This window comes from Crinia signifera, chromosome 5 (genome assembly GCF_055691185.1).
Source record: "Crinia signifera chromosome 5, ASM5569118v1, whole genome shotgun sequence".
Lineage (NCBI taxonomy): Eukaryota > Metazoa > Chordata > Amphibia > Anura > Myobatrachidae > Crinia > Crinia signifera.
This window is the reverse complement of record NC_139221.1, coordinates 260,460,221-260,532,309: the sequence shown is the minus strand read 5'-3', so window position 1 is coordinate 260,532,309 and position 72,089 is coordinate 260,460,221. Positions and strand designations below refer to the sequence as shown.

At 44.6% G+C, this 72,089-nt stretch overlaps 1 long non-coding RNA gene across 1 annotated transcript; it reads left to right on the top strand.

Moving 5' to 3' along the window:
* Nucleotides 1-16,125: 16,125 nt before the first annotated feature.
* LOC146079686 (uncharacterized) lies at nt 16,126-60,561 on the top strand. Its single transcript, XR_014474698.1, has 3 exons — nt 16,126-16,223; nt 35,046-35,086; nt 60,141-60,561. It is a non-coding gene; the product is annotated as an uncharacterized LOC146079686 (long non-coding RNA).
* The last annotated feature ends 11,528 nt before the right edge of the window (nt 60,562-72,089 follow it).

Here is a 72,089-nt window from a genome sequence, read left to right as displayed (position 1 = left end):
GCTATAACTGGGGGAAGAGGGGCAGGGCTGATAAGAGGGGAAAGGGGGACAGGGCTGACACTGGGGGGAAGGCTTATATTTAGTGAAGGGGGACACTACTCCTGTGGCCAATGTGTGCATAAATGGTGCTAGTCCTGTGGGCATTATGTGTGTAAGTGGTGTTACTCCTGTGTGCACCTATACCTGGCACAGTGTGTCTAAGGAGCTCTAACTGGCACAAAATGTCTAATTCAGACTTGATCCAAAGGCATGTTTGTTCTTAAAATGGGCAAAATCATGCTGCACTGCAGGTAGGGAAGATGTAAAATGTGCAGAGAGTGTTAGAATTGGTTGAGGTGTTTTTAAACGGAAATCTAAATTGCAATGTAAAAATAAAGCAGACAGTATTTACCCTGCACCGAAACAACATAACTCACCCAAATCTAAATCTCCCAGCACATATTACATTTGCATCTCTTCAGTGCACCTTAGCATTCACCCCTCAGTCTTGTTTTGTTACTATTTTGGTAACAATTGTAAAGAAATTGACTATTCTGATCATTTATACTTTGATATATTACTAAAATAATGTGAAAAATTGAGTTTTCACAACCTTTCACATTATTCTAGTATCACTTGAATGTATTAAAGAGCTTTCATGAAAACTGCTCCAAACCCTTTAATTCACATTTTTTAAGTAAGCAGATCAAATCTAACATACTAAGTTGTTATTGGGAAATGCAATCTGGCCAAATGTACAAAAAAAAAAGGAAATATTTGCGGTGAGCCCTGTGATAATAACGGCAGTTTCAGCTGGCGAATACACAGGGCTCACTGCAGGGACGTGCGGTGAGGTAACTAGCCAAAGAGTCCCTGGCAAGTATCAGAGCCAAATTTGCACACAATATATAAGCCATGGGGTACATACCAGCATTATACACATGTACAGCAGTATACAATGCTGGAGATTCGATGAGTTTTGATAAGAGATGTGCCGAAAAGATAGCCAGGTGATGCAATGCCTCACCTGCCATAGACTTTTTACTCCAGAGTTTTGACTATAAAAATTATTAGAATAATAAAAATAAGATTTTTTTATATTTTATTTGTATTTTGGTACTCTTTACCTAGATGGGCGCCAGCGATTGAAATCGCGGGCGTCGGGGGTAAAAATCGCGGTCATCGCGGGCATCGCGGGTAAATCGGGATGCCCGCGATGACCGCGAAGACCGCGATGACCGCGATTTTCCCATAGGGAACAATGTTAAAAAGGCAGATTGACCGCGATTTTACTGTTAAATGCCTCAATGGACCCAATTTGGCCATAGGAATCAATGTTAAATGGGCCACAGAGCCCAAATAGGCACAATTAACCCTTAAATGTCCCCCCAAATTTTTAACGCCACCCCACGATCCACGCCAACCCGAAGCGTGGCGAGCGCAGCGAGCCCGCGAGGGGCGGCGGTACACGTCCTCCGACCTTTTCATGCCCTACTATCCACTAGGGCGTGGAGTGAGAATATAATAGTGTGGCGAGCGCAGCGAGCCACCGAGCCCGAAGCGTGGCGAGCGCACGCGGATACCTTCACAGGTAGACGCGTCCCCTCGCGGGCTTCATAGGTGTCCGCGTCGCTTCGGGCTCGGTGGCTCGCTGCGCTCGCCACACTATTATATTCTCACTCCACGCCCTAGTGGATAGTAGGGCATGAAAAGGTCGGAGGACGCGTACCGCCGCCCCTCGCGGGCTCGCTGCGCTCGCCACGCTTCGGGTTGGCGTGGATCGTGGGGTGGCGTTAAAAATTTGGGGGGACATTTAAGGGTTAATGGGCTCTGTGGCCCATTTAACATTGATTCCTATGGCCAAATCGGGTCCATTGAGCCATTTAACAGTAAAATCGGGTCCATCGTGCCTTTTAACATTGATTCCTATGGGAAATCGGGAGCATCACGTCGCGGGCATCGCGGGTACATTTATGGCCGGCCGCGACGCGACCGACACGATTTCCATGTTTAACATGGGTTTCAATGGGAAATCGCGGGCATCGCGTCGGTCGCGTCGCGGCCAGACATAAATGTACCCGCGATGACCGCGACGGGCGCCCAACTAAGTAAAGAGTACCTGTATTTTTTACATATTTAAAAAATTCAAAACTCCGGCAAATACGCTACTATGACAGGAAAGGCTGTGCCTCACCTGCCTCACCCCACCGCACGCCACTGGCTCACTGTGAATCCTGTTCCCAGACAATGTTTCTTCTCCATTTTCCTGGTGATTTCTACAGTGCTGCTGCTTCCAAAGCTGGACTCTAGAGAGTAAGTATTGAAAAAAATGGGTGCATCCTTTCTAAATACACCAGTGATCCTCTGAGAAAACAAACAGAGCTTAGTAGTCATGCCTTGATCAAACTCCCGAGTAACATAAAATCACAATGACCTTTTGATTACTAAACTGCATACATGTCTAGTGGTCGCTGCTTTTCCTGAGGCAGCACCGCTGACCAAAGCTTGCAGGAAGGATCGGTCAGCAAATATACAGTTTTAGCATTGCATATTAAACTTTAAAGCCCTTGCAGGTGTTGTATAATGTTGCAACATTAAGTATAGCACAGATCGGTGTAATATATAAGTGAGCAGAGCGGGCGAAGGCTGATTTGTCCTGTCAGAGAAAGAAGGGCGGAGAGAGATACACAGAGCAGTGCTTGATCCTAAGAACAGAAGGGGATATCTCAGCCAGGGTTCCTGGGAGGAGGGGAGAAGAATCAGTTGGCACTGTTTTAGACCATAGAAAGTCAACTTGTGGCTCTCCAACTAAGAGAGAGAACATTTTGAAACTTGAAGCTCCGTAGCATCTGGCAAAGTACATTTTGTGTAGAAGTATATTATCGGTCAAAAGAAAAAACTATCTATGTAAATTCATTAACCAATCATGAAAATTCCTTTTATTCCTTTTGTTTTAAAGAAAAATATTTTTATTCAGAGGGGTTTTTTTTTGGTATTTTTTGGTTTTTGGTTTTAAATGATAAAGTGTCTGCGGTTTTAAACCCCTATTTTTTTTCCGGGGGGACATTACCTTATTCCTGTTCACCAGTAAGAAAATTTTTTATACCCTGTGATCGCTGTTATATGTAAAAATAAAACTTATACAAGCGAGTTGTAATCACTAGAGGTGGAGAGACCAAAGAAGTAAAGGCCCTCCTCAGATTACAGAATATCAAAGAAACCGTTATATGTGGAGGACCCCTACACCAAGCAGTGAGTAGGGTACACCCCTCTTCTCTAACCCTTGAAATAAATATCCCTGATTTTGGAAGAAATAAAGTAAACGCTATAGGCTGGGTATCACTCATACATTGGTGAGTGAGGTACGCCATCTACAGCTACTATAGACTTACAGAATCCACTACAGGTGTGCCCCCTCCCCTTTTCAATAAAGGTGATGGGAATCACACCCTAGCACCTGTACTAAATAAACACCTCTACAATACCACCCATTGGATTGTTTTCTCTTTTTTGCTCTTCGGTATTTATGCTAATACAAATCCCTGAGAACGGAAAGAGGAGAAAACACTACAGATACAGACAGAAACCGTGAGAGGAGACTTCACGATCTGTCCAAAAGAAACCGTGATAGGAGTCCCCACCACGTGCTTCCTGTGAGTAAATGGTATGCCCCCGTCATAGCTCATCTTGATTAAAAAAGAAACCTTTATGAGAGTCATCCCACACATTGGGGTTTATTCTAGTTCATTCTTTCTGACAAAATCCTTCTTAGATGGACAAAACCATGTGCACTGCAGGGGGGCAGATGTAACATGTGCAGAGAGAATTAGATTTGGGTGAGTTATTTTGTTTCTGTGCAGGGAAAATACTGACTGCATGATTTTACACTTCAATATAGATCTCACTTTGAAGAAAAACCCCACCCAAATCTAATTATCTCTGCACAAGTTACATCTGCCCCACCCGCAGTGCACATGGTTTTGTCCATCTAAGAAGGATTTTGTCAGAAAGAATGGACTAGAATAACCCCCATTGAGTGTGAGTCTTTGGGTACGCTATACCTTCAACCTGTGCCACTTATATTTAATAGGACACCATTTAAGGCGTCCCTTGTTCACCTCTTGGTGAGCAAATTTCACCACCTCTAAAGAGTGAACATAGTTCTCTAAAAAAAATTTTTTAAAAAAGTATCTACACATTGTTGTTTTTTCACCTTTTATATCACGAGAACATGTCTTATGAAGACCCACCTTATGAACTTCTGAAGGCGATGAACCATCTAATCGCAGGAGGATAAAGAAACCTTTATAGGTTTGAAAATAAACATCATCAGAGTGAGTTGGGGTACGCCCGATGTTATATGAAATTCCAGAAAAGTTCATCCATTTCTTCACTTTTTTCACAATCAAAAAGTAATGATCTAATCACGTATTTATCCTAATCCTTTATTACATATGTACTGTGGAATACATCACCTTGAGAAAGCACCACAACACGAAATACCTTTATTCGAAAGAAAGGACACAGTCAACAACCAAATAAGACAAGAACTTTCCTTTTCTTTCTCTTTTCCACTTTTTTATTATCATAATCACATTTAAAGTGTTATTTTTTAATTATTGTTTTATGCGCCTCCTGAAAAGTGTCCTCCAAAAACCATTTTCTGTATACCTGTTCCAAGGTGTCGGTGACACCTAGGAGGACTCTCTTCTGAAGCTGCACAGCGCCACCGGGGATTGTTGTTCATTCTCGTTCTCCATGAAAATTACAGCACCCATTTCATTTTTAAAATATAAAGTTAATTGTATTACAATGTATTTTCTATAGTAACTCATCTAGACATGTTAGCGGATGCAGGAGAACGTTTTGTAGTGTACAGTATGTTGAGTTAAAGTATCATTCCATTTATTGTTGATTTTCATTGTTTAGTGTACTGCTGAAGTATGAAAAAGGAATTTTGTGATGAATTCTTAGGATTACAATTTATAAAAGGTAATGTTTTTTGACAAAATCTGTGACCATGTTGATTTAGCATCTGTAAGGAATTTCTTAGAAGACTTCAAGTGGGAGAAAGCTAAAATAGAAGAAGTAACAGAAAGGGAGGCCTTTTGCTGGTTTAATGTTACTTTGTAACCTAACATTAAAGTTCCAACCACAAAAGTATTATGGCATCTTTCCTCAAGAAGGGGTAGACACTTGTCCAGTCCTTGGGAGATTCGACTTTGAACCAACCTGGTCTGACATGTGTACCCTCTCCTGACCGGCCTGTTTACCTGATCTTGGATGCCTGTCTGGTGTCCTGATTTTACAACATGTTTATTTTTTTTTTTTTTAATCGTATTTATTCAAAAGTTTTTAAAACATACATCACATATACAACATACACCGACATACATTACATTACATTACATAACATTGTTTGCAACCTATAACTGTTATTTTGATTTAGTCAAGGCTGATATCTCAATTGTATATACTTTAATTTAACCCCTTAGCCCTAGGATTTATTTTTGATGTTTTTACTTGTATTTATTACCACCCATTTTGCCGTGGGTTATAAACCCATACTACTCAGATATTTGACCCCTTCTTCCTGGGACTTTAAGATTTCAAGGGAGACTTCCCAGGATAGCACCCCCCGATTTGCACAATATTAACCCCTTCCCGACATTTGACGTACATGTACGTCATGGTCGGGAAGTACTTCCCGACATTTGACGTACATGTACGTCATGACTTCTAACTGTCACTGCGTCTAGAGACGCAGTGACAGTTAGGTGATGTCTGCTGTCCCTGACAGCAGACATCCCCCCTCGCCGCCCAGGGGGGGCAGGGGTGCCCCCCCCGGTCGGCGATCGCTGTGATTGGCTGTTCAAATCTGAACAGCCATTCACAGCGTTTCCTGTGTTACCGGCGGCTAAGCCGCTCGGTAACACAGGGATCGGTGGTAATCGGTGCTGTCAGGTACAGCACCGATCACCACCGATGTGCAGCCCACCCCTCGCACCCGCCGGGCACTCACCCGGCAGCAGCAGCGGCTCCAACGGCTCCCCCGGAGCGTCTGGAGCGCACGCAGCGCTGCCCTCCTCCCCCCTCCCCCCCGCAGCAGCAGCATCAAGCTGCTGAAAAAGGTGTACAATAAAATATATGCACTGAAAATATATGTATATATATATATATATATATATATATATATGAATACATACACACACACATATATATATATATATATATATATATATATATATATGTGTGTGTGTATATATATGTATATATATAAATATATATATATATATACATATATACACACATATATATATATATATATATATGTGTGTGTGTGTGTGTGTGTGTGTGTGTATATACCCCACCGATCGCCAGCCCCCCCCCCCCCCTCCCACCCGGCAGCCCCCCTCCCTCCCACCCACCCGGCTGCCGCAGCGCCAGCACCCCTCCCACCCCCCCGCCAGCCGCAGCGCCAGCCCCCCTCCCAAAGCTGGTGACTAAAATGGGGTCACTTGTGGGGGGGTTCCACTGTATTGGTGCTTCGGGGGTCTTGCTAATGCGACATAGCACCCACCATTCATTCCGCCACCAAAAATCACTCCTTCCCTTCTGAGTCCTGCCATGCACCCAACTGGTATTTTTTGGTCACACGTGAGGCATTGCCGTACTCGGGAGAAATTGGGGCACAGATTTTGGGGTGCTTTGTCTCCTTCATTCCTTGTGAAAATAAAAAATTTTGAGCCAGAACTGCATTTTTGTGTAAAAAATTACATTTTTTTACACAAAAATGCAGATCTGGCTCAAAATTTTTCATTTTCACAAGGAATGAAGGAGACAAAGCACCCCAAAATCTGTGCCCCAATTTCTCCCGAGTACGGCAATGCCTCATGTGTGACCAAAAAATACCAGTTGGGTGCATGGCAGGACTCAGAAGGGAAGGAGTGATTTTTGGATTTTGCAGCACAGATTCTGGTTGAATGACCCCCGAAACACCCATACAGTGGAACCCCCCCACAAGTGACCCCATTTTGCAAACTACACCCTTCAGGGAATTCATCAAGGGGTATAGTGTACATTTCAAACCCCCCGGGGTTTCACCAATTTTGATACAACTGAGCTGTGAAAATGAAAAATTAATTTTTTTTATTTTCACTGCCCAGTTGTACCACAATTGGTGAAACCCCTGGGGGTTTGAAATGTACACTATACCCCTAGATGAATTCCCTGAAGGGTGTAGTTTGCAAAATGGGGTCACTTGTGGGGGGGTTCCTAACTTTTAGCATCTTATGGTGCCTAGAAACCTACATGGTGCCTAAAAAATAATCTCATAAAAAGGAGGCTCCAAAATCAAGTAGGTGCTCCTTCTATTATGAAGCCTGTGGTTTGGTCACCGTGCACACTAGGGCCACATATAGGATATTTATGAAAACAAAAGAATTGGGGGAATCAATTTTTAGTCACATTTCTCTAGTAAAATCTACTGTATTCGTTAGAAAAATGTATTAAAATTGAAACTCTGCAAAAAAAATGAAATTTTGAAATTTCACCTACACTTTGTTTTAATTCCTGTGAAACACCTAAAGGGTTAACAAACTTCCAAAATGCTGTTTTGAATACTGTGAGGGGTGCAGTTTTTGAAATGGCATCATTTATGGGGGTGTCTCACATACAAGTCCCTCAAAGTCACATCAGAACTGAACTGGTCCCTAAAAAAATCAGTGTTTGAAATTTTCTTGAAAATTTGAGAATTTGCTATTCATATTTTACGCCTCCTAGTGTCCAAAAAAATGAAATGGAAGTTGAAATAATGATGGCAACATAAAGTAGACATATGGTCTATGTTAGTTATTAACTATTTTGAGTGGTATGATTATTTGTCTCACAAGCAGAAAATTTAACATTTTGCAAATCGCTAAATTTTCCATTTTTTCACGACATTTTGGTATTTTTCACAAAAAAACACAGACTGTATCGACCCAAATTTACCACTAATTTGAAGTACAATGTGTCACGAAAAAACAATCTCAAAATCACTGGGATAAGTAAAAGCAAAAAAAAGTTATCCCCACTTAAGTGAGACATGTCAGATTTGAAAAAAATGGCTCTGTCAGGAACGCAAAAACTAGCTCTGTCAGGAAGGGGTTAAGGTTTCACATTTTCCCTATTCCTATATTTCGACACCTGTTTTACTAGTGCTTAATATACTTATAAATATATATTTTTTATTTTTTTTAAGTTTTACAATTTTTTAATGTGGATTAAAGAATAAGGTGTACAATCCCCCCCTCCCCCCCCCTTTACGTGAAATATATGATGTGTTCGAAAAGTCATACATATTTCAATTATATATACTGTGCTATTTGTGATATGTATTTATATACCCTTTTCTATATGGCCGTTGTTTATACATAGTGAGCAGTATCTAATTCCCTTCCCCTATCCATACCCCTTTTTATACCATCCTCCCCAGATATCATAAAATTTTATTACTAACTTTCTTGACATATAAATAAATTTCTCGTGCTCTATTGTGCTGTTTACCATGATTATCCAGTCCTTAATATCAGGCCCTTTTTTGGCCATCCAGGTTCGTGCTATACAAACTTTTGCTATTGAGCACAAGTTCTTAGCCATTTGTCTCATTTCTGGGGTAATACTATCTTTGGGCCAAATACCCATAACACATCCCATTGGCTGGCAGTATTGAGGTGGTATTCCAAGGTCAGTCAGTATTTCGCTTACTTTTAGCCAGAACTCTTGTACTTGTTTACACTGCCACAGCAAGTGGAAAAAAGTACACCCCATTTCGCGACATTTTGGACAGTTATCCAGTTTACTGGTTTCAAATTTACTCAGTATTATGGGGGTGAAATAGGTCCTGTGTAGAATGTTTATTTGGACCTGCTGCACTCTGAGGGAGTTAGTAGCCCCCTCAGTAGCTGCTAAGGCTATCTTCCAGTCCTCTTCACTAAGGTCTGGGATATCTCTCCTCCATTTCGTTCTCAATTCTGGAAGGTCGTTCATTTGATTAAACCCCAGCAGATATTTATACAGTTTTGACAATCTCTTTCTACTACTAAGTTTATTAATAAACTTTTTAACTGGGGTTTCAGTTATTTGGAAATTTTCCCGTCTCTCTTGCTGCAAGATAGCACTTCTCAATTGTAAAAATCTATAGAACATTTTTTGTGGCAACTCATACTCAGTCTGTAATTGCGTGAATGATTTTAAGATGTTATTATTATACAATTGTCCCACTGAATTAATTCCGAACTGATTCCATATTTTATTTCCTTGTTCCATATAGAGTTTTTTTAGATGTTTTAACGAGGATATATGGGTATCTGGATCTAAACCCTCATAGTTTGTCATTCTACCGACTCGTCTCCATATTTTAATTGCTTGTATAATAAGTGGTGGCAGCCCCCGGCCACTCTCAACCTTCAATATTACTTGAAGTGGAGTAAGCCCAGGCGCAACCTCTCGAATCAGTTCTACTGTTCCGGGGGACGGCTCATTCTCCCTTACCCAGGTACATATGTGTACCAACTGGGCTGCCATATAGTAGAGCCTAAAATTAGGCATAGCCAGTCCCCCTACCTCCCGCTCTCTGGTCATAGTGGAGTTTTTTATCCTGGGGCGTTTATTCCTCCAAATAAAAGAAGTAGTTATACTATTTATCTTTCTAAAAATTTCATCTCCTATTAATATAGGGGATTGCTGGAAAATGTACAAGAATTTTGGTAAGATTACCATTTTTATTAGGTTTATACGTCCCAGTATCGTCAATGGCAACTTCATCCAACATTTGCATTTGGTCTTAATTTCTTCAATTAAAGGGGCAACATTCTCTCTAACGAAGTTTTTTGGATCTCTAGATATAATAATTCCAAGATATTTAAATTTATCTGATATCGGGAGTAGGGAGCCAGTTGGAATATCTCCCTGATTCTCCTCCCCAGTCACCAGCAGGTGAGATTTGTTCCAATTGACGGTTAGTCCAGAATACCTCCCGAACTCCCCCAGCGTATCAATAACTGTCGGTAGGTCCCTGCCGTGATTCGACATCCCAATAAGTAGATCGTCTGCATAAAGAGAGACGATGTTGTAATTCTTAGCCCTTATTGCTGTACTTATTCCCAGCATCGCCCTGAGCTTACATGCCATTGGTTCAATCGCCACTGCAAAGAGCAGTGGCGATAGGGGACACCCCTGTCGGGTCCCTCTTGACAAGGTAAAAGACTCTGAGACATACCCATTGATGACAACTCTGGCCCTCGGGTTCTTATATAATAGGAAAATCCAGCCTATAAACCTTGGGCCAAAGCCAAACGCTTTTAATACGGAAAGTAAATATGGCCATTCGATTGAATCGAATGCTTTGTTGGCATCAAATGAGGCCAACGCAGCTTTGATCCCGGAGTGTTCCAGTGTTTGAAGATAGGTAAAGACCCGTCTTAGATTTATTGACGTGGATTTCCCATTCATAAACCCAGTTTGGTCTGGATGTACTATGTCCATAATTACCCTATTAAGTCTATTCGCCAAAATCTTGGCAAATATCTTAGCGTCTGCCGTAATAAGAGATATTGGGCGGTATGAGTCAACATAGGCAGGGTCCTTACCAGTCTTCGGAATAACTGTTATCACAGCTTCTGTCATTGAATCTGTCAGACCCCCCTCTTCCTCCATTTTCTGAAAGAAGTACAGTAGTCGTGGACACAGTGTCGGCCCCAGTTTCCTGTAAAACTCCCCCGGTAGCCCGTCTATACCTGGAGCCTTCCCAGTTGATAAAGTATTGACCGCCACTTCTACTTCCTCGATTGTAAATGGAGACTCCAGGCTATTTACAGATTCTGAAGTTAATTTTGGGATATCAATTTTTCCCACGTAGTCCTGAATATCTCCACTTCCAACCCCTTCTAATTTGGATTTATATACTTCCCTAAAATAATTGACAAATATTTTGGTTATTTTGGATGTCTTGGTCACTATTTCTCCATTTTCTGACATTATCTTGCTTACTATGTTAGTGGGTCTATCTACTTTCGAAAGCAGGGCCATGTATTTGCCTGCTCTATCCATATTTAGATAGATTTGATGGGAATTTTTAAGCAATCTACATTTAGCCATATTCTGCAGATGTTCAATCCAATTTTTTTGGGCATTAACCCACTCTATTCTATCATTTTCTATTTTACTCATAATATAGCTCTGTTCATGTTCTAACATCCTTGCCTCTAGTTCTAATGCTTTTTCTTGAGAGGCCCTTTTTATAGAGGTTATTTTCTTAATCATACAGCCTCTAAGAAATGCTTTATAGGAGTCCCATACATAAGTAGATTTGGTTGATTCTATGTTTATATTAAAGAATCCCTCACTCTCCGTCACTATATCTTCTATGTTACCTAGCTGGGAAAGCCATATTGGTTGAAGTTTCCAATATCGGAATCCCATTTCCTTTTCTACATCTAATTGCATAACTATCGGAGAATGATCAGAGATGCCGCGTGGGCAATATTCGATTGATGATATACTATTGGACATGTTTTCTGATACCAATATCATGTCAATCCTAGAGAAAGTATTTTTTGCCGGGGAATAGCAGGAATACTGACGTACTATAGGGTACCTGTCCCTCCATACATCAGACCAGCCTACCTCTCTAATAAAGTCCCCTATGCCCCGCCTTAATTTTACCACCCCCCTTTTATTACTCCATGTATCTAGGTCAGGGTCCATAACTGCATTTAGATCGCCCAGGCAAATAATATAGTTTTCTGGGTATGAGGCTGCAAAGTCTACTGCAAGTTTCAGAATATCATAAGTAAAGGGTGGGGGCACATAAACTGACATGATACAGAACCTGACCGAGTTTATATAACAATCTATGAAAATATATCTCCCCCCCTGATCAATCCTTGAGGTGATACATTCAAACGATACTGTTTTTTTAATCATTATTGAGACCCCCCGAGATGCGGTTGTGAATGGCGCATGAAATAAGGATGCTATCCAGGGGCGCCTCAATGATAACAATTTTTCCCCATATAGGTGGGTCTCCTGCAGGCAGATTATATCTGCCTCTAATGCTTTACACTGCTGTAGAACGAGAGACCTTTTGACCTTATCGTTCAGCCCCCTCACGTTCCAGGTCATAAACCTAACCATTGTTGATCTTGTCTAGTTTAATCCGTATATCACATCCCATGTTATCCCGTAGTGGTTCATACAGAGGGCCTATTTTGTTATTGGCTAACGGCTTGTTATTACTCTTTGTCTTTTCTGGTTGCAAATTACATAAACATCTGACAACAATACACAAAACATTTAACATGCACCCCCCCACCACCCCCCTCCCTGTATTACCTACCCCATTAGGCATACCTGATCCCAAAGATCCCCTTAAACTAATACCTTTATTTATTTATTTTCCCCCCCACCGAGGGACTAATAGTTAATAGCCACCAAAAGCCCGGCCGGCTCTCCAGCCTTTCTTTGGAAAAACCAAAGGAAAAAGAAAGAAATATATTTATATATGTGTCTGCCCCCGTCCTCCCCTCCCCCGCACACCGCCTTTTCATAAGAGATCACATACTGGTGCCCGACATCCCTTGTCGTATTACAATATTTCCTTCGTCTCCTGCCTCCCACAACCCGAGTGTTTCCCCATATACCCCAGGAGCTTCTCAGTCCTCAGCGAGTTGCTTCCTGCCCGGGTAGTTTTTATCAAGCCACTTCGCTGCTTCGCCCGGGGTTAGGAAGAACTTTGTTTCCCCTTCTGAGATTACTCTCAGTTTCGAGGGGTACATCATTGAATATTTCAAGTCCAGGTTTCTCAATCTTGACTTAACCTCCCGGAACTTGGCTCTCTCTCGCTGTACATCCAGCGGAAAATCTGGGAAAACCGAGATTTTAGCCCCCTTATATCCAAAGTCACCTTTGTCCCGGGCCATCCTTATGATTGTGTCTCTGTCCTTAAAGTGAAGGATTTTAGCAATAAATGTCCTAGGTGGACCTCCCGGAGGAGGCTGACGAGCCGGCACCCGATGGGCCCTCTCTACTGCGAATTGCGCCGTGAATGCTCCATCCCCAAGCTCGCTTTTCAACCATTCCTCCAGAAATTTTTCAGGAGCTCTTCCTTCTACCCGCTCCTCCAGGCCCACAAACCTTACGTTATTGCGCCTCATTCGCCCTTCCAAATCTGATATTTTGAATCGCAATTCACTTAACTGTCCAGAGATCGTTTTAACTTGTTTTTGTAATGGCCCGGATGCGTCCTCCAGTATGGACACACGGTTTTCTATCTCTGTTACTCGCTCTCTGGTTTTCTGAGCATCGTTTTTTATCAACATGATATCTGACTGGACTTGGTTGATTTGTTCAGAGAGACGGACTTCACATTTGTTTACTGCATCCAAAACCTGTTGCAAGGTTACTTCAGGGATCTGAGGGGCACTAGAGGTTTTGGAGGGAGTAGTCTGGGGTGTAGTGACCTGGGAACTATTTGCGGCAGTGGTTTGTAGTCTGGCATATTTTTCTAGCCGCGCTGCAGCTGTGTTTTGGCCTGTTTTCCCCATATTGCCGTTTACGCTGTTTTCACTCAGCAGAGAAGGGTTTTTTTTTTTTTTTTTTTTTTGAGGGGGAGGGGTTTTCAAACTGGAAATGAGTGCAGCTTTCTTCCCAGGACGGCGACTATCAGAGACCACTAATTAGATCCTGACTTTTATGACTGGTTCAGCTACCAGCTCATTACTCTGCCATCTACCCCCAGGGCCTGCAGAGACTGGGGCCGGTTTTTAGAAAAACTTTCAACAATGCCTTGGCCGATCTGTTCAATCTCCCCAGTCCTGATAAGCCAGCCAGCCTCCACTCTCTCCAACTGGTACAAATCACTGGTATCGATCAGTATACAGTAGTCACTACATCAGGCAATCTTTGCAATTCAGTTATATGGGTTCAACACCCACTCACCTCCATTCACCTCAGCCCACCTTCCACTGTTTTTCCCTTCCTCCTCACTGCAAGTACTCCACTCCCTGTTAGATTGCAGCTTGGGGTCACAGGAGTCCAAAACTTCCTCTTCCTTGCACTCGCTGAACAGCGCTGCCCGCAGGTCAGAGTCCCATCTGATCTGGAAGCTGTCACTGGGGGGAGACCCGATGTCCCAACGCTGGAAGCTGCTCACGCTGCGGTGGCCTCACACCTCCCACCGGCGCGCCTCTGCACGGACCAACGCCGCGCACATCAGTAGCGGGCAGAAGACTGGATGCCGATCAGGTATCGCGGGGTATCGGGCTTTCGGGGTTTCACTTCCCCTTCATGCGTACGGAGCAGCGGGAGGGACGAGCGGCAGCACGCTGCTGGGGCTGGAGAGCCGAGCCTCACTCCTCACTCACACCCGACCTGCCGTGGCCACGCCCCCAGAAGCTCTTTACAACATGTTTAAAAACCAGAAGACCCAACCAGAAGACCCAACCCTACTGTGTAGGCTGCTGAGACTGGATTTGGCTTCCGATCTCTGGTTCTAGCAGCTCAGCGAAGCTCAGGGCAGCATGATAGGATCCCAGCATTGTCCAGCGTTGCGGGTGCATTCAGCAGAGGCAGTGGGACATAACAACGGGCCTGGATCCTGGATCCAATCTCCATCAGCCATTAGTGCAAAGTTTGTCAGCAGTCGTAGGGCAGTTGTGGCCCCCTACACCATCACTCACTTGGCACAATGGATCTCTAACAGAACCATTTTTAAAGTCCAAGTAATGAGCCAATCGTGGCAAGCCATGTCATCGCCCCGCGACAGATAGCGATATATGCTGTAGTCCCTCCTTCAAACTTGTAAGTATGATTTTCATAATCATTTTATCCACATCTGCATTCTCAGACACTCATCTCTGGATAATATGTGGAAAATTAACTACAAGTAACTTAAAAATCCTTCTCTTGTAGTTATTTTTAATTGTAGACTAGAAACTTTTAAACACCTTCCCTTGCTTTGCCTGTGACTGGATGTTGAAAAATATTCACTGTAGAATTCCCTGAACCAAAGCAATCGCTACTTCGTGCCCCTATCCTCTTGGTATTTCTCTATTTTGTCTTTATTTTATTTCAGTGAAGCAGAATGAAAAAAGTTAAACTATCAGCATGGTGACTCCGTGTGTGGCGCCTGGAGATTACTGCAGCCAATAGCCATCCCCAGCTCTCACTGAACCTTCACCTCCTGTCAAACAGCCACAATCCGTGTGAGTGTGTGTATGTGCACAGCATATTGATTGTCTATCAGGTCTCTCCAGAACAAAATCACTGGAATTCTCACAGACTTATAATTGCGTTGTGGTTAATTTGCTCCAACCATTAAGAAATGGAAATAAAACTATGTCAATGATAAGTATTAATTGGATTTACCGTGCAAATATTGGTTTTGTTCTTGATCACATTTTATTGCATGTGTGCCCATGATATATGTGTTGTAAAATCATTGCAGTAAATGTGTGATATATAATGTGAAATATGTGCTAACAACTTGCAATTACTAACAATTACTAAGCAGAGGTTAGAAACCATTGACTGTCGCCTAACTATAAGAGTTCAGAACTGTAAGGAAAATATAGGAACACCATACAAATAATATAATCTTAAACTATATACAATAGCCTTGTCAAAGTGTCTTATATAAAGTCTTATATAAAAAAAGACAATGTCAAGAAATCTTCAATGCATGAACAAACCACAAGGGAAAAATGTTACTACAGAACAGTCTGCATGGTAAGCCAAAACGGAGTCAGTCATATGCTGACAGTCATATGGGAAATCCCACTTAAGCATTAACATATGTCCATACCTCCCAAAGAATGAATCTTGATTAGTGTGCGATCCCCAAAAAGGGGCATGGTTGCCCAGGAAATTGACATGGCTTTGCAGCAATGCTGCAATCATGAGCCACACCCTGTTTTCATCACTGTGGGGGCATGGCCAGCACTCTCTAAGCTGCTGGCATGCCCCAGCTCCTCTGTCTTTGTGAATAGACAATGTGTGCATGCAGAGCAGTGAGTCAATGGGGCTGCCTTGGGTGACTGGCAGGTCAGACTTCCAATAGGAAGTCACTGCCAGTCAAAGTCGCACAAACTGCATCTGGCTTCACTAACACAGTAGCAGATTTTTCCTGGAGGACTGCAGTCCTGTAGCCCATAGACCACCACTGATGTTCAGCATATCGACTATCTCATTCCTTTTGCCAACAGGTACCATATTTACCAGTGTCAGATTGGGGAATGAAGGGCCCACTGGGGACATTTAGTGATATTTAAGGGTGTGATCAGTCTATAGAGGCTTAGATGTTACCAGTCTGCACATAGGCTTTGGAAACTATTTATGCATACATATTTATATTTATGCATAGTTGCCTACCCTCCTGCATTCTGCAGGAGACTTCCTGAAATAGCAGCAATCTCCCTCTCTCCCTCATTAGTCCAGCAATCTCCCTCATTATTACATTGTTACATTTTTGGGGGAAAAAAGGAATGAGAGATAGATACTGTACATTTACATTAAATCATCAGCGACATTTCCCGGCACAAGTATAGTAGCTCTTACTAACTGCTTTGGGGCTCATCTACATTTGGACATAAATCATTTTAAAATATTCCTCTCAGATGTTGCAGTGCACACCCACGCTTCTAGGGGCCACATTCACAATCTTTTTTCAACCTTTTGACTTTCGACCTTCCCCATGTGGACCTAATTACCCTGTCAACCTAACCCCATAGCGACCTTCAATCATGTCCACCTTGAGGATTGTCGACCTTGCGGTGTCGACTTAATGCTTGTTGACCTAATGCTTCTTTGTCTAGTGAATATATCTTGTAGAGTACATCACAGTCCTGTGCAGAATAAGGTAACATATGTATAATGCACAGTATCATTCAGGTGCACAGTCTGGAACCTGATCCCTGGAGAGTGGGGTGGGTCAGTCTGGCCGTGATATTTGCCATGCTGCTTGGTTCATGGCTGTATTATGTGAGACAGTGGGGTGGGGGGGTTTATCTTTTCATATGTTATATGTAAATATGTGCATAAGTAATATTACTTTAAAGGTTAATATACATTAAGCGTTCATCAAACTAATGGCGCCCACACACGGTGATATGTGTGCTAGGTGTGATTTGAGCTATACAATGTGTGCTATGCAATTTGAACTTTATACACTGTGATATTTGAACTACATAAGATTAGAACTAGATTACAATATGTAATTTAAATATGTAAAGTACATATCGCATGCGATTCCCTACACAGGGTGCAATTTGAACTAGACACGATGGGTGTAGTACATAGTGCAGAAGTACCTTTTATTTATTATTTATTAACAGTTTCTTATATAGCGCAGCATATTCTGTTGCGCTTTACAAAGGAGATAGTGATACAACAAACAGGGTATTTACAGACCGTCAAAGGTAGGAGGGCCCTGCTCGCAAGCTTACAATCTATAGGGAAATAGGCATTGATAGATAAGGATAGATACTGTATTCTTTATTGCATCGATTCCACCAGAACGCAAGGTTCTATGACTGGTTCTGGAATTTGATAAGCTTGCCAGAAGAGATGAGTTTTTAGGGAACACTTATAGGTTTGGAGACTGGAGAAGAGTCTTATTGTGCTTGGGAGGGCATTCCACAGAGTGGGTGTAGCCCGCAAATACTATTTTGCCTTGCAATAGGTAATACATGGGAGCATGCATCATATCGCAAGGTAAAAAAAACAGTGCGATTTGAACTACAGTATACGCGATGCAATTTGAACTAAATAGTTAAATTTGCATATGAGGATATGAGAATTACACCGTGTGGGCACCTTCATTTATATTTATAGATCTGAGCTCGACATATAAATGTATACGTGTAAATAGAAGCACTACAAGTGTCACACTATCACATCTGTTACCTGTGACACCTGCACTGCTTCAATTAATATTTTTTACAACATAATGGTGACGGTAAGATATATACAGGGCTATTTTTGTACAGGCTTCAGCAGGAACTGAGGCCCTTATTCTAGTTCACTCTTTCTGACAAAATATTTCTTAGATGGACAAAACCATGTGCACTGCAGGTGAGGCAGGTGTAAAACCCCACCCAAATCTAATTATCTCTGCACAAGTAAAGCTGTGTACACACGGGGGCGATAGGGGCTGAAATCGCTGGGAATATGGTCGCTTAGCGACCATATTGCCAGTGATTGGAGTGTGCACCAGAGATAAATCGCCGGGTGCGCGCTCCCGTTTTCAGCCCCTGAATGGTCGCTGGTCGGAGGAGCATGCTCCTCCGACCAGCGACATCCCCTGCCTCTTCACCCAGCAGTGTTTAAATTTTCATCTGCGACCATCTCTGGTCGCAGATGAAAACGGGGAAACACGGGGCAATATGATTGCTGAGCAATATATTGCTAGCAATATATTGCCAGCGATCATATTGCCCCGTGTGTACACACCTTGACACCTGCCTCACCTGCAGTGCACATGGTTTTGTCCATCTAAGAAATATTTTGTCTGAAAGAGTGAACTAGAATAAGGGCCTCAGTTCCTGCTGGAGCCTGCACAAAAATAGCCCTGGATATATACAAATGAAATCTCATAGTTTGATTTTCATTTAATTTATAATACTGGGTGATTATCCCTTGTCCAAATATCCATTATCCAAATTATTTCGAAAACCATACATTCCAGAAAGTGAAAAAAAAAGTCTTGCTAAAGCACTACTGGGGCCCAGGGCCGGTGCAAGGCACCGGAGCGCCCCAGGCGAGTCGGGCTGGGGGCGCCCCGGTGCCGGGGGGGGGGGGGGTAGGGGTGGGTGGGTGGTACCTGGCGTTCTGCGCTGTCTATTTAAATCTGGCGGCGGAGGCAGCGGGGGTCCCTGCAGTCTATTAAAAATCACGAGCGCTATCCGCCGGGCTATGCGGAAGCGCTTCTAGTGTGAAAACACTGGCAGCACGCTGATTGGCTGCCAGAGTTTTCACACTAGAAGCGCTTCCGCATAGCCCGGCGGATAGCGCTCGTGATTTTTAATAGACTGCAGGGACCCCCGCTGCCTCCGCCGCCAGCTTTAAATAGACAGCGCCGTAGCTAGGACAGGTACCCGGGCGGCATTTTCCGCCCTCCAGTGGCCGGCGCCCTAGGCAAATGCCTAGGTTTGCCTAGTGGTGGCGCCGGCCCTGCTGGGGCCATCTGTAACAGCACTACTGAGGACATGATATGTAACTGGCACTACTGAGGGACATCTGTAACAGCACTACTGGGGACATGATATGTAACTGGCACTACTGGGGACATCTGTAACAGCACTACTGAGGACATGATATGTAACTGGCACTACTGGGGGACATCTGTAACAGCACTACTGGGGACATGATATGTAACTGGCACTACTGGGGACATCTGTAACGGCACTACTGAGGACATGATATGTAACTAGCATTACTGGGGACATCTGTAATGGCACTACTGAGGACATGATATGTAAGTGGCACTACTGGGGACATCTGTAACAGCACTAATGAGGACATCAAATGTATCTGGCACTACTGGGGACATCTGTAACAGCACTACTGAGGACATGATAAGTAACTGGCACTAAATATGTGCAAAATTATTGCTTGGCATTTAAATTCAATATCTGAGATAGTACACAAACTTTGTTTCATGTTTTGAAACCTTGTTTTAGGCACAAATAAAATATATTTGTGTGTTTTTCATGTTTTTGATGGGTTTGTACAACATAAATGCAAGATACCTCAAAACACATCACTGTCATATAAAAATATTCTAAAATACAGAATAATCCATTATCCAAAATTGTTCTGGTCCCGAGCATTTTGGATAAGGGATACTCAACCTGTATTAACATATTACAGAAGCAAGTATGCACTTGGCTGGCCAGTATGGAGGTAAGGCAGGATGGGGGAGGAGTGTGTGTGTGTGTGTGTGGGGGGGGGGGTCAGTCTGCTGGTGGTAGGGAGGACATAATCTGATGGAGTCTTAGGATGAGTAATGACAGCTGCATTTGAAGCACTCAGGCCTGTCTAATATATACTAATAATTTACGGTTATTTTCCCTTATTTCGTACAATTATCTATTAGTTAATTTGTTTGTACACAATACTCAATGAGACCATTTATCATATCATTGCAATTATCCAAATTAGATTTTAATTGTTAGCAGACCATTAGCCCAATTTAATAAAACCACAGGTTTGACCATTATTAAGAGTTGCAACAATAACATTTTCACGACATTATAAACAAATCACTCAAAATATGATAACTGGAATTGCTCTTATGTTTCTGTAGAACAGGTCAGGTTAGGGAGCGCGGCTGAAAATTGTCAGCTTCCTCTGTTACATTTCTGTACCATGCAGTATAAGAGAAAGCTTTCAGATCCATCTCTTTTCATTTCTAAGGGAGAAAATTATAAACATTACTATGGTATATGAAAATAATAGCAGTTAATTTCCTTAATGAAAGTATGTAATAATAAATATTTTTACTCATAATAATTTCTGTAAATGGGGCAATACTATCCAGAGGCGTAGCGAGGGCGGTGACGGTGGAGCACCAGCTCAGGGCGCTGGAAGCTATCATGGCGCCAGAGCCGTGCCGGCACTGCCAGCTCGCCCACTCCCCTGCACTCTCGTCTGCCGCGCCATCTCCCCCGCTAGCTCCCGGCTCCCCGCTGTGTACGGGAGACGTGGTGCTATTTCAAATTCACGTCTCCCGCTGGACCGCTAGCCAATAGGCGCTTGCAGTCCAGCAGCCAATCAACTGGTGGCTGCTGGACCGCAAGCGCCTATTGGCTAGCGCAGTCCAGCGGGAGATGTGAATTTTAAATAGCAGCACACAGTGCACATCTCCCAGGTACAGAGGGGAGCCGGCCCGCACACTTCCCCTGACAGATGGGGGGGGGGTCCACACTACTCCCTCCCTGTTCCACACTATGCCCACCCTCACTCCACACTACTACTCCCCCCCTATTCCACAGTACTCTCTCCCACCCTCTGTCCCTGCTCTGCACTATCACTCCCATCCTCCCTGATCTGCTCTATTACTCCCACCTTCCCTCCCTGCTTGCAATTTCAGTCCCCCTTGGCAACAAGTCTCCCTTGGCAACAATATTAGTCCCCCTTGGCAACAAGCAACAAGTCCACCTTGGCAACAATATTAGTCCCCCTTTGGCAATGAGCAATGTTAATCCCCCTAGGCAACGAGCAATTTTAGTCCCCCTAAGCAACGAGCAATTTTAGTCCCCCTTGGCAACGAGCAACTTTAGCCCCCCTTGGCAACGAGCAATTTTAGTCCCCCTTGGCAACAAGCAATTTTAGTCCCCCTTGGCAACAAGCATGAAGCTCCTTGGCATCAAGCATGAAGCCCCTAGCATCGAGAATGAAGTTCCAAGCAATGAGCATGTAGGTAAGTGGCACTTATGTGTCAGATGTGTAATAGGCATTACGATTTGTTATATAGTATGTAATGGGCATCATGTGTGACCTTATGTGTAATTGGCATTACAGCATGTGACTTTGGGGGAGATTCTCTAAGCGAAAAATGCGGTAAAATCAGGGTTTTTACCGCATTTTGGGATGCTGTAAGCATCCCCCGCCGGGTTACCGGGGCGGAGGGCATCGCCAGAAAAATCTGGCGATGCCCCATAGAAGATAATGGGCTTCTACCGCAACCCTCCGCCGCCCCGCGCCGACCCCCCGCCGCCCCGCATCGCCCCCTCACCTGTGTCCGGGCAGCACAGAGCTGTGCTGCCCGGACCTGTGACCTCCTCCCTGCACTATTATATGAAAGGGGAGGGTAGGTTATAGTGTAAATGAAAAGAAGGGATTTGAGACAAGCGGTAATAGATAAAAGGATTAGGTTGTAGTGTAAATGAAAAGAAAAGGATTAAAGACAAGCGGTAATAGATGGATTTTAAGACAAGCGGTATTGGGTGAAAAGAATAAGAAGTGGAAAAGCACCTGTAAAGGAAACGGTTAATAAGGTAATGTTTACACTCCTTAATAGAAGTGTTTGTTTGAAAAGTCCGTGGTGAGACCTGTAGCTTTCCCTACCTCTAACCAGACGCTCGCGTTCAAGCTGCAGCGTGTATGGAGCGGGCGGCGGTGATGTGAAAAGCTGCGTCCGCCTGAGCTCCGTTACAGCGTGTCAGCGTGTCAGCGTGTCCCGACTTTGCTGGATGTTGTACTTCGCCGGACTTGGGCTGGGAGACGGGGTGAAGGCAGTCAGGTCTTCTCTTTCCTCATGGTGTAGCAGGGATCAACGCGTTTCTTGAAAAAGTGCGCTTGGCGCATGAAACGCGTTGATCCCTGCTACACCGTGAGGAAAGAGAATACCTGACTGCCTTCACCCCGTCTCCCAGCCCAAGTCCGGCGAAGTACAACATCCAGCAAAGTCGGGACACGCTGACACGCTGTAACGGAGCTCAGACGGACGCGGCTTTTCACATCACCGCCGCCCGCTCCATACACGCTGCAGCTTAAACGCGAGCGTCTGGTTAGAGGTAGGGAAAGCTACAGGTCTCACCACGGACTTTTCAAACAAACACTTCTATTAAGGAGTGTAAACATTACCTTATTAACCGTTTCCTTTACAGGTGCCTTTCCACTTCTTATTCTTTTCACCCAATACCGCTTGTCTTAAAATCCATCTATTACCGCTTGTCTTTAATCCTTTTCTTTTCATTTACACTACAACCTAATCCTTTTATCTATTACCGCTTGTCTCAAATCCCTTCTTTTCATTTACACTATAACCTACCCTCCCCTTTCATATAATAGCGCTCATTTCTTTCTCATTTTTCTAGCAATTTTATTGAGCAGCTTTTTTCACATTAGCGCAGGTGAATCCCAAACTCCTCCCTGCACTGATCCTCTTCCGGTTGCAGGGAGGAGGAGAGCCCGGCGCAGCAGCAGCAGCGCCGGGTGTGTGAGGGAGGGGGAAGCCGCCGGGACCTGCTGGGACCCAGCGACTCTCACCGCAAAGGACAGCTCTTAACGCAAGAGCTGTCCTTTGCCTTAATTATCGCATATGTTACAACATATGCGATAATTAAATATGCGATGGGCGGCGAAGGGGGCGGAGATTCTTAGAGAATCTCCCCCTTTATGTGCAATGGGCATTACGGTGTGTGGTATAATGTTAGGCCGTGTCCCCTTTTCGCCATGCAAGAGCCTCTCCTACTACAAATCAGGGGGGGGCGCGAAACATGCCCTTGCTCCGGGCACCGTGGCACCTAGCTATACCGCTGACACTATCCCTTCCATGCCACTGCAATAACCTGGGTTATTACTGAGTTGCATGGGATTTGAACCCAGGTAGCAGACAGAGTTAAGCGCTGTATAGAGGCAAAATTTTAATTGGTATTTTATACCAGCAGCGTCAGATGTGGTCAGACCCACACAATCACAAAATAGAGAAACAGATTAGACTGCACTTAAATAAATAACTTTCTTATTAAATGAAAATAAATATAAACAACAATTGTTACCGGCCGGTATATACGTTTTTTACACTAAAACATTAAAGAGTGGGCGTGGCTTCACCGGGCATGGAGTAGCAGCACCTGACTAGGCTCTCCGTCCCCGTTATCCTGAACCTACATCCTGACTGCACCTAGATGCACCCCTGACACACCAAGACCCCTGTGTGAATACCCACTGACCCGCGGGAGATAAGTGCCGTGGGTGACCTGCCACGCACTGAGGAGATATACCGTGTGCAGCTGGGGAACTTGCCTCTGGAGACGCCGGCGCCATCTTGGATATCCTGAGGAGGGGAGGCGCCGACCGCGTACGAAGGACGGGACGCGGCTGCTGTAGCCCCCCGGAGACCGGCGGGAGCGAGGAGGCCGAGACCGGATCCCCCCTAAAGCTCCAGTGAAACAACTGAAGCGCCCGACTCTCCCAGGGGCGTGGGAAGTCCCGGGACGTGAGTCGCGGGCGCCATCTTGGATTCAACCCGCCCGGAGCTGCTGCAGAGGTCGGAGGTGAGCGGGCATCGCAGGGACGGGCGTGCAGGCTGACGGAGAGCTAGAGACACCACCGGAGCTCCCGCGGCCGGCCGCTCAAGTCCCCCCCCCTCCGGTGAAACAACTGATGCGCCCGACTCTCCCCGGGACGCGAGGAGTCCCGTGACGCGGGTCGCGGGCGCCATTTTGGCTTCATCCCGCCCGGAGCTGCTGCGGAGAACAGAGGCGGGCGGGCATCGCAGGGACGGGCGTGCAGGCTGACGGTGAGCTAGAGACGCCACCGGAGCTCCCGCGGCCGGCCGCTCAAGTCCCCTCCCCCCCGCCTGGACAGAGAATGTCGCGCAGGGAGGCCTCAGTACTGCGGACATCCTTCTCCTGCCCTGCCTTTCCCTCCCGCTGCCCTAAAAAGACTGAACAACTGCTGGGGCCACCATATAGCAGCAGAGACTGGCACCAAATCGGTGAGTCCACACCCTGCCCATTACCACCCCAGGTGAAACTCTCCTAACTGCCCTGACTGAACTGCCGTGTTGGCTTCTTTTCCTACCCCTACCAGTGGACGCAGGGCGGGCTGAGCGGCCCCACAGGCCTCCAGAGAGAGCCCATCCTGAGTTTGTTAAAGTAGCAGGTGCCATACTACCCCGAGCTGCCAGTGCTTGCATACCCCCACAGGCTGCCAGAGGAGATATTACACTCAGAAAGATCTGCAGATTGTATGAGGCACAGTCTGATGTACCAGTGCTGTTCATTACCCTAAAGTGACACACCTGTAGTCAACCCACTGCTTCCCCTGGTGCCTATTAATAACTGAGAAGGGCGAAGGCTGAGGGGGCCGCATCTACTGAGTGCCTTGGCCTGCTGACCCTGCACACAGAGCACACAAGGGGAATAAGACTCCTGCTGCGTATTACCATCAGCTTGCAGGTGTGGGGCGACTCACGGTTATATCTCTCCATATCACACCTGTGACCGTACAGTGAGTATAATACGTACTCAGGCAATCAATATGGGGAAAACACAGAACGCAAGTGCCGCTGCAAAGCTGGAACGTTATGCTAGATCAGCCACTCCCAGGGGACGCTCACCAGACCGCGATTCAGACTCGAATGCCTCCTCATCACAGGAGGCCCCCCCTACAGATACACATACTGATGATGCACTGCAGAGGGTCCTTGAGGCGGTTGTGGCATGCGAGACCAGGCTAACGGAGAGGATAGGGCATGTACAGTCGGACCTATCCATTATACACCAGGATCTGCAGAAAGTCAGGGAAAGGGTTGGTGAGGTGGAAACGCGAACCTCCACCCTTGAAGACAAATTTGAACCCCTCAGCAACAAAGTACAGAGCATGGCTACCCAGTTGTCAGCAGTCCAAGATAAAATTCTCGACATGGAAGGGCGTTTGAGACGCTGCAACATACGCATCGTGGGGCTGCCTGAAAAAGAGGAGGGGCAAAACCCTGAAAAATTCCTTGAAAAACTACTGCTGGACACCTATGGAGCCAAGTCCTTCTCCCCGTTCCTTGCTGTTGAACGAGCCCACCGTGTGCCCACCAGACCCCTGCCGCCTGGCGCTCCACCACGCACATTCATCGCCAAACTCCTTAACTACAGGGATAGAGATACCATTCTCCGGTTGAACCGCACTCAGGGCCCACTGTCATGGAACGGCACTAGACTCTCCGTGTTTCCTGACTTCGCCGTGGAAGTCCAAAAGCACCGGGCAGAATTCCTTCCAGTGAAAAGAAGACTACGCGAACTTAACATCACATACGCCATGCTGTTTCCTTCCCGCCTGAAAGTCATCATAGACGGGGACACTAAATTCTTCTCAACTCCTAAGGAGGCGGCCCGCTGGCTGGACACTGCTAGGCCTGCACGTAGACCAATGGCCGCGGAACCGTAATGTATAATGTGAATGATGCGATATGTGCTGACAAATAATTGCATATTCATGCCTTTGTCCCTTTCCCCCTTTTTTTCTTTTTCTTTCTTATGCACTCTCATGCTCCTAATTTACCCATACAGGGCGCATGTACCATATATATTAATGTATGCAAGACATGCCTGTGCGGTGTTGCCTAGATATGTGCGTGTTCTCTGCCTTTGCAGCATATTTAATCCGCCCGATAGAATCCTGGTCTAATACAGGACGGGATGGGTCACTTGCCTGGGGACATACGTGCAAATTACACAGGACACTGGGTATGGGGGTGTACGGGTGTGACCTTGAGACGATGAGTGTGCCTGCGGGGTGGACACATACCGCTATGTTGCTAACTCGACATGGATGACGCTGTCCCCTCTGCTCGGCCCCCCTGTATGAGAGAAAAGGGCCCTGGCGATCACCAATGTGGGACCTTAGAACATACCCACAATACTTGGGGCGCCAAAAATAAATAAAATAAATAATTAAAAATATATATATATATATATATAAAACCCGCACTTAATACCCAGCTGGCACACTGGATATAGTAAGGGTCTACCCTAATAACTATACCACACAGCAGACCCTTAATAGGTGCAAGACAAAGGGACGGATGGCTCGGTCCGGTGCACATGCACAGGAGCCATTCAATCTTTTGCCTCACATAGTCATTAACCACTAGGGTTAATAGTTCCTTCCGTTTTTTTTGTTTTGTTTTTTGAGAGTTCTTTTTCCGGTTATAGGGAAGAGGTGTACTTAGTTGAGAAAGTATACAGGGAGGGGGGTATGGGTTTTTCTAAATGTTTAGTCTTAGGTTTATGGCTTACTACAGCCAAATGTTTTGTTTTTGATGAAAATGACGTACATGTATGCTACCTGCTCTATCGAGACTGCTATACGGCCTCGCTTGCACTCTTGTGGTCCTATGCACATGCCCCACCACACAATAGATGATGGCCTCAAACAACATAAAATTCATCACCTGGAACGTTAGGGGCCTCAATGATAGGATTAAACGAGCACTAGTACTACGACAGCTCAAAACATATGATCCTGATGTAATATGTCTACAGGAGACACACCTGGAAGGGGCTAAGGTCCTGGCCCTCAAAAAACCATGGGTGGGGTGGGCCTACCACTCCACACACACCTCTGCATCAAGGGGAGTGTCCATACTTATACGCAGGTCCGTCCCGTTTCAGGTAGAACAGGTGCAGATTGACCCATTGGGTAGATATGTTTTCCTGAAATGCAGAATTCACTCCTTCTCGTTACTGCTGATGGCGGTATATATCCCACCCCCCTACTCACACAACGTGCTAAAGAAGGCCGCGGAGTTGATGGCAGTTTATCCCGACACACCCACTATTATTCAGGGAGATCTTAATAATGTCATGGACTACACGCTAGATAGACGCACGACTACTGGGGATACCCATAGACGGGGTAACGGACAGTTCCGGGCGATGGTGGAGGGCATGGGCGTGTGTGATGCTTGGCGTCATAAACACCCGGACACAAGGCAATTCTCATGCTTTTCAGCGACCCACACCGCCTTCTCCAGAATAGATATGGCCCTGCTTACACCTGACCTGCTGCCCAGAGTCAGACTAATACAGTACGAAACCAGGGGCATTTCAGGCCACTCCCCCTTGTCGCTCACGCTGGACGTGGGAGGCTTGAGGGGACAGATCCACTGGAAGCTCAATCCTTTCTGGCTTACCAGACTGGGTGAGGGGCGGGACCTGGAAAATTCCTGGCAGGAGTTCTTTGAAACTAACGGGGGTTCGGCACCGCCTTCTGTAGTGTGGGATGCATTTAAATCCTTTTTGAGGGGTACCATTATACAATCCATTTCCACCCTTAAAAAATCATACAAACAACAGGAAAAGACGCTAGAGGCCTCCTGCCACTCACTGGAGCTTGCCTATTTAGAGGATGGCCTAGATGCATCCAGGGAGGCCTGGCTTGGGGCCCAAAAAGAGTGGACTACTAGTCTTAAAGATAAGACCTGCACTAGACTCCTCTTTAACAAAAATAACCAATACCTCACGGGGGACAGGCCTGGCAGCTTCATGGCAAGGTTGGCTAGGGCTGACAGCCTTACCAACACTATATCCGAACTGATAGACAATAGCGGAACTAAATATGATAACACGCCAGACATAGCACAACAATTCCAGATTTACTATGAACAGCTCTACGGCACCAAGCTAAAACACACGGATAGAGAAATTGAGGAATACTTAACCCACATACCCATGCCCACATTGTCAAATGAGGCGAGAAGAGCCCTTGACTCTCCCCTTAGGATGGATGAAATAGAGGCAGCAATCAGGTCATTCCCGAGTAATAAGGCCCCGGGCTTAGATGGCATTCCCCTGGAGTTATATAAAAAACACATCACCTTCTATGCGCCCAGATTGCTCGAAACCTTTAACGAGATATTCGAATCTGGTTCCCTTCCACGCTCTATGTCCGAAGCACTCATTATTGTGTTGCTGAAGCCTGATAAAGACCCGCACAGAGTTGAATCATATAGACCCATATCCCTTCTCACCACAGATATCAAGATACTGGCGAAAGTCCTGGCCATGAGACTCAACTCGGTCATCACCCAGCTTGTGCATAGCGACCAAACGGGGTTCATGCCAGGCAAATCCACCCTTATAAACCTCCGCAGATTATTCACCCTTCTGCAGCTTCCCCGCGGGGACGCCCCGACATCCATTGTGGTATCATTAGATGCTGCAAAAGCGTTTGACTCGGTGGAGTGGGCGTTCCTGTGGGGGACCATGTCCAAATTTGGTATCGGTCCAGGGTTTATCAGATGGGTACGGCTATTATACTCCTCACCAAGTGCCAGGGTATCAGCCAACGGGTATATATCCCCCTCATTCCCTTTATTTAGAGGCACCAGACAGGGCTGCCCCCTCTCTCCCGCCCTGTTCGCCCTGGCGGTGGAGCCTTTGGCGTGCCTCCTGAGACACAGTCAGGCGGTCAGGGGGTTTGAGACGGGAGCCCGGACGGACAAAATAGCGTTGTATGCGGACGACATACTCTTGTTCGTCTCTGACTATGTAAATACTATGCCCATAGTTCTTGACATCGTCGACGCATTCGGTAAATACTCCGGTTTACTGATAAATTGGGACAAATCATGTATCATGCCCCATAGTGGCCCATGCCCGCTGGATACGCCTATCCCCCTTCCACTTAAATGGGTAGATAAATTTAAATATTTGGGGATATGGATATCCAATAAACCCACCGACTACATAGCACAAAACATCCAGCCCCAGATAGACTACCTACAGTCCAGGGTAGCAGTGTGGGGGAAGCTGCCCCTAACGGTGACAGGCAGAATTGGCCTCATCAAAATGATCGCACAGCCTAAAGTCCTTTATGCCTTACAGCACTCCCCAATATACATCCCTCAATATGTCTTTAAGAAAATAGATGGAATTCTGTCATCCATTATATGGTCCTCGAGGAGGGTTAGGATTAGCCTCAACACACTAACTCGCACGAAAGACATGGGGGGCATGGCGGTGCCGAACTTCCGCTTCTACTACCTTGCGGCGCAGCTTTCCCACATACACTCCTGGGTGGGGGAGGCGGTGGGGGAGGCCCTGCCTGCGCAGATGATCTCCGCACTGGCTCCGGGACTTAAACCCCTGCAATTTCTTCTCTCGGGCAATGCCACACTTGTCAAATTGCCACTGGCTAAACAGGCCATTCAGGTGTGGAAAAGAGCAAATGTTGTGCTGCGGGCTACAGGGTGGGACCCGGACACTCCACTAGATGGCACATTAGGATTTAAAGAGTTGAACGGGAAACAACTTGGGAAAGTCTGGGGACGATACGAAATAAGCTCTATAGGACAACTGTACACTGACGGTGTGTTTAACTCCTTCCAACAACTACAAGCCTCCAACGCAATACCCAACACATACTTCTTCCGGTACTTACAGCTACGACACGCATGCGGCGCCCAATTCCCCCAGGACCAACCCAACATACAAGTGTCCCCGGTTAAGTCCCTACTGCAATCCTTGAGAGACTCAAGGCTAATATCAAATATATACTCCTCGCTACATACCTCACATCACGACAGTGCACTTCCCGGTCTTAGAGCGCACTGGGAGGAGGACCTGGGCCCATTGGCCTCTGAGACATGGGAGCTGGCCTTGGCTAGCCCACGCGTAGCAACCTCCTGTGCACGGTACCAACAAATCCAACTGTACATTCTACACAGGGTCTACCTCACCCCGACCCGTTTGCTCAGGATGGGGGGGAGGGCTGATTCCAGATGTCCTAAGTGTGCCCACCCGGAGGCCAATTATTGGCATTTAATCTGGACATGTCCAGTGATACAGACCTTTTGGCAGAAGGTAATTCATACTATAGCGGCCACTGGAGTACCTCTGGACGTACTCACGCCTGTGACATGCCTACTGGCCGCTGTTGGTGAGGACACACTTGATAGAGACACCATGGGCTACATAAACATCCTATGTACCCTGGCCAAGGTGTGCATAGCCCGGGCGTGGCTGGCGCCTGGCGGGCCGATATACGAAGCGTGGGTGACACTCACCAATGAAACTGTGTGTCATGAGCGATTTGTATACATGTCTAGACACTCCGAACCCAAATATCTGAGAATATGGGATAGGTGGCTATCCTCCCCTCATTATATCCGATCATAGATGGACCGTGGCCAACCAGTTTTCCCTCTAACCGGGCAGTGGTTGGGAGCTAATAGACGCAACAGCATAAAGAGATGGAACCAAGCAATTAAATACACTTGAGCAGACACAGATACCACCCAGGGAAGCGCCCGCATGTTTATATAAGTGTGAGGGGGCAAAGAGAAACTTATACAAAAAACGGTAAAACCTGACCACAAGTTAGATGCAACACTCTTATTTATTTTAAAGGTAGCCATAGCCATATATTGTTCACATTACATGTTGTTTATTGAATAAACTTTGTATGACAATTGATACAGCGAGTATAATAGAAAATGTTAAAGCAGGAATGTTGACTGCTATTAGAGGAGAGACCGCAGGGACTTGATACTGTTCATGCATATTCTCGATATATTCCCCTGTCCTCCTAATTGTCACTGTCAATGCTGTCTCTTTTTTGTTTTTGATGTCCTGTTGTTTTTTTTTTTTTTTTTTTTTTCCTTGTCTTTTGTTCTGTTGTGTATGTAAAAGAAAACAAAAAGTCAATAAAAAGTATTGAATTTAAAAAAAAAACAACATTAAAGAGTGCATTTTGTCTAAAGTGCATATAAACATGGTTAATATAACGTAAAAGATTTGGCCATTGATGTGTCACTCCATCTAAAACCCTCCAGCTGTTGTGGAACTCCACATCTCATCAGGGCATGCTGGGATGTGTAGTTCCACAACAGCTGGAGGGCCATGAGTTTGACACCACTGATCTAAAAAATAAGTCACAATGGGGCAGATGTATTAAGCCTTAACCAGAGATAAATTCAAGGGTTATAAAGAGAGATAAACGTCCAGCCAATCACCTGCTAACTGCCATGTTACAGGCTGTGTTTGAAAAAAGTCAGTAAGGAGCTGATTGGCTGGACTTTTACCTCTCTTGATCACGCTTGCATTTATCTCTTGTTAAGGCTTAATACATCTGCCCCATAGTTAGTAGGTTCAGTTGGTATCTGTAGCTAGTAGATGTTGTGGCTCCTAGAAGCGTGGGTGTGTACTGCTACATCTGAGAGAATATTTTAAAATTACTTCTATTCAAATGTAGATGAGCCCCAAATCAGCTAGTAAGAGCTACTGTACTTGGTAAAGTGCTAGGAAATGGTGCTGATGATTCAATGTAACTGTATCTGTCTCTCAATCTTTTTTTCCAAAAATGTAACAGTGTAATGTAGGTTAGGTGAAATGAGGGAGATTGGTAGACTAAAGAGGGAGAGAGGGAGATTGCTGCTATTTCAGGGAGTCTCCTGCAGAATGCAGGAGGGTAGGCAACTACAGATGGGTAAGGTCCCATCCTGGCTGGCGGGTCACCAGAACGTCCGCGCTGGCGACCCGCCAGCAGCCGCGCCAGCGAATACACTGAGACGCGCGTGTGTCTCACGCGCACGCGCGTCTCAGTCTCTGTCGCCAGCGCGACGGAAACCCTGTCCGTCTCCGCCTCAGGGAGACGGACAGGGTTAGGGGGGGTTAGGGGGGATGCGGGCAGGCGGCGGGGACCCCGGGTTACCACCGGCAAGCCGGCGGGGACCCGGGGGAACGGATGGAAGCGCCGTCGGAAGGGGACGCGCGCGCCTCTCGTGCGCGCGCGTCCCCTTCTCACCATTGCCATGGCGCTGGCGGGGGATGGCGGCTGGCGACGCCAGCGCCATCCCCTGCCAAGATGGGACCTGACCCATCTGTATGAGTAGGATTTATTTATTTGCTGCAGATGTATAGTATAAGCAGCTTGTGAATCTGTCCACATTATTGTAGTCTCATAAGGAATGTCCCCTGGCTGGTTAGCACCGATCCACCTTATCTGGAGGTCATCCTTGGAGATGACAATAGCTGGTGGCACAGTTGGTAATGAACTGACACATTTCTCCGCCTTCTCCGGTCTTTGGCTTCCTCAGAGATCAGTAATTTTACCATTTCTCAGCCTTTACAACACTGTCCTACTTCTGGCTATGTAGGCATTTGTAATCAGCATCCCTTACCACGTTTTTGGGTGGCTTTATACTGTGTATATGCCTTACCCCTACGATTGTGTGATTAAAGGATTTCTTTTTTCATTGAAGCATAAAATTAACATTATACCAGCATTATTAGTTATGATGTTATTTGTTATCGATTGACTCCTCATCTCTCCTTTTGAACAACAGATAATGAACACTGCTGCATATCACTGCAGGCGAATATTGCTTAGAAATAATATATGTGAAGGCAACAACATTTTCACATTTTCTGCAGAGCACTGGAGTTAATTATGGCATTGTAAAGATATATGCTTAGCACAATTTCATTTGCAATCCAACCCCAAACTTGCATTGCTTTTTCAGAGATTCACATTTTTGTGGCTGCAGGCCCCTGAGCAGGTGAATAAGTAGAACATATATTAATTTCAAGTATACACTAGAAGCAGTGCTGTGTATTTTTGTATACTGTACATATACAAAGAAAACTTTTGCTATTTATTACCAGTTATTCATACATTGTGCACACATAGCACTTTACAGAGACTATTTGACCAGGGGCAGTACTCTGGGAGTCAATGTAGTCATCTGCCGCCAGGCTCCTGCTCCCAAGGGGGCACCTCTCCTCCCCTGCTAGTTTAAATCAGTTAGTTGAAAGCCATTGATATCCCTTCTGTAGCTAAGTTTTGAAATATATATGTGTTCTTCCATGGATGTGCGGTGAGGTAAATGGCTCAAGAGTCCCTGGCAAGTACCAGAGCCAGATATGCACACAATATATGAGCCATGGGGTACATACCAGCATTATACACATGTGCAGCAGTTTTGATAAGAGATGTGCAGAAAAGGTAGCCAGGTGAGGCACTGCCTCACCTGCCATAGACTTTTTACTCCAGCATTTTGACTATAAAATTGATTAGAATAATAAAAATAAGAATTTTTTAATAATTTTTTTGTCTTTTTGACATACTTTATCAATTCAAAATGCCGGCATATGCGCTAGTATGACAGGAAAGGCTGTGCCTCACCCCACCGCACGCCACTTCTTTCTCTCTCTCTCTCTCTCTATATATATATATAGCTCTGTGTGTGTGTGTGTGTGTGTGTGTGTGTATAAAACACAAATATTTCAGAACAGACACATATTATATAAGGTTGTGTGTGTGTGTGTGGGGGGGGGGGGGGGGGGGGGGGCACCAGTTTATGTATCTTGCCTTCAGGCAACTGTGACAAACTTACGCCACTGTATTTGACCATTCACATCAGTGCCTGCCTATGAAACACTGTACATGTATATAGAGCTTACCCAGTATATTGAAGAGAATAAGTTATACTGTGCAGTAGCATTTTATACATAACATATAGGGGTGTATTCAATGCTGGGGGCGAGCTTTGTTAGCAAACAGTGCTGCCTGCTAGCTGTCACAGCTCACCCTGTCAGTATTCAACTGACCCCCCTGCATACGCCGATTCCCCCTCGCTCGGTTTTTGGAGCAAGGGGGAAACGGGCGTATGCGGCTGCCGAAACAGCGAGACTCGCGGCTAAATGCAGCAGGCTCCCTGCATTAGCCGCGAGCCTCACTGTTTGGGGGAATCCTCACCGTCCTCTGACAGTGAGGATTCCCCCGGAACGTAGAATAGGGTGAGTGGCCAGCTAGGGAGTTAAACATCGAGGATTTCCCACCATTGTCCCGCCATTTAACCCCCTCACCGGCCGCATTGAATACAGCCCATAGAATACACAAAAATACTTGGAATTACTTCCTAAATATAAGGTGACACTGTGTTTATTCATAATAAAAATATAAACATTGTTAGGGAGAATAAGACAATAGATAAGCCTTTAAAAAGTCAGTCCAGTAATTATGTTTTTGTGATAGAGATCTTACAATTTTCTAGCACTTTTTCTATTTATTTCTCATGAGATGCAAAGTGTTTTATTTTATTTGAAACGTTCAATACAAATTCTTCAGTCTTTTGTGGTGTGTCCATAATTCACTTTCATAAGCTTTAAGAACTCCTCAAAGACCTTTCTGACTAATAGCTTTATGGACAATTCAATCAGTGGGCACTTGTGAAGGCAAATGCTGGGAATAAAGTGTTATTTACTGTACTCTCTTATAACATTGCTGCCGTCATTCTTACATTGAAATTTAGGTAGTGTACATCATTTTAGGCTGCTTTAGTTACTAATGAAAATGGCCTGCGCTCATAAGCATGCTAATAGAACATTAGAATTGGTTGTTGTCATTACAAGCATTTTTAACAGGCTAAAAACAAAATATTAATTAAAGGGACAGTACCAATAAAAATTTGACTATTAAATATAAAAAGTGCTAAATAGAATACAACAATATGTAATACAATATGTTCCTTATAGGAGTCATTAAATCGTTCTTTTTTTTCTTAAATGTCTTTTATTCAGGTTATGTGAAGGAGAAAATAAATAACACGTTCCAATATGTGGTAGGTTCTTTATAATTAAACAAATTTGATTGCACTTCATGTAAGATCATATATGAATATTGAAGAAAAGCACCAATGACCTACAATCTTCAGTGATATATATTACAAGCATTCAAAAGTAGGCATACCCTGCTCACAATAAAAAACACATCGAGGTTTCTTTTATACTTTGACCATATTAAGGTATCTCTCACACATTTGTACATCAGGATGATGAATATAGGCATTCCCTTCTCACTCTTTCTGTAGGTGTATTGTGCATACAAAAGCATCTTTCAACTAAATAATATATCAAATAGTGATCGGTATACCCCACTCATGATTATGTTGTCTGTGGGACTACTATAAAGGTTTCTTTTGGTCCCTTGAAGACGTTGTATTTACACTCATTACTTTATCTGGATGTTACATGTGAGTGAATACACGCATTCCATCTACAGTATCTCCAGAAAATTGCATTTTTTTATGTTTTCTTGGATTCTTTATGATGCTCCATTTAATCCCTTGCATGGTAGATGCAACATCTATACAATAATTTATATCATATTTGTACACAATCTGTCCTGAGTCAGTAGGAAGATGGCAGACCTGTGCCAGACTTGTGCCAGCACCACCCATCCCTATTCACCCCTTTTGCTCATTAAATATTGTACTACATGTAGCATTTATTAAGCTTCTCCTAGCAAATCTTAACCAAAAATTAACAAATTAAAGTGTAGTCTCAAGAGACTGGACTAAGGATAAGGATATTGGGGTGTTGAAAAGGCTACTGTATCCTGTCAAGTGCAATTACCCTTATCCTGCCTAATGAGATGGTGATGCTAATAATTACCGTCACCACCACCACCACCCACACACACACAAACACACACACTCCCATGTGCACATCCAGGTTCAAGCTTCCTTTCTGCACTTGGATGCCACCTTTGCAAAGTAACACAGAAACATAAAGTTTGACAGCAGAAAATAACCACTTGGCCCATCTAGTCTGCCCCCTTTTTTTTCCTTTGGATATGATGACAACTCTTTTGGATCCTTAGTTATTTGTAAGGAACTAGAAATATGCATTCAATATTTTGATATCTAGTTTAACAATTCAAACATATCAATATTACACATAGGATAGGACCTTTTTCAGATCTGATCTCAGTACAAATTTGTTCTCAGTATGTGCAAAACCATGTGCACTGCAGGTGGGGCAGATATAACATGTATACAGAGAGAGTTAGATTTGTGTGAGTTATTTTGTTTCTGTGCAGGGTAAATACTGGTTGCATTATTTTTACACTGCAATTTAGATTTCAGTTTCAACACACCCCACCCTAATTGAACTCTCTCTGTGCATGTTACATCTGCCCCACCTGCAGTGCAGCATGGTTTTGCCCATTTTGAGAACAATTTTGTACTGCGATTAGATCTGAGTAAGGGCCATAGTGTTATGCTAAAGCAAATCAAATAAAAATGTAAACCGATTATATTGGTGATTAAAATGTCTCCAGAGATTTTTATAAGTTAGCATGCAGCACATGCACATTACTCTACCCTTGAATGGCACATTAGCAAATATCACATTAGATGCACATTACAGGAGATAGAGGAAGACATTATGCTCAGATTTACTGCATTGGCAGAGATGACACAGACATCCCATTACATAGTACTACTGAACAGCAATTAAAGTTGGACAGACAATGTGACTCCTAATAATGAACATCTTTGTCACCTCGGAAGTGCTAGAATAAGCTACATGGTTCAGTCAGATCCTTGGCCATTATACTAAAATGACAAAAGTTAACATTCTGCAACAAGTTTTAATTAGATAAAAATTCCATACTAATCACAAAAATGTAATTAAATACTGAACTCACAAAGCCTTGCTGGGTCTAAATGTCAAACTCCTCCCCTCTGGGACAGATGCACTAAGCTTCAAAAGTGATAAAATGGAGAGAGAAAAACAACCAGCCAATCAGCTCCTACCTGCCATCTCACAGACTGTGTTTGAAAAATGTCAGGCAGGAGCTGATTGGTTGGTTGTTTATTTCTCTCCATTTTATCACTTTTGAAGCTTAGTACATCTGGCCCTCTGTCTGTTCACCAACCTGCTGTTCCAAATCTTGCTCACCAAACCTAGGGGGGGGGGGGGGGGGGGGGGGTGATGCAGCTTAATACCCCTTTCCCACTGAAGCTCTTAAATGGTAAATTGCCATTTTTTTAGGCTTTTTAAACGGGTAGAGCTGCAGTGGGAATGCTCCATTAGCTTTACCCGTTTAACAAATACCGGTTCCCAAAATACGGGGGACAAAAAGAGTAGAGATCCCCCGTATTTTAAGAACCAGCCCCAGGCCAAACCAGCAAGCAGGGTAATGCCACAGCCGGGGGGAGACTTTTTATACAAGTCGCCCCGGCCAAAGCATTCAGCCCTCTGACCGGTCAGCCTGGCCAGGGGTCCTGGGGAAGTGAGGACCCCCCCCCTCCAGGACTTACCTGACCAGGCTGAAGCCTGGTGCTGTCCCCGGTGGCCCTGGAGCGATGGCCACCAGGCAGATAAAGTGTAAAAAATAGATAAAAAACTATTGTCTTTTACTGTGGAACTAGAGTCCAAGCAAGCCTCCCCCGCATGCTGGGACTTGGAGAACCACAAGCCCCAGCATGCGGGGCATTAAAGGGCCCGCTGGCACTTGTAGTTCTACAGTAAAAGAAATAGTTAAATAAACACACACTGACAACCCAGAAAAATAAAAAATCAATACATACATTACACAAACACACTGATACTTACCTATCTTGAGCCTGTAGGTAGGTCCCTGGGTCCGGGGCTCCAGGGCTGCAGAGTCCGGGGCTCCAGGGCTTCAGGTTTCGAAGAAATCCATAGGGGGTACCTGTGGGCGGAAATCCTACTCACAGGACCTCTGGCGAAGATCCCATCATCTTCTCTCCGCCATAGTCCACCGCATCACCTGCCGGTACCCGCTCGGACTGAGGAGAGATGCTGATGTTTCATCTTCAGCGTCTCTCCTCTGAATGATTCTATTGGCTGTCTAGCGGCCAATCAGAAGCCGAGAAATTCGGCATCTGATTGGCCGCTAGGCAGCCAATAGAATCATTCGTAATGGGCATCAGGGTGTGTGGCTCAGAGAGGAGGGGGATGGCACATGGCCTGCGCACTGGGTCTCTCCCTTCTAAATCCTATCCTGATCAGATCTAAAATTAAATGCAATGATAATTGGCTGTTGTTCACATATTTAAAGGAACAGCACACAAATCATTCCAGATGTTGTACAGCAAAGCCAAACTGTCACAAATATGCATTGTATATTGTAAGTGTATACATTTAATAACAGCATAAGGATCATTATAAATCATTATACTTAAGAATAAGTCTGAAATCTAATCTAGTTCTTAAAAGCATTATTTCAACACGCCTTGTGTTCTCAAGAGATGAACCTTTCTGTCATCCCATAAAGGTTGGACGTGATCTCATAGGTCACTGTGGAGGGGGTATACATAGATATATTTACGTCAATTAAATTTGATTGTTCTGTTACTTCATACATATACACACTTGTAAATCAATTCACCAATAAATAGCTCAGCCTAGTAAATCTTCAGTGTAATTCAATAATTGAGCTCACAAAGGCAAAAATTCTAACATCCAATTTAAATGAACACAGGTTGGGGATGTTGGCCATGTATTGCTGTCTTGTCAGGATACTATAGATTTTTTGGACAGCAGCAACCCAGATGCCTTCCCTGACTCAGGCTGTTCTCCTGCCAACTTAAGTAATTTTGATGAGGTGTGAAGACAGATTAATGCTTAGTACATTTTACAGTACTGTTAAGAAGACACATTAAAGGAGGCCGATTGGCCCTCACTAAAGTGCTGTAATGGTGTGATCTCATTCATTCCATAACTTCCAATCAGCTGACTACAGAATAGAGCTGTGCTGTCAAACTCATCCTGAATTTAACTGTCGGCAGTAAGCGTCTTGCTGCAATATGCAATCTAAAGTCTTAATAACTAGTGTTGTGTAGAATTGCTGAATGAACAATGGAGCAACCAAATTCCAGTACAATTGCTTACAGCGACTGTTATGACAGGGAAAGTATTTACTATGAGGCATCACATAGCACTGGTAGATATTTATGAAAATGATTGCACAGACATTGTGCATAGTAACTTGGAAAATATGTGCTAACAGTTCATCTAAATGTCCACCAGATAATGGCTTTCACAGGTTTCTCATACTGTGTTTTAATTAGAGCAGTTTTCAATTATTCTGTCTGAGGCGCTGCAATGTGCCACCACCAATCCTGTTGAAACTGCAGAAGTTTCAAATGTTTTGTACACTGAGCTTGATCAGGGCCGGTGCAAGGCACCGGAGCGCCCCAGGCGAGTCGGGCTGGGGGCGCCCCGGTGCCGGGGGGGGGGGTGGGGGGGGGGGGGTGGGTGGTGTGTGTGAGGTGGTACCTGTCCTACCGGCGCTGTCTATTTCAATCTGGCGGCGGAGGCAGCGGGGGTCCCTGCAGTCTATTAAAAATCACGAGCGCTATCCGCCGGGCTATGCGGAAGCGCTTCTAGTGTGAAAACTCTGGCAGCACGCTGATTGGCTGCCAGAGTTTTCACACTAGAAGCGCTTCCGCATAGCCTGGCGGATAGCGCTCCTGATTTTTAATAGACTGCAGGGACCCCCGCTGCCTCCGCCGCCAGATTGAAATAGACAGCGCAGGTAGGACAGGTACCCGGGCGGCATTTTCCGCCCTCCAGTGGCCGGCGCCCTAGGCAAATGCCTAGGTTTGCCTAGTGGTGGCGCCGGCCCTGAGCTTGATACACATGTGTACGGCTGATTAGTACCAGTGGCAAACACAGAATTTTTAGAGGGGGGGGGGGTGTCCAAATTTAATCCAAAATCTCCCACTCTGATGGGCATTGGAGCAAGTATGCGAGTCTGGGGGAGCGGTAACAGCCCTGAAAATTGGTCTTTTTATACACTGGATACTGTATGGCATGCATTATTGATATTTAACAGTAAAGATGGTCTATAACAGGGGTAGCCAACCATGGTCCTCGAGAGCTACCAACAGTTCACATTTTTCAGACAACCTAGCTGCTGCAAAGGTGCACTCATTACTAGCTGAAACATTTTCAAAGATCCACATGTGGAGCTGATTACTTCACTTGTGATTCTGTCAGGAGATCTGGAAAACATTAACTGTTGGTAGCTCTCGAGGACTGGAGTTGGCTACCCCAGGTCTATAGCAGGAGTAGCCAACTCCAGTCCTCGAGAGCTACCAACAGTTCACATTTTCCAGCTCACTTCACAGGTACACAGGTGTACTCATTACTGACTAACACATTTTAAAAGATCCACAGGTGGAGCTAAATACTTCACTTGGGATTCTGTGAGGAGACCGGAAAACATTAACTGTTGGTAGGTCTTGAGGACTGGAGTTGGCTACCCCTGGTCTATAGTATAGGCTCGTTCAAACATTTAAGTAAGATAAGTGGTCAGGAAATGCTTAAACATATCATAATAAATACACAAACATAAAAGAACCATTAATGCACTTTCTAATCTCACAATCTCCCACTTCATGGTAAGGCTCCTGTGTCTTCCTCCTGGCAGCTGAACTCTTGTCCATTGTGATGGTTGAGGGTTCAGATCCACACATACAGTAAATGTGGTAGAAGAAGCTGGTACACTGGGCATGTGCAGCAGCTCCGCTCTTTCCCTTACACTGCATGGTGTGGTGGCAGCTCTGTTGATCATATTATATACAGTGCTAGTGTCATAATAATTTAAGCCACTTGCCCAGAGGAGGGGGATTTCCAGGCAACCAGAACCCATTTGAGAGGCAATTTGCCTTTGCAAATGGACCAGAATAATCCCCTTAATCAAGTTCAGGACATCAACACAGCTTTGGTCAATATAGCACAAGTATTGTTTTTTTCCCTCTTACCCTCCACCAGCCATCCAAACACTTTACTTGTCACCAATGCTCCGATCCATTGTCTCCTACCCCCTGGCTCGGACTCTTACCCCCATACTGTACATTGGTTACAGAGAGTCACTGAGTACTGAACAGATTCTCACCCTAACCCGTAATTGTGTAGCCGTTGTGTAGCTTCAGCAAATTGCCCGTATTAACTCTTATAAAGATTTGTAATCCTGCTCTAATCTTTGTACAGTATATGTTTTTGTTTACCTGTTTCAATTTTTTCATTGCTGTAAATAGTTGAAATAAAATGTTTACTTCTCTATGCAATCTGACACATATGAATAAGTATGTATGCCATTATAATAAGATCCATTTGTAAGATGGAGGTTTTATATTGGTTTTGATAAAGATATTAAAAAATGGAACAGAACTAACTAATCATCTAAATAAATTTTCTGTTCTCAATTCAAACCACCTATTGTTCAAGACAGAAAATGTCTGTAATTATTTCCTGTCTCATTACCTTACTTTATTAGCCATAGATAACAGTAATATTTTGCTACCTATATTCCAACATTATCACTAGCCCATTACCCAAACTAACGACTCTTGTATGTCACACAAGAAGACACATGAAGACAATGTCATGGACACACGCCTTTGATGAGCTTGTCACATGCTGGCAGGAGAAAGGACAGAGGAAGTTGTCTGAAGAAACATGACACCAGCAAGCACATGTCAGCAATTATGTGAAATCCACCCGACAATCCGTCAGAGAACAGGAGGAACACGGAATAAAAATGCTTCTACTATTCACATATGAATAAAATGCAACAAAAAGTGTTATTTTTATTTGTAATCATTTATTTATTTGTAGCCATTTGACATAGCATTGTACAGAAAATATGTAACCATTTCCATTGTCACCTGCACTATTGGGGCTTGCAATCTAAATTTTCTTCTTTACTTACTGTAAATATTTAAAAAAATTATGAAAAATGTATAAAATGGTCCCAAAAAGTCGTAATTTCTATTGCGACACATTGCTATTTAAAAAAAATACATAAAAACAAAATACAGTAGATATCTGAGCTCCCAGGAGATGCTGCCTAGCAGTGGCAACAGGAACTTTCTGCATCCCTACTGCTCTTGAGTGACCAGACACACAGAGGAGGGTTGGGATCGTTTGGTCTACAGCAAGCTGGTTGACAAGCATTAGGTCGACATGGGGAAAGGTCAACATGGGGAAAAGGTCGAAATGGGACAAGGTTGACATGGGTCTAGGTTGACATGGGTTTAGGTCAACAGGTCAATAGATCGACACAAGCATTAGGTCAACAGTGTCTAGGTCGACAGTCAAAAGGTCGACGTGGGGTTTTTCACTTTTTTTACACGAATGTCGACACAGTCGACATGGACACAGTTTGCAGTGCACCGCATCCCCTTGCATTACTCACTGCAAAATGCTTCGGGCACGGTGCCTCGCTGCGCTCGGCACACTATTTTATTCTCCCGACATGCCCTAGTGGATGCTAGGGCATGAAATACAGCCTGTCGGCACAGTGAAAAAACCCATGTCGACCTTTGACTGTCAACATAGACACTGTCGACCTAATGCTTGTGTCAACCTAATGACCTGTCGACCTTGACCCATGTCGACCTAGAACCATGTTGACTTATCCCCATCTCGACCTAATGGTGTGGACCCAATGCTTGTTGACCAACTTGTTGTAGACCCAACGACCTATCCCACAGAGGAGACCAGTCTGTGTGTGTCTATCTATCTATACTGTATATATAAAATTATGAAAGAGTCAAGAAAATACACAACTACATTCTGCCTGATTAAGAAAAGACTCTATAGATGTTTTTTGATGATTTAAATTACAGAGTACATTGTGCAGATCAATAGTAGAGATTCCAGAATAAATCAATGTTGTTCCATGTATAAATCAATATGAGAATTGCCAAAGAGTATACTTTTGTAACCAGTGTATATCTGTCTTATTTCTTGTGCTCATATACATAAAGCACTTTTGTTTCCCTGAAATGATCATATATCAGACCAATGAGACACCATATTTTTGTTTTAGTATATGATCTCTCTACAACATGGCGCAGAAAGTAGTCCATCAGTATGTCACATTCCCAATGAATGGCATGCATTTCTGAGAAACACACTCCCTTATATTACCTATATTTCCACGTAGAACAGCCTTCATTAACTTTAATAATCTATTGATTTCACAAGGCATCCTTCATCCTTCAAACTGAACACTTAAGTGTCTGTCTAGACCACAAGTAACTGGCAAGTCCGCTATGCCACAATGCTATAGAATTATTGCCAATATATGTCTGCAGAAACAAAATGCACTTGAATATCAAATAAATCCCAACAGGTATCATCAAGAGCAGAGACAATGTCATCTTACAGTGACAACGTGGCAAGGGGGCAGCAGTAATAAGTGTGTGGGATGCATAAAAAAATGGATCAATACATGTGATACGTTACATGCTATTATCATTTAATACTTAAAAAGTTAGACTTCATCCAAAATATTGGATACAGCTTTTGGAACCTTACTGCATGACATAGGAGAACGTGTGTATATTTTAGGTAACCTCATTAATAATAAATGTTAGATCTAATAAATTAGGTTTGTTACATAAATAATTTGGACAAGCACATTTAAACCCAGAACATATTTTTGTATAACAAACATAGCAAGGACTATAGTGACAAAAAAAAGTTAATCAACTAATGGAAGAAAGACAGTTTTCTCCTCAAGCAGCAACAGAAATATTGGGGCCCAGTACACCGATAAGAACCCATCCCCCCTCCCCCCCTTGAGCAGTGAATTGTTATTACATTGTATATTGAATGTGTTTTTTTATTATTGAAAAAACAAACCCAGATAATTAATATTCATTATGAAATGTGCAACTGCACTTTGGTATTATATTTACATTGCATAGTGAATATTTCATTATCTGTATTGGGGGGTTATAAATACTGTAATTGCCTGTTCCTAAATGAGACAGAGTGAGTGACGGCACTTCCAATGCACCGTCCTGGTACCGTCGGATCTGCTATCTGGGCGACAGGTTCCAGTGCCACTGCCGGTGTTTCTCCCGCAGTCCTGATCTGCCTAGGTGGATAGACCATTGCCGTTGCAGGTACAGAACAAGGAAGGGAAGATGGGAGGGCGCAGCATAATGCGTTACGGTGCGTCACATTATGTCACTAAAGTCATTAGTAGAGGTAGCCGGATATATGACCAGACCCAGGGGGCTTACCAGAGGGGGTCCAAGTAAGTTCCAGTCAGTAAGTTACAGCTCCTGAGCCCCTCAGAACATTTAGACTGGTGACCTAGCCATTGTCGACTTAATACTTGTTAGACCTTCCAACCATATTGACCTTAGCCATGTTGACCGATTTCATGTGTTGAACTAAGCCATGTCACCCTTAAGTGGTCGACTTAATGCATATGTACCTAATATTGGTTGACCCAATGACCCATACCCAGTGGTAGTGGGCCCAGATGAGTTAGGTGTATATATAATACCTCACAGCTGAGAAGACAGCTCTATCAAATGTTCCTGCTTTGGCAATGACAACACAAGCTTTACCTACCTCAGGCTGTATCAGAGAGGCCAGCTCTATACACAGTAAAATGACATATCATGACATAAAATTATCAACTAAATTTATAAAAAGGGGTAGGAGAATGGGTAGCCTTTCAGAAGCATGACAGTAACCATGGTGACATTCATAATATTGACCAGGTTAGAACTGTCTATAGGCACCACGTTGACATCCTTAAGCTGTTGCCAGGTTCACAAAATGCCGCCTAAATAGCTGACAGTGAAGAGCATTAGTTAAATTGTTGCAGGTATCCAGTCACCTGCATTCTTTCACTCTGTCAGTAAGTTTGATGCCATTCTGAAAGTCTTTTCTTGCTGTTTTTGCCTTTGCTGCACTTTTTGTGTCTTTTGTCGTAGATGTCTCCTGCGGGGTCAATAGACACTAAGCTCAATGTTCTTTGATTCTTTTTCAATGAGGCTAACACTGACATTGCAGAGGTGAAAACAAAGCACCATATAGATGTTTGAAGCTTTTGAAATTGGTTTATAGAGTTGTACTGTTTTATTTGACAGCCGGCGTTTTTGTCTTGGTCACAGGTGCATGTTGTGAAGCTGAGCTGAACACGGCTGTTAGGGGCAATCTTGTGTTTTGTGTCAGTCAGGAACTGCGGTGCTCAAGCTGTGACATGCGTAAATGAAGTGGCCTCAAGCCTCATATAAACCATTGCAATAAGCAATAACAGCAATAGTGGTGCAAATGTTTTAGAACTTGTGTAATTGCAAAACAAGTTTAGATTAAATTCTTCTGCATTACAACTCTGGTAAACAATCTCTTAGGCAGGAATTCAGGCTCCAACATTTTGCCCTCGGCGAATGTTTCCTAGTTTCATTTTCTTCAGCAAAATGATCTTATGCCAGATCAGCACTGAAAAGAATTTCCAACTGCATCTTTCTGGGTTTTTCTTGACTCAATCAAGGCCAGTGTTTTCCTTCAGTTATGACCCTGGTTCTGAGCCAGGAAATTGTGATAAATGGCTGCTTTGTGCTGGTTGCTAGACTAATTTTTAGATTAAGTTTATATCTGTAATTACTGGAGTGCTACCATAAATAAAGTGTTTTCATGCCAGTAAGAATGGAAGCCCTGTTTTCAAAGTGTTGCAACCGCCACTATCTAGCGTTTAGGAAAACCTGGCATTTATTAAGTAGATAAAGCATCTGCAGAAGCTAACGTCAACTTTCTAATAATGAAACTGTGATAGTTTGGGCAGGAAATAATATCATTATTAAATTTTTCTGTTAGTCCGGCCTAATTTTTTAAATGTGACCTGATTGTCCCCCTGACCAGCAAGTACCATCTGCAAGTAAGAAAGAAACAGACATGCAGAAAAACCAAGAGGTCATCTAACCTTTACTCTGTCTTGTGTCTGCCGGTGCCCTCTTGTATTTATCTGACAACAAATTGGCATGTTTTCCCAAAGAAACTGGCCAATTATACCTCATGCTAAGGTTCTAGCTTCCTTTAATCCTGGTTGCTATAAGGAGAACAGGCAGGCCTGAGGCAGGACTGTCTGCTGTGTGTTGTTGATCCAAAAAAGAGTGGAAATGAAAGAGGTTGTCTGCAACAGCTGTTAGGCTGGCTTGTCCTTGACAAATGATCCTGTCACACTCACCATTGATTAGCAGTGTTATGACATTTCCCTTCAAAAACACAGATGTGGCATGGGTTAAGATGTATATGAGATCTGGGATTGACCAGTGAGGTGACTCATTGTTCTTATATGCTATCTTGCATCTGTTGGTTGGGTCACTTATTAGATACATGGGTGAATAGGGATACACTGTTGATTATTAACCCAAATTCCAGATCATTACACTCTCAGTGATCATATTTAAAAAAAAAAATAATATCCTAAAAACTGCAAAAAATTCCATATACAATAGGAGCCAACCAGATTCTAAATTAAATAATTTTGCTAGTAGTGTATAAAAGGAAAAAGCAAATAGATTGACTGATATTGGTTATAGCGTTGTTTTGCAGTTTCTTGTATGCCAGTTTCATAAACATACATTGGGGACACTAATATCACACTAATGCCCACACACGAGAAATGCGAGATCCAGTTAGAAATGGCAGCTTACGTTACCTGCACCGAGGGCGTGCGACTATTGCACAAAATGTGACCTGGGAGAAGTGCATGAAAAAGTAGGTAAACCATCCTGGACCGCAAGTGACAACTGAGATACCAGGACCATCAGTGGCGTAACTATAAATTTTGCTCCCCCCTCCCTGCCTCCCCCCCCCCCCCACCCCAGTCTCACCTTTCCTCCCCCCATCATCCCCCCCCCCCTCTGTCTTTCATGTACCAACACTTCAAAAGATACAACACAAGGAACTTTTTGTTTTCCAACACAATTTTTTATTAGACAGCAGAATTTGGAACACTCGTCTTTCTTCCACATTGCCAAATTAATTGACTGTTTGTTAGAGAAATAATACATCATCTTTATAATCTGTTACAATATTTGAATTACTGTTGTTACTCTTTGGTACCTGTATATTGTACTATGTCAAAATGTTGTGTACTGTCTTTAAATCCCTTGAAAAATTTAAATAAAGAATATATAAAAAAAAAAATGTTTGCTCCCCCCTGCCAAAAAAGCTTGTGGCTTACTATACTTACTATAGTAAAGAGTAAATTTACTAAAATGGGAGTTCTATTGAAGATGGATGATAACCTGATTGGTTGCTATGGGAAACATCTACTGTTTTTTAGTCTTTAATACTACAGTACTTTACTACAGTGTAAGACATCTTAACACTTTAGGAAAAGCTTTAACCTACCGGTTGCACCCCCAACCGCACACTGCCACCAATACCTTCTTTCCAGCTCCTTAAGTGAAAGTGTTGCGGTGGCGTCTCAGAAGTCCTACAGCCGCCACCTGCATTTATATCAAAGATGTCTTCCTCGTAGACATCCTTAATATTGTGATAGGCAGACTTTGTGGTGCCTCAACAGATCCGGTGTCCTACGTGGCTGCTTACAGCTGCATAATGATAGATCATTTATACCTCTGGGAGATGTAGTTGTCCCAGGAGCCATCTCCTTGGAGGATGGCACATGGCACTGCACCGGGTGGTCACACATACATCAGAGGTTATACTCATTCACACACACAATAATAAAGTACACACTTACAAATTCTCACACACACACACACACACACACACACACACACACACACACACAGTGGCGTAGCGATACATGTGGGCTCATAGCAAAAGTTTGTAAGGGCCCCTATTTATCACTTAATGCTGTAAAATGTATATAGCACATGATACTTTGACAGGCAAAGTGGGCCCCTCTCAGCTTTTGGCCCCATAGCAGCTGCAACCCCTGCACCTATGGTAGTTACGCCCTTGCACACTACATATCACTGCCGCTGTAGAAGACCCGGCTCACGGTCCTGGATACAGAAGGAACCACTTCAGAAGGAGAGTAATTACTGACTAACCTAATTGGAAACTTCTGATTGCTTAATTAGTCCTTACGCAATCCTAGTGCAAGTCTTAAAATAAAGATTTTAGGAAAATCAGACTTGTTATCATGATGTAGAAATCACTGGGTCACATTTTTTGGCCCCTAATTGATCAGCATAACCCCACTCCTGCGGGTAAAACCCTGAGTTTTTTTTATCTCCCAACCACTACTGAATCCCCCCTATGTGTCTGTTTTATCTCTTTTATCTCTTCACTTCAGTGCTGTGGAACGTTTGGCCTTTTTGTAAATATCAATCAACTTGTAAGCCTGCTCGAAGCAAAGACTTCGAAAGCTAGTCTGCTACCTTGTTATTGCCGCTGTGTTTGGGCATGCGTGGAGAGAAAGAGATGTAGTTTCACTCGCTGCCAACAGATGGCAGTGTTTCGCAGACACACTAGACATATATATAGATGATAATCTGAAAACAGGTTACTATATAATAAGACTTCCATTGTTTATCTGATTGGTACAGTAAGTCATAACTAACTTGTTTCATATGTAAGTGGTTTGTACAGTTCTATCTATGGCCGTGTACTATATTTATTTTGATAAATGTGGTTCTCAATGAATTTTAAGATGTAAAATGCAAAATGTATATATTTTATTTTCAAATGCAAAAAGCTTAGTTAATTGCTATTTGAAGCCCTTTTAAATTGTTGCTTTGTTATCAGGTTGATTAATGCATCTTAATGTGTCATTCTTAAACAGGGATTGCTTTATATTATTCAGCAGAATCGTTTATTTGAGTGTCTATATTTTGTGTATAGTAGTTTATCATGGTGTAGTAAGTGTTAAATAAGGGCAGCATTCAATGTCAGTTTATACTCTGTTTATTTATAGTGGAGCCAGATATAGATATTTACTGTATATGCTAAATATCACAGACTGCTTTTGAGAGCATAAACCTATGTAAATGAAATGCAAATCTAAACTTAAATAGAAAACATTGGTTTACTGTGTATTCTTAAAGGGCTTGCCTATAATTAGAGTAACTCCCCAATGTGCACTATAGAACCGTACTGTCATCTAGGGAATGCGTAACTAGATTTGAATTAAAAAGTAATCTTTCTATATTCCTGGTTTTAGCATTTTCTGAACTTATATATATTTCTAAAATTATAGAATTATTTATTCCATTGGGTTTTGATAAAATACTACTACAGTATGTGTACTTAAATTCCTACCATGCTGCAGAACATTAAATCATAGACTCCCTGACTTAGCAGCAATCTCCCTCTCTCCCTCATTAGTCTAGCAATCTCCCTCATTTCACCTAGCCCACATTACACTGTTAAATTTTTGGTGAAAAAAGGAAAGAGATAGATACATTATTATTATTATTATTATTATTATTATTATTATTATTATTATTATAATTTTATTTATAAGGCGCCACAAGTGTTTCGCAGTGCCGTACAAAGGAACAATACAGGGAGACAAAGCTTGGCATAACATTGAATAAATAACAAAAATACAGTACAAATAAAGAGCGCCACAGATCAATACACATTACAGCTTAAATGTAAGTAGTGAGGACTCGGGGGGCGTGACCACGGCGGTGAAGGAGTGAGGAGTGAGCGAGAGCTCTCCGGCTAAATATCCGTTCTATATTAGCCAGCGGTAGCAGAGGGGTTTTTTTTTGACCCGGAATTGCTGATTCCTTTCGGGGTCGGGAGTGACGTGAGTTCCGTCTGCCCGGCTCGGGGGAATAGTGGCGTCGAGGCAGCAGAGAAGATAGACTGAGATCCAGAAGCCGCAGCGCTACTTCCCTGCTCTGGGAGCCGTAGCGTTACCTGTCGCTCGGCAGCAGTCCAGAAGCCGCAGCGCTGCCTCCGTGCTTTGGGTGCCGCAGCGTTATCCGTCGCCCGGCAGTGGTTTAGAGGCCGCAGCGCTACCTCCGTGCTCTGGGAGCCGCAGCATCACCTGTCGCCTGGCGGTAGTCCAGAGGCCGCAGCGCTACCTCCGTGCTCTGGGATCTGTAGCGTTATCTGTCGCCCGGCAGCTGGCGTCGCACAGTGGGAGGTTATTAAGTGTCCTCCATCAAGCTTACCAGCAACAGCGGTAGCAGTATGCTGCCTGAACAATTACCTTACCCGTAAAGACAGCGGCACAAGCAGACCTCAAGGAGAGCGGCCAGCCGGTGACTTCCACACACCCCCATTACCGTTAACCCCGAACAACAAAAGAGCCTGGAGTGGGACCTGCTATAGCAGCGGTGCACTGTTGACTCCGGCGTCACGCAACCTTATAGCCTGGGAGTACTGACAGTTGTGGAGATTGGTGAGTGGCACATATCCAGCGTCCAGAGAAGGTGAGAGCCTTATTTAATAGACTGGAATAAAAATGTTTGCAATGGCAATGTATAACCAGTAAAAGGCACTGCAATGCTCTCCTCTGAGGACATTATCTGAGGACATTGGTATTCTTCTTGCTGCTTGGACACTTGAGGTGATTTTTACTATCCCTTATCCTCTCTTTATTGCCCTAAAAAAAGGGGGGAAAAAGAAAAAGGAGGGGGAATAATAATACAGAAAAAAAAATAAGTAAATAAATAAAACACAGCTATTGTGGACCTCATAGGAACACCGCTCATGCACAGGGAATTCACCATATAAATTATTGGCTGCTACTGGCGGCAAATAGGTGTAACACTTCCTGATTTATGCTGAGGCTGGAAACTTAGAGGAGTGTTGGTTCATGTGCAGGGGACTCACCTTATAATTAACTAGCTGCCATTTGATGCCGTTGATGAAACTCTGTCTGTATTAAACTGAGGCTGGAAAGCAGGACATTACAGCCAACACCTAACGATCGAGGTGAGACAAATACGTCCAACCCAATACAGAGGAATATATTATTGTCAATCGACAGTAAATACACTAGTTAAAAAATGGGCAAAACAACTAATGCCGCAGCAGCTGCTAAATTGGAGCGCTTTGCACGAGCACAAGCCAATCTACCGCAGACGCCAAACACGACGCCACATACTACACCATCGAAAGCTGTAAGCCCCCAAGGCTCCTCGGAAATAACATTGCAGCAAGTCCTTGAGGCAATAACGAGTAGCGAGCAGCGCCTTACTGATAAAATTGATGGAGTACAAATACAAATAACATCCATACAAACGGATCTCAAGCATACTAACGAAAGAATTCAAGAAGCAGAAAATCGCATCTCCCTGTTGGAGGACGCAAGTACTAATTGTTCTACCAAAATGAACAAACTCTCCCAACAGGTATCTGAAATGAGGGCCAAAATGATTGACGTCGAAGGAAGGTTACGCAGAAATAATTTGAGATTTATTGGCATACCTGAACACGAGGAGGGGGCAGAAGCAACTAAATTTATTGAAAAATGGATGGTAGATACCTTTGGTAAAACATCTTTTACATCACAATTCGCCGTGGAGAGGGCGCACCGAATTCCCTTCAGACCACTACCACCTGGCGCCCCCCCCCCCCCCGTACTCTCATAGCTAAATTCCTGAACTTCCGAGATAGAGATTCAATACTCAAACTAACGCGAATAAAAGGCCATCTGGAAATGAATGGACATAAAATCTCAGTATTTCCAGATCTAGCTCTCGAGGTACAACAGAAGTAAAAAGAAGATTGCGGGACTGTAGTATGAAATACTCGATGATCTTTCCATCAAAGCTCAGAGTTGTCGACAATGGAGAGACTCAGTTTTTTGCTACACCGGAGGATGCAGCAAAATGGCTTGATAAACTCAAACCTGGCCATCAACAGCTGGCTACCAGCTAAAAATATACCATTGAAACCGGAGAGCTCCCCCACACAATGGTGGTCAAGGGTTCTTTTTTTTTCAGCCCTGACGAGACGGAGTCTTTTTTCTCCTTTTTCTGTTTTTTTTTTTTTGTTGTTTTTCTGTTTTTTTGGGGGGGCCGGGGACAACTTTAAGTATGCCTATATTTGGATGGTATACAGGGAGGTGGGAGGGAAGGGTAGATGTGGGTATTGTGTTTTTTGTACTATTGTATTTATGTATTGTACGTATGGTCAGTCAAGTGCGGGTACAGGCAAAGGGAAAGTGGGAAGTTCTAGTGATAAACCATGGTAAGAATTTGGGTAGAGGTTATATTGGTGCATGGTATATACAGAAGCATCTATGAATAAATGGTGAAAATCATAACATGGAACGTCCGTGGCATAAACAATAAAATCAAACGCTCCTTGGTCATGGATCAATTAAGGAAATCTAAAGCCGATATTATGTGTATGCTTGAAACACACCTGACTGGTGGGAAATTGTTAGCACTAAAGAAATCATGGATAGCAAAGACCTACCATGCACCATTTACCTCGTCTTCTCGGGGAATCTCAGTTTTGACTAGGAAATCTGTGTTATTTGCCTGTAATAGGGCATATTTGGATCCCGGTGGGCGCTACATTTTCCTCGATTGTATGATAAATAACAGGCATATGTTCTTGATGTTTTTCTACATTCCCCCACCTTTCAGTTTTGAAATCTTGGTAAAAGCGGCCGAATTAGTATCGACCCACCCACAAATCCCCATAATTTGTATGGGCGATTTCAACAATATAATTAACCCACAACTAGATAGATGGAGATCTGTACCATCAGTTAACAAAAAGGGTAATAGTAGTTTTTCCAACTTTATAATAGATATGGGATTGGTCGATATTTGGAGAGAGCGAAACCCAACCAACTGCCAATATTCATGTTACTCGCCCAGTCATCAGGTTTTTTCCAGAATAGATTTAACTTTGTTATCCAGAGATATGGTCCCCCAGGTAAAAACCATCGAATACAAACCAAGGGGAATTTCTGATCACTCGCCCATGGAATTGGAACTAATAGAAACAAGAGATAGGGGCCACGGGTTCTGGAAATTTAATACTAACTGGCTGCATTCACTAGGACAGGAGAGGAAGATCGCTTCTCAGTGGGAGGAATTTTGGAGTATAAACAGGGGCTCAACATCTTCGGCAAACATGTGGGACGCATTTAAGGCCTTTGTTAGAGGCACCTTAAAAAACCGTACAGACGAAATAAAAAAGGAAAATAGGAAAGTTATACAGAATTTGGAAAAAGAAAGTACATTACAGGAGATAAAATATTTAACAGACGGGGATGAACCCTCTAGACTTAAATGGCTTGAGGCTCAGGGGGAATGGTTGGAGGCACTACGTCTGCAGAATATAAAAGCAATGGTCTTCAATACACAAAGGAACTATCAATTCTCCGATAGATCAGGCAAATATCTTGCATATCTTGCCCATGTTGAATCCTCTTCTTGCAACATAAAGAGTATTGAAAGAGAGGATGGAGCATGGTTATATGCGACGACAGAGATAGGGCAGGAATTTGCACATAATTTTTCTTCCCTGTATACTTCTAGATTAAATATGAGCCCGACTGATATACGGGAATATATTTCCAAAATTACAATCCCAGCCCTTAATAATCAGGATGTACAAGATCTGGAAGCTCCACTGAGCCTTGAGGAGGTGAGGAGGGCAATCATGGATTTGCCAAATGGAAAATCCTCTGGGCTCGATGGAATTCCAGGTGAAATTTATAAGAAGTATATAGATCTTTTTGCCCCATTACTGGTAGAGACTTTCCACTCCTGCTTCGAGGAAAACAAACTCCCTCCATCTATGGTAGAGGCAAGAATAAGTCTTATCCTGAAGCAGGATAAGGAAGACAGTAAAGTCGATTCATACAGGCCCATATCTGTAATAAATGTTGAGGCCAAGATATTGGCGAAAATTCTTGCAACACGTTTAAATAAATACATATTAAAAATCGTTCACCCAGACCAGAGCGGATTTATGCCGGGTAAAACCACGTCATTAAATCTGCGTAAACTACAAAGCCATCTGCAGACCCCCAGAGATTCAAAAACTAGATCAGCTGTAGCCTCCTTAGACGCAACAAAAGCTTTCGACGTAGTCGAATGGCCATATTTATGGATAGTTCTTGAGACAATGGGCTTTGGTCCAAATTATATTAAGTGGGTACAGTTATTGTACACTGAACCAACCGCCCGGGTCTCGGTCAACGGATGGATATCCCCTGCCATTTCCTTGAATAGGGGAACGAGGCAGGGGTGTCCATTATCCCCTGCACTATTTGCTCTGGCAATAGAGCCATTGGCCTGTCTGCTAAGGCAACAACTAAGTACCCAGGGTTTTAAAGTGGGAGTAGATATGGATGTAATTTCCCTTTATGCAGACGATCTTCTCATATATTTATCTGACTACCAGCATGGTTTGCCAAGGGCATTAGATTTGATAGATCATTTTGGCGACGTTTCAGGTGTTAAGATAAACTGGAAAAAATCGCATATCCTCTCGGTAAACCAAGCTGGTACCCCTCCCCTCCCGAATCCCATGCTCTTAAAATGGGTGCCGAAATTCAAGTACTTGGGTATTTGGATTTCTAATGATCCAAAAGAATTTATTTCCTTAAATATACAACCCTTAATTAAATATCTAGAGACAAAATGTAAGACATGGAGTAGACTCCCCCTGACAACGATGGGGCGTGTCAATCTTCTAAAAATGATCGTACTTCCAAAAATGCTATACGTAATGCAACAATCCCCAATATACCTCCCGCGTTCTCTGTTTAGAAAGGTAAATAGTATTATAACATCATTTATCTGGAATAATTCCAGAGCCAAGATACGTCTCAACGTACTGGTGAAAGATAGAGATCAAGGAGGGATGGGTCTACCTGAATTTAGAACCTACTATTTGGCTGCCCAACTATCTCAAATGAGAGATTGGGTGGAAAACGATCAAGGAAGCAAAATGGTAAAAGAGCTTGTAAATATATCTACTCCTGGAGTTAGCCCAATTAGTAGGCTACTGCAGGGCCATACGGTTCGGAAAGATCCGCCTTTGGTAATCCAGGCAATTAAGGTATGGAATGAAGCGAATAAAGCAATTGTCCATGAAAAGATAGATCCACAACACCCCATTGAGGATAACTGGTTGCTAGGAGATCTAAAAGAGCTACAACTTAATGAGACATGGGGCTCATTTCAGGTCAATTGCATTAGTCACCTTTATCTGGATGCCCAGTTTAAGTCTTTTTTACAACTGCAGACGGAATTTGGTCTTCCAAAGACCTATTTCTTTCGCTACTTACAACTAAGGAGTGTATATAATCAGCGCTTTGTAAACTCACCCCCAAATTTTGCAGAATCCCCGATCAAGAAAATAATTAAATCAGGAAATAGGAAAAAAATATCTAAGATTTATAAAACAATAATAAGAGAGACCCCATGCGATTACCTAGTGGAACTGAGGGTCAAGTGGGAGGAAAACATGGGTCCACTAGTAGACGTAGATTGGCAATCCGCCTTATCAATGGTAAATAAAGCTACAAACGCACTGAGAGTGCAACAAATTCAACTATTCATATTGCATAGAGCCTACATGTCTCCCTCGAGAATGATCAAGTATGGGGCAGTGACCTCTATAAACTGTAGGAGGTGTAAGGAACTTCCAGGAACATTTTTCCACTTGCTCTGGGAATGTAAACCCGTGGCCGAATTCTGGGATAAAGTGATCTGCATATTGGTTAATACGGGGGTAAAAAGAGAATTACTGTCACGGAATTGCTGTTTGTTGAATATTATTGACACAAGTGAAATTGATTGGGGTTTAAAAATGTATGTAATGTGCCTGTGCTCACTTGCCAAGGTTCTTATTTCGAGATACTGGATGGCGAAAACCGGTCCAGTGATCGAAGAATGGATAGCATTGGTTAACTATACAGTTGAGCAAGAGAAGTACTTATCTGTTGGTAGAAATACACTTAGTAAACACGACACGATATGGAATAGATGGAAAGTTTCACTTTATTGGCACACTAGGAACACAGTAAATTAGGACCCTTTAGGAAAAACAGTATTAATAAATACTGCATAATACACAAAGTAACACTCAATAATAAGCCGACTTAATGATCAGCATACACTATATACATACATTTCTCTTTTTTCTTTTTTTTTCTCTTCTTTTCTCTCTTCACGTGGTTATTTATGCTCTCAACCACTCTTTTTTCTCCTTTATTCACATAAATTAATAGTATCAATACTATCTTTCATAATAATTACACATTATTTTGATTACACAATACACGAATAAGAGAAATAGTGTACACACACACATAATATACACTTAACTAGATAAGTAATTGCCTGTAGGTAACGACGTGACAGTATGCCGTAATACTACAACCCCATATCCTACCAAGCCACTCTGGCCTGGTATGGTATATTAGCATAACCACTCATGATAAATGCATCAATTATACCACACCCTAAATACAACATCCTATAGGGAACTTGACCACGTCCTAAGGTTTAACAACTCTGCCTGACCTGACCACCTGTACTGTCCAACCTGTAATAACGTATGATAATAATACTGAAATGTATCGGAAGTACATGCTCCATGTTTTGTATGTATCTTTTTTTTTTCTCCCCTTTTTTCCTTTTTTCCTTTATTTTTTTTTTATGTTCATTTGATGTCAATGTCCTATTTCTTGCTCTGTGATGAGCAAAGTGTTTTAAAAATTCAATAAAAATCATTTTATAACAAAAGTAGTGAGGACTCAATCAACTAGAGGCTTGATGCCAATGATGGAGATGAGTATGCGGACAAAGATGGTCACTGAGTGTTGGAGTATAGGAGAGCTGTGAGTGAAATGTGAAGAGAAGAGGGCTTTGACAACAGGAGGGAAGAGGGCCCTACTCGAAGGAGCTTACAATCTAGTAGGAAGGGGAGACAGACAGATTACAAGAGGTGCAAGCGAGTGGGTGGTGGTAAGATAGCAGGATGTAAACAGGCAAGGGGTCGGAGAACCAGCTGGTTTATGCAGTGGAAGGTTATGCTTTGATGAATAGGTGAGTTTTCAGTGCCCGTTTGGAGCTTTGCAAGAGGTCGGGGAGAGTCTAATGGAGCGAGGGAGTGCGTTCCACTGAAGGAATGCAGCACGGGCAAAGTCCTGTACTCTAGCATGGGAAGCAGTGATCAGGGTGGAGGAGAGACGACAGTCGTCAGCTGACCGTAGAGGGTGGGAGGGTGTATGAATGGAGATGAGGTTAGAGATATATGGAGATGAGGTTAGAGATATACATTTACATTGAATCATCAGCACCATTTCCCAGCACTTTACCAAGTATAGTATATCTTACTAACTGCTTTGGGGATCATCTACATTTGGATATAAGTCATTATAAAAGATCCCTCTCAGATGTAGCAGTACACACGTGCACAATCTCTTTTTACAATCTCTCCATATATGGAACTAGACACACCCTTTGGGTGGATCATGACACGCCCCCTCAATGGAGCACTGTGCAAAATTCTACTACCAACTATAATCTCCCTAAAACTATTTTTCAAAAGTAGGCAAGTATGCATTAAATACTTACACGTTGGTGCTGAGTCCTTTGTTAAAACTTACTTTAATAAAAGCCTGATTGGCTGTCAGTCTGCGGGCGTTGATTGGTGCTGTGCTGCCTACTTGTTCTCCAGGCTGAGTCTGTCAGCCTTGGACCAATATACAGTGCTGCCATCCAGGCCTCCTATCCATCCAGGCCTAAGACTACAGAGACATATACTGTATAGAGTGGCAGATGCTCAATTAGTTTAGTAATACTACTCAGGTGCATGAAAGGGAGGGGTAATACTGGGTAAGTAAAAAACACATTGTTTCCCCCAGCTCACTGAATGGTATTACAGGTTGAGTATCCCTTATCCAAAATGCTCGGGACCAGGAGAATTTTGGATAACGGATTATTCCGTATTTCGGAATATTTTAATATTTCAATGATGTATTTTGAAGTATCTTGCATTTATGCTGTATAAACACATAATATACACACACATATATTTTATTACCACATAAAATACACACAAATATATTTTAATTGTTCAAAAAACAAGGTTTCAAAACGTGAAACAAAATGTGTGTACTATCTCAGCACTGAATTTGAATGCCAAGCAATCATTGTCTTGCACATATATAGTGCCAGTTACATATCATGTCCCCAGTGATGCTGTTACAAATGTCCCCAGTGAGTTTTTAGCAAAAAAAAAAAAAAATTTCACTTTCTGGAATGTCCGTATTTCGGAATAATTCGGATAACGGATATTCGGATACGGGATACTCGACCTGTAGTAACAAGTCTTGACCACTACATTATAATAAAACTCAGAGATATTGGTTACAAATAATTGTGCAAATGTATGATAAGCCCCCAAGCCGTTGTCAAGGCATCTCTGTATATTGGGTGTCCCTAGCGCTATATCTAGGTACAGTATGTGGCACCCCCAAAATAACAGCTTAAGCCAGAAAGCCAAAAGCATCAAAATACTATAGTGTTAATAAATATTAGTGATAGGAATCAAAGCTATATATAGAAAGTGAGAGAAAAAAATTATTATGAAATGGGCAGCACAGATGATAATAATAATGATTAGCAAGCACTGGCTTTCCCTGCAGATGACAGTGATGCGCAGGACCGCACATCGCTATCTCTATAGTGCATACACATGGAGTGATCAGTGCTCCAATTCTAATCAGCTCGCTTAGAAATGGGGCTGAAATCGCCCCGTGTGTACAATGATCTCAGACCTGTAGCCAGCAACGCACACCCTCTACTGCTGCCTCATTTACTTCAGTTCTATTGCATGTCAGCTATAGATTTGGCCATAGCTGCCTACCCTCCTGCATTATGCAGGAGACTCCCTCAAATAGCAGCAATCTCCCTCTCTCCCTCATTTGTCTAGCAATCTCCCTCATTTCACTTAGCCCACATTACACTGTTACATTTTTTGGGGGGGGGGAATGAAATGAGAGACAGATACATTTACACTGACTCATCAGTACCATTTCCTTGCACTTTAGCAAGTGCTTTGGGGCTCATCTACATTTGGATACAAGTCATTTTAAAAGATTCCTCTCAGCTGTAGCAGTACACCGCCATGCTTCTAGGTGCCACGTTCACAATATCTTTCCACAATCTCTTGATATATGGAACTAGCCACGCCCTTTGGGAGGAGTATGACACGCCCCCTCAATGGGGCACTTTGTAAAATTCTATTACCAACTATAATCTCCCTGAAACTAGTTTTCAAAAGTATGCAAGTGTGGATTTGGCCTAATCAAAGTATTGATTAAACCTTAATGATTAAGCCCTTTTCCATTTAAACAGGCCATGCAGTCACATCCAATGTAAATCCATAATCTGGATACTGAAGTATATAGTACGGATGGTGTTATGGTTAGCATTACTGCCTCACACCACTGAGGTCATAGGTTTAATTCACACCATGGCTCTAACTGTGTGGAGTTTGTATATTCTCCACGTACTAGCGTGGGTTTCCTCCAGGTACTCCGGTTTCCTCCCACAATCCAAAAATATACTGGTAGGCTAATTGGCTCCCAACAAATTAACCCTAGAATGTTTCTGTGTGTGTTCACGTGGTAGGGAATATAGATTGTAAGCTCCACTGGGGCAGGGACTGATGTGAATGTTCAAATATTCTCTGTAAAGCGCTGCGGAATATGTGCGCTATATAAGAAACTGTTAGTAAATAATAAATAAATAGTGATTTGTATAGCAACTGTTGCTTGGTAGACTGGATGCTGCATTACAATGTCAGATTGTAACTGGGGGAAGCACCACACACATATCTGCTCAAACAAACAAAGGCTCTGTCATACTCATCAGCTAAGATTTCCAATTAGCAATGTGTGATTTGGCATGGATATGAGGCATGTGGTATGTTGGTGGGGATTGGATGTCACAGGCCTTTTGCTGAGACATTTTGAACAGACGCATTATTTGGAAAACATTCACTGTATTTATAATCAAAAAATTCCTTTTTTGGTTGTATTATCTTAGAGACCTATGACCTCCTTCATTTTAAATGCACTGGATGGTATATACTATTTTTATGCTGGTATTATTTATCATCTAGGATTGGAGCATACTTGCCTACTTTTGAGAACGCATTTTGTGAAGGTGACACCTAGAACCGTGGACATCTACATCTGAGAGGCGTGTCATAAAATTACTTACATCCAAATGTAGAGAAGACCCAAAGCATTTAGTCAGACATGATGACTTATTTGCTCTCTTATATTTTCCTCCTGACTCCTGGATTACTCTGCTGGGTCACCATATCATTCACCCTATCAAGAACCTTTGCAATCTGGTGGACCCATTATATAATACAGAATACCTATCCTTGTGCATCAATGCCTTTTTCCCTGTAGAGTATAAGCTTGCTGCATGGTCCTCCTACCCAGGGGCGTAACTATAGCACCGCAGCCCCCGCCACCGCGGGGAGGCGCTGTGCATGTGGGGGCGCCGGGGGCTGCGGTGCTATAGTTACCTACCCCCCAATCCCCCGCAGACTTACGTATCTTGCTGGTCCCGGCGGCTCCGTTCTTCTGATGAGGACCACAACAAAATGGCCGCCCCCATATAGCAAACAGTTCTCTGAAACTGTCTGCTGTACGGGGGGCGGCCATTTTGTGGTGGTCCTCAGCAGATGAACGGACGGAGCCGCCGGGACCAGCGCGATAGGTAAGACTGCGGGGGAGGGGGTTAGCATAGGCGGCGGGGCGACGGGGCGGCGGGGGGGGTGCTCGACGGGGCGGGGGTGGGTGGGTATGGGTGCCCCCCCCCCTAACGACGGGGGGGCGCCCAAAACGTAGCTACGCCACTGCTCCTACCATTAGACTATCTGTAGCTACCCAGTTTGTTTTATCCCTATTTCTAATTGTAAAGTGCAACAGAACTGTCTACGCTGTTAATAAATAAATACATATGTGCGTCAGTGTTTATAAATGAATAAAAACAGATGCTAACTTTGTGGCGGTGGTAATATTGCATAATCATTCAATAATCATATGATAGCCTCCCTCACCAGAGCATTATCATAGCAGACCAGGTCATAAATGGGCAAAAGGTAGAACATTAACAATTCATCATTATTGATTGGTGGTACTGGAGCATATTCCCCTTTAGTTAGCCTTCCTCACAATTTACAATGCAATCTATAATCCTCATTGTTGTTAACATCCCCAGAGCAGCACATCAATGTATATATGCATCAATGTATATATACAGAAAATACAATTCAATAATTAAGTGCCTGATTTTAGTGGTGGGCAATGATTACATTTTTTAATCATGATTAATCGCATGAAATCTTGGCGATTAACTGGGATTAATTGCATTGTTAGGCACATAAGTGCCGCTTACCTAAAGGGGATTATTCTGGTTCATTCGCTCGGATGCGAATTCGCACCCTTGCCAGTCAACCAGAACCCGCGCTGCAAATGGTGGTACACCCACTGCCCCTCACAGCATGTGTTTGCATGGCGGGCCTGTGAATGGATGTTTAACATAAACATCAATCCCATCACCGCTGGGTGGCCAAAAAATCGCTGGGTCCAGGCACTACAAAGGTGGTCAGGGATACAAGATATGGTAGAGTTGAATAACATAAAGGGGTTAGAGAACATGGGGTTAAAATTACATACTTGGAACCAGGGGCGGATCCAGGAGAAAATGACAGGGGGGGGGGGGCACCATTATAGGAGAGGGGATGGGAGGGGGAGGGGGGATGTTAGTCCTGCCTGTGTACATGCTAAGAGAGCGGCGAGAGAGAGGAGAGCAGAGAGAAGGTGGGAATGGGATTACAAATAGGCCCTGGCATTTAAAGTACACAGGCCCACCTTGGCCACAAAAGTGAAGGATATAGTTGTGCGCGCGCCGAAGGAATGAGGCAAAATTAACATAATGCTACACAGATAGAGCCAAAATTCACAATATGCTTCATAAACAGGAACATTGCGCGCCAAAGGCGTACATTAAAAATTTACACCATAATGCATATTACATGTTAAGCCACACATCATAATGTCACCAAACACCATAATGCCTAAAAGTTATGTTACATTAGTGCTGCTTTCCTACATGCTCATTGCCAAGGGTTCCATGCTCATTGCCAGGGGTTCCATGCTCATTGCCATGTGAGATTACATGTCTTTGACAGCCGGGCAGAGAGCAGGGCACTGCCCGGCTGTATTTAGAGCACTGTAGAGGCTGTATTTAGGTCCCGGCTATTTTAAATAATACCCCTTTCATAACAGAAAATGCAGGGACTTACCCAGGAATATGGTCAAAGGATCATGCAGGGACATACCCGGGTTTCCCCCTTTTAAACCAGCCTAGTCCCTGTATTTTCTGGTGTGAGGGGGAGAGAAAACCACTCCCTTCTCCATCCCCTTTAACCGGTTATATTGTTTAACCTGCTATATCTTCGATACCAACTGACCCATTTACATGAGACCAGTATCATATTATAGAACTTTTGAGTGGGTTTCAAATGATTTTGGTCCCTTGAAACTGGGCCGTTTTGTTCCAGAGAAATCTGCACTCAAATAACATGAACAGCCTTGAAATTACATTTCAGAAAAAAAAATTGGTTTACCCACAATAGCATAGGAACCAATTGAAACATATGGGCCAGCATAGTATCAGATTGAAGGCCAAGTGATTTGGGTTAGAATGAGATCAACCATGAGCTTCTTTGATGCCGGGGGGGGGAGACTGGACTGGCAATCATCGGAGGTCAAAATGAGCAGGTCCCATGTTATCCTATGGGGAAACCATTCCAGCTTTGCTCTGGCGGTATCTCCGGTTCCCAGGGGGGTTAGCGACGCGGAGGGGGGGTACTGCCTGGGTGGGGTGCCGGACACTTTCCCGACAGTCGGGACCCCGACAGTCAAAACCCTGACACTCGGGATCCCGATGGCCACCGGCTATTCTCCCTCGTGGGGGTCCACAAACCGCCATAGAGGGAGAATAGAATAGGTGGCGAGCATAGTGAGCCACCATGCCCACAGCGTGGAAAGCCCAGCGAGCCCGTAAGCTTGCCCCGCTGTCTGAGTCCGGCCAGTACCACACCCCTGGGTGCCCCCCTTCCCCCCTGAATCCACCCATACTTGCTCCTTCCACCATTTGCAGCACGCCCTCTGCATATACTGGAAGTTGTCAATGTTGTACACCAGGAGGAGGAAATTGATGTAGTTGGCGCTGAGGAGGAAGTTGACGAGGATGATGTTGCTGATGGCGATGTGGTTTGCTTAAATGAGGCACCAGGCGAGACTGTTGTTGTCCTTGGGATGCAAAAGGCCATCACCATGCCTGGGAAGATGACAAAAAATCCACCTCTTTGGTCTGGAATTATTTTTTATCCCGATCCGGACAACAAATGTCTTGCCATATGTACAGTAGCTTATGTAAAGCTGCAATAAGCAGGGGTAAGGCCGTTGGCCATCTAGGGACAGCCTTGCTTATGCGTCACCTGAAGTTAGTTCATAAGTCACTGTTTAGTTCAGAAACTGTGGCTAGGACCATAAGCAGTCCAGGGACACCTAAATTTCTTGATCCTGTTGTATCCAAGCACCTGAAAACCACACCAGCAAGTCAGACCTCATAAATTTCCTCCTCCATCCGGATCGGAGGTAGTCCTGCAGGCCTTGTCACCAGCATGACTGACTCCTCTTCCATCTGGGATTCCTCCGGAGGATCCTGCAGCGGTATGCCTACTACTGCTGCGCTGCTGCTGTTGCTGCTGCTGGGAGTCGGTTATCATCCCAGAGGGGAAGTCATAACAACGCTATGTCTTTCACAAAGCAATTGACCGCCCAACAGTTGTTTTCCATGAGGACAAAGTACGACAACAGTCATCCGATGTGGAGAACTGTGGCCTTGACAGCTACAGTATGTTGTTGTTAGATGTGTGTCCGGTGTCTGCCATCAGTGGAGTAGGATTTAGATGGTTGATGGAGGTATTGTGTGTCCGGTACCAAATCCCGTCTAGATTCTGCTTCACTAGGCAGGCAATAACAAGGATGTACAGAGACATCCAAAAAAGTGTCCTCGGTGCCCTGAAAAATGCAGTTGTACCCACTGTCCACTTAACCACGGACATGTGGACAAGTGGTTCAGGGCAAACTAAGGACTATATGACTGTGACAGCCCACTGGGTAGATATATCACCTTCAACAGCAGAAGCAGCAGCATCTCCTGCATGCCAGCTCCTTCCAAGGCAGGCTATGCTGTGTATCACCAGTTTCAGTAAGAGGCACAACGCCGACAACCTCTTAGAGAAACAGGGAAATCATCTTGCATTGGCTTACCCCACTTAGACTCTCCTGGGGATTTGTGGTGTCAGACAACGCCAGTAACATTGTGCGGGCATTACATATAGGCAATTTCCAACACGTGCCATGTCTTGCCCACACAATAAAATTGGTGGTGCAGCATTTCCTAAAAACTGACAACCTGCCCTGCCATCACCTCAAACAAGAGGTTGTGATGTGCTGAAACTCCACCCTCTATATGCTGCAGAGGATGGAGGAGCAGCAAAAGACCATTCAGTCTACACGGCCACCTACGACATAGGCAGAGGAATGGGAAAGCAGCTGACTTAAGCACAGTGGAGGCTGATTTCCGTGTTGTGCAATGTTCTCCAGTCATTTGAACTTGCCACACGGACTAAAGGACCTGCCAACGACTGCTGACATGTCTACTGTCGCACCATTGGATGCGGTCACAATTTAAAAAATGGTGACAGAATCCAAGTAGACATGGCAGGAAAAGAGGGAAGTTTGGCGGCCCCTGTACAAACTAGCTCCATTTTACATGAGTTGTCCCCCCTCCAGTGTGTACACCGAAAGAGTTTTTAGTGCAGTCGGGAACCTGGTCAGCGAGCGGCGTAGGAGGTTGCCTCCGCAAAATGTGAAGAAGATGATGTTCATCAAAATGAATGATCAATTCTTCAACTAAGACCAGCAATTTCCTCCAGAGACTACAGAGGGATCTGGGATTGTGGAGTCCAGCGTGGATGAATTAATAATCTGTGAGGATGAGGAAGTACACACTGAAGGGGGTGAAGAACGACATCTTGCCTCTATAGAGAAAAAAAGAGGTTTTTAGCCAATCGCACTGGAAGAAATTTTCTATGACCCCTTAATTCCAATTAATGAATTGTATTATTTATTTATTTATTACCAGTTTCTTATATAGCGCATACAAATTCCGCAGCGCTTTGTAGGATGATTATTGTGGGGTGTGCTGCCACCTACACATATATTACTGCCTCTATAGAGCCAGTTTGTACAGAGAGAGATGACTTGGTTTGTTAAAGTGTGCATGTCCTATTTACGCAACATAAGGGTGGGTGGGAGGGCCCAAGGACAATTCCGCATTGCACCTCTTTTTTGCCATTATGTGCTTTTTGGGGCCTAGTTTTTCAAACTGCCATCCTGTCTGCCACTGCAGTGCCACTCCTAGATTAGCCATGTGTTTGTGCCGCACACTTATGTGGCTTAGCTTAGTTATCCAGCTACCTTGATGCAACATTTTGCCCTAAAAACAATATTGTGAGGTGTTCAGAATAGACCGGAAATGAGTGGAAATTACTGATATTGAGGTTAATAATAGCTTAGGAGCAAAAAGAAAATAAAATTCAGCAATTTTTGTGATTTTATAGCTTTTTGGCAAAAAAATACAGATCCAAAACACAAAAAAAAGAAATACAACAATGGTGGTGTTTTGCACAGATCCAAAACACTTTCTGAGATACAGACCCAAAACACGTTTCACGAAACACGAAAAGTGTGCACATCCGTAGGATGTCATAACATCATGCAAACCTCCTCTAGCTATGATTTGGACTGTGAGGATATCTTCATGGGGCCCCTTGGGACCTTTTCAGCTCTAGGCAGGCGCCTAGGTGGCATTGTGGAAAATCCACCTGTGGCCCGACTGCATGGTGTGGGATTCTGCTGCACACAGGCTTCTTTATCAATAGGCATGTAGTCATTTGAACTAGTAAACTGAAATATCTATCTAGTACATCTATAGATGGGTATTGGTTAAACATTATCAGAAAAAAGTTTCATCATTGGTTGCGTCTGCCTTTACACATACAGTATGGTTACACATAATTATTGCACTGTGTAAAAGGAGGGCAAGAAATACATATTAGAAAACTTACTGTGTCTTACCTGCCTATACTGACTGACGCAATACACATTTAATATCTAGTTGTTAATTCTTATTTTTATAGCACTTATTTTAATCCCTCCTTGCTATTTTTAAGACAGACACAAATATTAACATGTATAAAATCCTGGTTGCTGACCTCCAGACTCCATCTCTTTATACAGATGTCAGGAAATATTGCACAGTAATCTCCAATGGTACAGCTCCATCAGGTGGAGCATTTAAAAATTGCAGTCATCAATTATTTTAAATCTAGAGAAATTCATGTATCATAATAATGTCAGTGTCATAATCTATGAACAATTTATTTTTCTACATACAGTATGCTGTAGAACTTCTACAGATTCTATAGATGCTGAATGTTTGATTATGAACTATGTTACAGATTGTATTGAGCTTGTATTGAGATTACAGATTGTATTGAGAATCAGATTTACTGTTCAAGCCTCATTTCTTTTGTATTATCACTGAAAGAGAAGAGTAATGTAATGCCAGCATTTGACATGGAGTGAATTAAACATCCCCATCTGTGTGTCACACTGGGATGCATTTGACTCGGGGATCCAATAAGGGCATAGGGCTGGCTAGGTTGACTGATTGATAATAGCAGGAAGAGGAGGAGACTTCCTCTTCTTCCTGCAGAATTCCTGGTGAGTGGTCGCATCCTTGGAGCTCCCACTTACCCTAGGCCTTTAGCGGATTTAGATACCCCCTTTTTATTGTTTATTTACCTCCTCCAGTTCCCCTGCAGTGGCATGGCGTCTGGCTCACCCTCCCCTCATCCCCGGCGCTCTGCCCGGCCGCCCGCTCGCTTCCTTGCTGAAGGGGGCCTGGTCAGTAGTGAGGTGCAGCCCTTGTTATCCCCTGCCCGCGCTGACTCACCCGACGCCGCAGGTCGCCGGTCTCAGGTCTCGGCTCCACGCAGTGCAGGCCGCACGCCTGCGGCGCCCCCTGAGAGGCTACTGGAACTCTCCTCTCCGGGCTTCTCCCAGAGAGGAGAATAAGAAAGTCGGCAACCCTGATACAGACCCAAAACACATTTAACGAAACACAAAAAATGTGCACGTCCGTAGGATGTCATAACATATAACCAAAGCTAGTCCCGGCCTGCAGGCCGTGGCAACCGTGGGGGGGCTATTTGTGGGCAGCGAGGGACAGTGGTGGGGGCCGGGGCTCCTGTGTCGCGGGAGCCGCTCCAGATCCTCCTCTGGGTCTGGGGTGGGTCCCGGGGTGGGGTCTCGTGCTCTGGCTTTTGACCCCTCTACCCTCTCTGCGGCTCTCTCAAGCCACATTTCTTTTGTATTATCACTGGAAGAGAAGAGTAACATAATTCCAGCACTTGACATGGAGTGAATTAAACATCCCCATCTGCGTGTCACACTGGGATGCATTGCACTCGGGGATCCAATGAGGGCATAGGGCTGGCTAGGTTGACTGATTGATAATAGCAGGAAGAGGAGGAGACTTCCTCTTCTTCCTGCAGAATTCCTGGTGAGTGGTCGCATCCTTGGAGCTCCCACTTACCCTAGGCCTTTAGCAGATTTAGATACCCCCTTTTTATTGTTTATTTACCTCCTCCAGTTCCCCTGCAGTGGCATGGCGTCTGGCTCACCCTCCCCTCATCCCCGGCGCTCTGCCCGGCCGCCCGCTCGCTTCCTTGCTGAAGGGGGCCGGGTCAGTAGTGAGGTGCAGCCCTTGTTATCCCCTGCCCGCGCTGACTCACCCGACGCCGCAGGTCGCCGGTCTCAGGTCTCGGCTCCACGCAGTGCAGGCCGCATGCCTGCGGCGCCCCCTGAGAGGCTACTGAAACTCTCCTCTCCGGGCTTCTCCCAGAGAGGAGAATAAGAAAGTCGGCAACCCTGATACAGACCCAAAACACATTTAACGAAACACAAAAAGTGTGCACGTCCGTAGGATGTCATAACATATAACCAAAGCTAGTCCCGGCCTGCAGGCCGTGGCAACCGTGGGGGGGCTATTTGTGGGCAGCGAGGGACAGTGGTGGGGGCCGGGGCTCCTGTGTCGCGGGAGCCGCTCCAGATCCTCCTCTGGGTCTGGGGTGGGTCCCGGGGTGGGGTCTCGTGCTCTGGCTTTTGATCCCTCTACCCTCTCTGTGGCTCTCTCATCGGTAGCCGGGGCTCTAGCGCCGCTGGCGAGTGGCATTTCTCCTGAGGTTAGGGGGTACAGGGCTTCTGTGCGCAGGTCCTCCCATTCACCTGCGGCCCCCATCCCGGGCTGCTCTCAGCTCCTTAGGGCCTTTAGGGACATGGGCTCAGCTGTGGCCTTCATGGAGGGCAGGTCCCCTGCTCACAGGAATTCTGCTGTCAGAGGTCCCGGGCATGGGGGTTCTGGTAGGCAGAGCCAGCGGTACCCGGCTCCCTCCCCCCCTGCTTACATGGAAGAAGAGGCCGTTCTGGATGATGAATACGGTTCCGGGTTGGGATCGGTCGACTTGGAGGATGATGCTGATGATGACGACACATGGGCGGCGCAGCCGGAGTCGGCAGGTGAGGGCTCTTCGGAGCATGATGCTGGGTCTTACGAGGGTTCATCCTCGGGGGGGTCGCGCAATAGCCATTCTTCCACCTCCTCGTCCTCCTCTGCTGGGGGTTCGGACATGGGTAGCGCCGCAAAGGCTAGGAAGCGGGCGGCCAAGTACGCTAAGAAGGAGGCGGGTAGGCGGGCCCGCCAGACCAAGTGCCGAAAGGTGTCTTCCATGTCCCGTAGAGAAAGGAAAAGGCGCAACTTGCCGGGGGTGGTCCACTGCGACTATACCGCAGTGTTACGGGGGTTGCGCGAGAGCTGCACGGTTAAGATTGAGAAAGGGGATTATGTTGATGTGTTCAGTCTAACCGAAGACACCAAGAAGGCCTTCAAGGCGGCTAAGGACAAGGGCGGCATAGAATCTGATGCTTATCGGTCCTATGATAATTGGTTGGCCGGGTTCTGCGTTTTCGCAGCATGTTATTTGGAGGATAGGCCAGATGAACACCTCAACGTGATCAGGTACATCCACATGATACACGAGATGCAGCGCAAGTACGGTGGTATGGCCTGGCGCACATATGATGAGCAGTTCCGGCGTAAGCAGGACTGCTTGCACATCCTAGATTTGGGTTGCAAGGATGTAGAAGTGTGGATGGAGGTGGCTAGGGTCCATCTAGACGTGGTCGAGACCACAGCAGCTGCTACCATGGCTGCGTCCACTTCTCTCCCGCAGCAGCCGCCGGCGGCGGAGGCCCCCGCCGCTCGCCGTTTCCCCAGGGGGAAGTCTACTTCTTTTGGGGCAGCTAAGGGGAAGTGCTTTGCGTTTAATCACTCCTCCTGCCAGTTGGGCGCTCGTTGCCGTTACAAGCACGTGTTCATTAATTGTTCCGGGAACCACCCAGCGGCTAACTGCTTTCGTGGAGCCCGTCCCTCTAGAGGGGTGGGTTCTGGTTCTGCCCCCAAACCTGCAGGGGGTGCGAACTCTCAATAGGGCGCATACACCTGTGCGAGTGGAGGCCATGTCAGAATGGCTCCTCTCGTATCCCGACCAGGAAGCGGCTGCTTTCCTGCGGGAGGGTTTTAGCACTGGCTTTTGTTTGCCCGTTAAAGGGGATTGCGCGGGGGTGCTTTTAGGAAATTACAATCAGCGTGCGCTCTCCCTGCTGTGTTGTTGGAGAAGGTGAACAAGGAGGTGCAGTTGGGACGCATGGCTGGTCCCTTTTCTCAACCTCCAGTGGCGAACCTGGTCATTTCGCCGGTGGGGGTTGTCCCTAAGAAATTCCGTCTCATTCAACATCTGTCTTATCCCACGGGTCTCTCTGTCAACGACGCTATTCCTGCTAAGTGTTGTTCGGGGACTTACCAGTCTTTCGACGACGCTTTGGCTATGGTGAGGTCGTTTGGACGGGGGGCACTCATGGCTAAGGTTGATGTTGAGTCGGCTTTCCGCTTGCTTCCGCTCCACCCCGATGCATTTAGGTACATGGGCTTCCGCATAGGTGATGAGTATTTCATCGACAAATGTTTGCCGATGGGGTGTTCGGTATCCTGTGCGTTTGAGAGGTTCAGTACTTTTTTGCATTGGTGTGTGGAGCAGTCATCAGGTGAGAGCGGGCTCGCTCACTACCTTGATGACTTTCTGTGTGTCGGGCCTGCTGGCTCCAACCGTTTCGCCCTCCTTTTGCGTTCATTGCAGTCCCTTTTCCTCCAGTTCGGGGTGCCTATCGTGGACGATAAGACTGAGGGCCCGGTCACCTGTTTGTCCTTCCTCGGTATCCAGATTGATACTGTGCTGGGCCTGTGCAGCTTGCCTTCAGATAAGGTGACCAAATTGTGCGAGGCCATAGGCCTGTGCCGGGCCCGTAGTAAGGTTACCCTCCGCCAGGCTCAGTCTGTTTTAGGTCAGCTCAATTTTGCTTGCAAGATTATCCCCATGGGCAGGTTGTTTTGCAGGAAGTTCGAGCGGGCCACCGCCGGGGTGAGCAGGCCGCACCACCTCGTTTGCCTGTCCGCCGAAATCCGGCGTGACTTGGCTGTGTGGTCCTCTTCTTGGAGGATTTCAACGGGGTGCGGATCTGGTTGGCCCCAGTGGTTGCTAATGCTGAGTTGCAGTTGTTCACGGACGCCTCAGGCTCCGGGGGCTTTGAATTTTTTGGTGCAACAACTTTAGCGCGGTTCATGCTATTAATCACCAGAAAGCGAAGTCACTCTTAGTTTTACGTTTGTTGGCGCAGCTTTCCCTCCAGTGTTTGTTGCATAATATACTGTTTAGACCTTGCCATGTCCCAGGGGTAGAGAACGAGATCGCTGATTCCCTTTCCCGCTTCCAGTGGCAGCGCTTTAGAGAACTTGCTCCCCAGGCTGATGTTGTGGGTGTGCCCTGCCCCTCTTATGTTTGGCATGTGATCGGGCCGGATTGGAGGGGCTAGCCGAATCCTCACTGGCCCCTACTACTCTTAGGAACTATCGGGCGGCCTGGACAGAGTGGGAATCTTTCGCGGGAGGGGCGGCTCAGTCAGGTAGGCGGGGACATGGGTGAATCCAGGGCAGTGGTGGCGCGCTATTTGGCAGGGATAGCCTTCTTCGCTAGACTTAAGGGTTTCCCCGACTTTACTAAAAGTTTCCTGGTGGTTAAAGCGATGAAAAGTTGGTCGCGTTTGGTTCCCGTTAATCCTGATTGTAGACGGCCTATTGATTCCTCCCTCCTTCCGTCTTTGCTTGAAGGAGTTGGTCACTGCGCTGACTCCGCATTTGAAGCCCTGTTGTTTCGTTTAGCTTTTTCCATGGCGTTCCATGGTGCTTTTAGGATTTCAGCGTTAGTTGCGCCTGCTAAATCCTGCGATGCCGTTCTTTTAGCATCTGACATTCGTATAGATAGGGAGGCGCTGTGGTTTAGAATTAGGAGGTCCAAAACTGACCAGTCAGCCAGAGGCAGGTGGGCTTCTATGACGCCGGCTGTTCCGGCCTCCATATGCCCGGTAGCTTTAGCATCCCTGTATGTGGAGGTCAAGCCATCTCAGGAGGGTTCCTGGCTTTTGCATTATGATGGGTCACCTGTGACGGTGTACCAGTTCCGCTGGATGATGGGTCGCTGCCTGGAACGTTTGGGCCTCTCCCCGAAGGAGTTTGGTACCAATTCATTTCGCATTGGTGCTGCTGCCATGGCTGCTGCGGCTGGCTGGCCATTTGCTGACATCAAGTCCTTAGGCAGGTGGCGCTCGGCGAGTTATAGGAAATATATTAGACCTCACCTCCTGCCCTGAAGGTTTTCCTGTGCTTGTCCGTTTGTATGCCTGCCTGTGTAGATTGATTGGTCATTCTGTTCCCCTACCCTGTGTCCATCCTACTCGGG